We start from the raw sequence: 72,089 nt of genomic DNA, 5'->3' as shown, positions 1-72,089 counted from the left end.
CTTTTGGGTGATTTGGGGCATTTCCTAATTAATTTTGAGGTTTGGAGGAATTTTCAAAATAAAGGGATTTCTTGGGCATTTTTTGAGATAAATGCCGAAATTTTGAAAAATAAAATTTTGAGTTTTTCCTCGAATTTTTTTGGGAAATCAATGGGTTGATTGTGTTGGAAATGTATGCCCTAAAGATACGTTTTGTTTAATTTATGGTAATGATGTTTCTTTTATTCAGTTTATGGCACATATATTATTTGCATTTAATTGTTGGAAAGGTGTCCATGCTATTAAGTAAGTGATTCATGTGATGGGTCGTTCTTCACAGTTAGGCATGAATCATGGGTACTTAATAAGCAAGAAAATATAACTCTTGATCTTTTGATAGAACTGGGCATTCTATCATGATAAGATCATTGTGCAATAGATCCTAATGGAGGATGGCTTGCCTTAGCCAGTAAACAGTCCGTTTACTCTAATTGTACAAGCGCATTTGGAATGCGTAGAGTGGACCTGTGATAGAAGCTAATGACAAAGTACTAATTATCATGGAGCTAGTCTATCACTGCTACTACGTGGACGAGTACTCTAATACTTGAGTATTAGTTGGTGGTCTAGTGAACCTAGAGCTATATTCTTAGATTCATTGTAGGTGAGGTCTGTCAAAGATCAATATCCTTTTGAGTTGGGAGTATGGTTTTTAATTAGCTAAGACAGACTAATACAAGATAGTTTCTGTGATTCACCCCCTTGTGATTGTCCAAGAATAATCGAATAATCCAGGGCCCTGGGAACGTGACTTAAGAGTGTGTGCTTCTGGGTAGCTCCCAGTGATAAGCAAGTACATTCGAGTAGTCACGGATTATTGGACTAGTGATCTAAGGATGGTAGAAGTCATTTAGAAAGGTGTTAGTACATTATTCCTTTCTAAATGATGGGTGTTACGCAGAGGGGTATTTTCGTCATTACACTAGTAGGTCAAAGACATGGCATATGCAAAATTATTCGTGGGGTCAGTGTTACCATATGGTGATAGTTGGAACACTTAGAATGACAAAATATAGCTACTAGGTAGCAGGGATATTTTGGTCATTTTAGTAGCCGTGAATAATTTGTCTTTTGGTCCCCGGGGTAGCTCGATGTAACTCATGTATTTTTTAATACATTTGGCTTGTTGGATGAATCACATTGAGAGAGAATTATTTTATTCAGAATGGTCCATTGGGCTAGAATAAAATAATAGTTCATTAGGGTTTTTAATTAATTAATTGGGCTAACCCAATTAGAAAATTAATTAAAAGATCTTGGCCCATTAGGGTTTGGCCCACTAGGGTTTTAACCCTAGGGTTCTCCCTATATATATCTCTCTTTAGTTGTTTTTTTCATCTAAGTCGTTTTTCATTCTTCTTCACCGAAGAAAGGCCACGAGTTCGAGTCATACTCCGGAAGATCGAAAGGGTGCGTTTGAGTTCTGATGCGACGAAGTCGAAGGCTAGCAGGACAGCCGTCGTCTCCACAACGCGAAGAAGCTCCCATCGCTCCATTCCGTCCGGTAATCCGCCGCAAAAGTAAGTCTCCTAGATTCTTATCAATACGAGGAACGGTTTTGATTTTAAAACGCTTCCGTTGCATGCTTTGTTTCCTCGTTCATGATCCTTCAGATTGAAAGGGTGAAATTTATGGAGGTCGGTGAAATTCTTAGATTGAAGAAGATTTAAAATAAATAAGAAAATGGCGTTTGGGCATCTTAATGAGTTTTTTTTTTTTTAGCCAAGTGCGGTGTGGTTAAAGCCCAATTCTACTAGTGAATCCTGGGGTTGTGGGAAGGGAAGGATGAAGCCTAGTTCCCACCTAGGGCGTTTCGTGTTGAAACATAGTCCGCCCTTCACGTCAAACCGAGCAGGTGGGTAATTCGGGTAATTGTTCACAAGTAGTACCCGTAAGTGGGAACGGGGCGTCACACGGGTGAAGAAGAAGGTGTAGAGGAATGAGGGGGAAGATGAATAGAAAAGAAAAAAAAAAGAAAAGAAAAAGAAAAAAATAGGAAAAAGATGGAGAAAAATATAGGAAAATTATAGAAAATTATAGAAAAATAAGAAATGGCGATGTATTGATATTCCAGAGATTTTGGCAAGAAAACTAGTTCGAGCACGCATTTCAAGCTGGTGTATAAAAATTGAGGCATGTACGAAAAATTGAGGTAGTGCGCGAGAATCGAGGTGGTGTGCGACAATCGAGGTTAGACACGCATTTCAAGATCAGGGCGTGCATACTGAAGAAGCCTGAGAGGCTAAGTTAAGGTAAGTAAAATTCTCTAAAAAATTTCAGTAAATTAAAAAAGTTATTTTATGAGTTGTTATAGAGGAATATTTGAGAAAATACTTGAGAAATGCTTAGTTTGGATTATTGAGGAATTATTTAGTGAGGAAAATGTTTAAGGAATTATTGAGGAAAATAGGAAGAAATAGAGAAAAGTTATGAGGAGATTATGAAAAATAGGACATTGATATTATTGAATAAATATGATGGCTAGGGTATGTTGAGGATCTAATTTGAGTACATTAGAAGCCTGGAACGAGAATCAAGATTTTATGAGATGCATATGAGGTAAGTTAAGTGGTACTTACCAAAATGGATTTAGTTTATGAAAAATGCTTGTTATGTAAGTGGTTTTCCCATAACCTAATTTGATGTAAACGATTTTATCATGTTGTCATGTCTTGATGTGATTATGTTATGTAGATTGCATTTACATGTATTGATTATGAAATGTGCATACATTCATGATGATATTATTGATCATGCATTGCATAAAGGGTTTGGGATTATGGACTGGCGCCGCTGCTCTACCAAGTGTGTACCCATACACATTGGCCCGAGAAGGGGGATGTAAAAATGGGGAGCAGCAGAAAGGGTGCAGTCGACTCAAATCAAAAACGATGATGACATTTTTCATTTTGCATTCATGCACGAAAATGATTTTGTACGCTTACTTAGATGGTTCATCATCTAATTGGGCTTTGCCCCTGGAATATTCAAATATTCCAGATGGAGATTATAGCAGAACGAGGATGAATGAGGCATGAAATGGCACTTAACAAAGTGCATGATGAATGAACAATGAGATGAAATGTATGTGATGTGGCCCATGTGTTTAAGTTTTGCTACTTTGAAATCTGAACGTTTTGAAAGTCCATGATGTAAGAGATGAGTTATGATTGACGTTTGAGGAACGATGATGTATAACCTTATGGTTAATGACGATGTATAACCCCATTTAGGGTTAATGATAGTTAAGGACGTATGTTATGTATTTACGTTAGTCGATGACATATGTTATGTATTTATGTTAGTTAAAACTTACGTTTTAAGTTATTGATGAATAGCCTTGTATTGAGGATTAAGTTCAAGAAACGATGATGTAAGATATGATTTAGGATTAACGTTGAGGAATGATTATGTGAGGATTTGATTTATGAGTTACGATTAAAGTAAGATGTTAGGTTCGATTCTAGCTTCCACAATAGATATATGTGATGATTCTCTCTTTCAAGATAAAATGATTGAAAATTCTATAATGGATTCGAGGAATGATGTGGTTTAGTATTAGTTTGAAGGGAAAAAAATTATTGTCCCAGAATTGTCCCAAGTCATAATGCGCCCGAGAAAGCGGGGCGTTACAAGTGATGCAACAAATTTTGGCGCCATTGCTGGGGAGATTAAGGTAAACCAAATAAGCATCCCTAGTTCTTTTCTTTTTATTGCTTTCTTTCCTTTAGTTTCTCTTCTCTGTTAGCTTGGCTTGGTGTATGAGACTTAGATCTGGTAGAGTGGTGAAACAAGTTTTGCATTCAAAAAACACTCCATCTGATTTTGAGCTTTCATTATCGCATTCACTTATGTCTCAACACAATAACATGTCTGAGCATGGTAGTGACCACGGTGATCCTGATTCTGTTGATCAGGATATAATCAGACCTCTTAGGGAGTATCTTTATCCTCCTAGGCAGATAATACCCTCATGCATCATCCTTCCCATCAACCACCATAGGTTCAATTTCAAACCTGGCACAATCCAACTGTTGCCAACTTTCCATGGCATGGATTCTAAAAATCCATACACTCATATGAAAGAATTCGAGGAAGTTTGTAACACTTGCATGGACCATACAGTGAATGAGGATGTCATAAGATTAAAACTCTTTCCATTCTCACTAAAAGATAAGGAAAAATGTGGTTAGGTACTCTCCCGCCTAGATCTATAGGAACTTGGAGAGAAATGCAAGCAACTTTCTTAAAAAAATACTTCCCTGCCAATAGGACTACTACTCTTCAAAGACAAGTCATGAACTTTGCCTGTAAAGAAAATGAAAACTTTGCTCAAGTGTGGGAAAGGTTTAAAGACCTTCTTCACACTTGTTCTCACCATACTTTTGAGCAATGGAGAGTAGTCAGCTTCTTTCATGACTCACTCACTCCCCAATTGAAAATGCTAGTTTCTACAATGTGCAATGGAGAATTCTATGAGAAAACTCTAGAAGAAGCCTTTCACTTCTTTGACACATTGGCTGAGACTACAAGGAATTGGGAAGTTGGTCCAACATCTTTTATTGATTCAAGAGAAAATCCACAACCTAGAGGAAGATACCAACTGAGTGAGAGTGATGATTTAAATGCAAGACTAACTGCTTTAACAAAGAAAGTTGAAAACATAGAGCTCAAAAAGGTACAATCTGTTAATCAAGTGGAAGTAAAATGTTCTGTGTGAAACAACTTATCATGAAACTGATGAATGCCCTACCCTACCTACTTTCAAGGAGGTATTGTATGGGCAGACTAATAACAACCATTCACACAACTTTGAGGGGAGACAAAATCAAAATCAGAGTGGAACGTATTACGAGAACAATCAGAACTACAATTCATATCATCCAAATGATAGGAACCACCCCAATTTTTCTTGGAGAAATGATTCTGGAAATCACTCTCAACCTCTTTTGCCTGCATAACAATAATCCTTCCAACAAAATCAAGGTTCTTTACCCAATACTTACCAACCTCCTCATAGGAGATCTTTGAAAGATACCTTACATCAGTTCATTCAAAGTCAAACAGGCATCAACAATCAGGTTGCCAAAAATCAAGAGCAAACAAATAGAGCCATAGAAGATATGAGAAGCTAGTTAACAAAGTTGATCCAAACAATGAGTGTGAGAGAACCTGAAAAATTTCCTTCTCAAACTAATCCTAATCTAGTTAGGCAAGCAAATCAAGTGGAGTCTTCTAGTGGTGAAAATAACACACATGAACAAGTACAATCAGTGACTATCCTAAGAAGTGGAAAGATAATTGAAAAACCAGCTGATCTTAGGATAAGCCAAACTGTTGAAGAGAAAGAGAAAATAGAAGGTTATGAACCAATCATAGAAAAAAATGAAAAAGAAGAAAAAAACAAGCAACAACAAAAGAAGATGGAAAAGGTAAGAACACTAAAAGAGAGATTCAATATCATCCCAAGCCTCTTTTTCCTTAAAGACTGAGTATTATAAAAAAAGAACAACAAAATGCTGATATATATGAGGTGTTTAAACAAGTGAGAATCAACATTCCACTTTTAGATGCAATCAAACAAACACCCTCATATGCAAAATTCTTGAAAGATCTTTGCACTGTAAAAAGAAAATTAAATGTGCATGGAAAAGCATTTTTGACTGAACAAGTGAGTTCCATTTTGCAATTAAGACTCCTCCTAAATACAAAGATCCAGGCTGTCCAACCATCTCATGTATCATAGGAAGCCAGAAGGTTGACCAAGCACTCTTAGATTTAGGAGCAAGTGTCAATCTATTGCCTTACAGTGTTTATTAACAATTGGGTCTAGGAGAACTTAAACCCACCAGAGTCACTCTGCAACTGGCAGACAGATCAGTCAAAGTTCCAAGGGGTATTGTGGAAGATCTCTTAGTTAAGGTGGACAAATTCTACTTTCCAGTAGACTTCATAGTGCTAGATACTTAGCCCCACCATGGTCCACAACCTCTTGTTCCTATCATTTTGGGAAGACCATTCTTAGCAACTTCCAATGCAATCATTAATTGTAGGAATAGAGTCTTAAAATTGTCTTTTGGAAACATGACTGTGGAGATGAATATTTTCAGAATTTCCAAACAACATAATACTAAAAGTGAGATAGAAGGGGTGGACTTGATACAAACTTTGTCTGAAGAGTATTTTGAGAAAGAATTTGTGAGTGGAACTAAGGTAAAAGATAAAAATTTGGAAAATAGCAAGGGGGAAAATGAAATGTCCATGACTCAATGGATTCCTAAGCTAGAACCTGTGGAGCCTTTGTATAAAGAGCCATAAACCTCTGTGAGTCATCTACCCATACCTGAAAGGAAGCCATTACCAAATGAGTTAAAGTATGCCTTTCTAAGTGAAAGAGAGACATACCCAGTAGTCATTTCTTTTAGCCTGACCACCCAACAAGAAATGCAATTGATAGAAGTATTGAGAGCACACAAGAAGCCTTTAGGATGGACCATATCAGACTTGCATGGAATTAGCCCTCTTATTTGCACCCATAGGATATTCTTAGAAGAAAATGCAAAATGAGTGAGGCAAATGCAGAGAAGACTAAATCCCAACATGAAAGAAGTGGTGAGGAAAGAAGTGCTCAAATTATTGGATGTAGGTATTATCTATCCAATATCTGATTCAAAATGGGTTAGTCCAATTCAGGTAGTTCCTAAACGGTCTGGAGTCATTGTGGTGAAAAATGATAAAAATGAGTTAGTTCCAATCCGCCTCCAAACAGGTTGGCGTGTGTGTATAGACTATAGGAAACTCAATTCCATGACTAGGAAGGACCATTTTCCTCTCCCATTTTTGGATCAAGTGCTTGAAAGGATAGCAGGCCAAGCATACTACTGCTTTTTAGATGGGTATTCAGGATATAATCATATTGATGTAGCACTGGAAGATCAGGAGAAAACCACCTTCACATGTCCATTTGGGACATTTGCATATAAACCTATGTCATTTGGGTTGTGAAATGCTCCTGCCACCTTTCAAAGGTTACATAATGAGCATTTTTAGTGAAATGGCTGAACATATTGTGGAGGTATTCATGGATGACTTCTCTGTCTATGGAAGTAATTTTGACTTGTGTTTAGAGAATTTGGAGAAAGTTTTGACTTGATGTGAGGAAACTCATCTTGTTCTCAAATGGGAAAAATGCCACTTCATGGTTAATCAATGCATTGTTTTAGGACACAGTCTCATCTAGGGGTTTTGAAGTAGACAAAGCCAAAGTTGAAGCTATTCAGAAGCTTCCAACCCTTAGAAATGTCAAAGATATTAGATCTTTCCTTGGTCATGCTGGTTTTTATAGGAGATTTATTGCCTCATTTAGCACAATAGCAAGACCTCTGTGTTGTCTATTATCTCAGGATGTTCCATTCGAATGGACGTCAGATTGTCAAAGTGCTTTTGAGAAGCTGAAAAATGCACTTATTTCTGCACCCATCATACAACTTCCTGATTGGACTTTGCCCTTTGAACTAATGTGTGATGCAAGTGATTATGCCATAAGGGTCATGCTAGGACATAGCAAAGATAAGAAACCCTGTGTCATTTACTATGCTAGCAAAACCTTAAATGAAGTTCAAAGAAATTATACTACCACAGAAAAAGAATTGCTGGTTTTAGTATTTGCTTTGGATAAGTTTAGGTCATACCTAGTAGGATCAAAGGTGATTGTTTACACAGATCACACTACTTTGAAATACCTACTCACCAAGCAAAACACCAAACCACGCCTCATTAGGTGGATCCTACTACTCCAAGAGTTTCACATAGAAATTAAGTACAAAAAGGGAGTAGAGAATGTGGTAGCAGATCATCTGTCTAGAATCCCAGGTCTGGATCTCACTGAGGGTCCCATTCATGATAATTTTCCTAATGAACATCTTCTTCAAGTGAATACATTGACTTATGCCCCTTGGTATGCTGACATAGCCAATTATTTAGTTGTAGGTTCAATTCCCAACCATTGGACTAAGCTAGATAGACAAAAGTTTTTCAGGAAAGTCAAAACATTTTTCTGGGATGAACCATACTTGTTTAAATATTATACTGATTAGATCTTGCATAGGTGCATTCCAGAACAGGAGCAATCAAGTGTAGTAAACTTCTATCATACCCTTGCCTGTGGAGGTAATTTTTCCACCAGAAAAACTATAGCAAAAATCTTACAAAGCGGATTTTACTGGCCTACTCTATTTAGGGATGTACACCAGTTTTGTTTGTCATGTGATAGATGTCAAAGGTTAAGGAGTCTGACCAAAAAGAACATGATGCCTCTGTAACCCATTCTGGTTCTTGAAATTTTTGATTATTGGGGAATGAATTTTATGGGCCCTTTTGTTAACTCATTTGGAAATGAATACATCTTGCTGGCTGTTGACTATGTCTCCAAGTGGGTTGAGGCAATTCCAGCAAGGACAAACGATCACAGGGTTGTAGTGAAATTCTTGAAGGAAAACATTTTTAGTAGGTTTGGTATGCCACGTGCCATCATCAGTGATGGAGGTTCACACTTCTGTAACAAGCTTATGGTAGATCTAATGAAGAAGTATGGGATAGTTCATAAAGTTTCAACTCCATACCATCCCCAGACCAATGGCCAGGCAGAATTGGCAAATAGGGAGATCAAGTGCATTTTAGAGAAAACTGTCAATTCCAACCGAAAGGACTAGTCCTTAAGGTTGATCGATGCTTTCTGAGCCTATAGGACTGCACATAAGACCATGTTAGGCATGTCTCCCTATTGACTGGTTTATGGAAAACCATGTCATCTGCCAGTAGAGATTGAGTATAAGGCTTACTGGGCCATTAGAAAGATGAATGAAAATTTAGGGGAAGTGAGCCTCAATAGGAAGTTGCAACTGAATGAGCTTGAGGAAATTAGAAATGAAGCATTTGAGAATGCCAAGTTATCTAAAATTCACATGAAGAAGTTGCATGACCAGCATATTAACAGGAAAATTTTTTGTATAGGTTAACATGTACTTCTTTATGATTCAAGGCTCCATTTGTTTCTAGGGAAACTCAAATCAAGGTGGACTGGGCCTTTCAGAATTCGTTCCATCTCAGCTCATGGTGCATTTGAAATAGAAAATCTTCAATCTAGTCAGGTTCTCAAAGTGAATGGACAACGTCTGAAACCCTACTATGAATTCTTATCTGAACAAGAGGAGAACGTGGATCTTACAGATCCACCCATTGGGTAGTGGTTAATTTTTTTTTAAAAAAAAAAGAAAGAAAAAAATAAGAAAATATAAAATAATATGTGTTGTTTTGTTTTCATATACTGTTTTCACTCTTCATTTTGAGATTAAGTATCGCAACAGGCTCATGGACCCACACCTGCAATGAAGACTTCCAGCAGTATACAAGAAAGCCATTGGATCTTTTTGCTTAAAAAAAAAAAATTGAAGACATCCAGGTATTCCTTACACCCCTTTTTCTTTGATATTGTGCAAAACAAGTTGGGGGGTAAAGGTATGCTTAAACTGTTGTGATAATCCATGCTTATTTGTACATATATCTGTTGATGATATTCTGTGTGAATTTAAACCTTACATTAAGAGAAATTTAGGGCCTTAGAAGTATGCATATATATATAAAAAAAATGTTTATAAAAGAAAATTTTTTTGAAATATGTTGATATTCGAATATCGTATTCAGATGAGCTTGGTCATTTGAATGTGTTGTAAACAATTCGAATGACCCGTGAGCTGTTGAGGTAATAAGCGAGAAAGCATTCGAATAACCCCTGTTGTATTCGAATGGCAAAAAAATTCAGTTGAATGAAAGTACTGTTGCATTTGAATGACCGGCTAAATCCCTTCACAAATGAGATTACTATTTAAAATTCATTCGAATGAAGGAAAAATTCATTCGAATGAGTTTGTTATTTCTTTAAAAGCTGCAGCCGGCATTCAAATACCCTCATGTTCATTCGAATAGCCCTACCTTCATCTGAATCCATCTCTAACATTCGAATATGGCTTTGTTTAGTTAATTTGTTTTGTAATAATTAATATATATATAAAATTTCAAAAATCAAAAAAATCAAAATTTTCTCTTGACGTTTGGATAAATCATTCTTCGAATGATGCTTTGCACATTTGAATGACTACTATATTCGAATAACCCTTTGTGAGCATATTGCCAAAAACATTCGAATGACCCTCATAGTCATTTGAATGACTGAGAAATTAATTTAAATAACATTACTGTTACATTCGAATGAGTAACTCAAAGCCTTCAATAATCAAGTTACTGTTTTAAATTCATTCGAATGAATTTTTCACACATTCGAATGAGGCGTCCGATCTTTTAAAATCCTTCAGGGAACATTCGAATGAGCCCTTTCTCATACGAATTCCTTATTGCTAGCTATTCTGATACCCAAACCTTCATTCGAATCCTTCAGAGAATATTCAAATCTACCTCTATCATTTGAATGAATCCAAAATCATTCGAATGATACCTCTGCCAGTTTCATAATCGATCCTCAATCCAAATTAACACACCCCATTGCATTCAAATCTCCTCATCAATCCGTGTGACCTTTCATCCATCCCACCTGAACCCTCCATATAATCCATTTCAAATCACCCTCATTCATCATCCATTCATCCGTCCGAAGAGCGAGTCGATTGCAAACAAGGAAGAACAGTGCACCTTCATTCGAATAGGGGGCTGTTACATTCGAATGCTTTAGAAGGAGATGTCTGAGAGGTAAGGGTTGTTTCCATTGATTAAATTTGAGAATTCCATTGGTTGGGTGAAGGAGTTGTTGTCAAGAGGGAGTGAATAAGATTGTTGTGAGAAGGAAAGGATTGGTTGGGTGATTGAAAGAAGAAGAGAAGGGAGAAAGCATTTTTTGCCTACTAACTGTTTGAAGAAATTCCAAAGCCAACTCCCTAGACCAAACATCCATCAAGTTGCAATGTCTCCGAAACAAAAACGCTCCAAAGTTGTAGGGGAAAGTTCTAGGGCCTCAAAGAGACAAAAAAGAAAAGAACCCACGGCCACCCCCACCATTGATTTGAATCCTCCATATTCAAATGTTAGGTTCACTAGCCCCACTGCTAAACAAAATTATAGTGAGGGCTATGCAAAAAGACCAGTGCTTTATGAGAGGGGAATCATGTTAGAACATTTTGAAGAACCCCCATGTGATTTGTTGTCGTTGATTACCGCCAAGGGATGGCAGTCTTGGGTTAAGTTTCAACACAAAGCCATCGTCCTAGTCAAAGAGTTTTATTCAAATGTAACCAGTGACAGAGATGACTCGGGAAATAGGTGCTTAATTACTGAGGTGAGGAAGGTAAAAATTGAATTAAGACCCTCTGATATTGCTTAAACATTCCAAATCCCAAGAGAGGCATCACTTAGAGACCCTGAGGAGGTAAGTGTAGATTTGGGGAAAGAGAACCTGGCTAGGATTTTAATAGAGAAAGATGATGTTGTTTGGCTAGGTCCTACCCTCCCAAAGAAGAATCTGTCCCCTAAATGTATCACATTACATAGACTTCTTTGCTCACATTTTATGCCCCACGCATTCACTGGCAGTGTCTTGGTTAAGCAAGCCACATTTATGGGGAAGATGATTTTGGGAGTGCATATAGACTTGGCCAAGCACATTTTTGTTACCATAGACTTAGTGGCCAAACATGCACATGGAGGTGGAGGATTACCCTTTGGAGGATTGATTACTTACTTTGTGTTGAAGAGTGGGATAAAAGGGAAGGTAACTTTTGAAGTCATCAAACCGATGGATAGAATCAGCCCAGCATCCACATGAAGAAGTAGTGGACAGTTGAAGAGACTTGAGGCAACAACTGTAATACCCAGGAATGATTTGAGGTCATAAATAATATTTGATGAATGGTACAAGTGGAATTATCAAAAGAATAAGGCTTTAGGACACACTATTGCCGTCTTAAAAGACCGAAGTGGCTCGAGGGAGTACCCCGGACCTTAGATAGCCAAGGAAAATGGTATAATATCGACAAGTGATTCGAATTATGATTTTTAGTGATGAAATAAATTGGATCAGGAACAGTTTTCGGTACAGCTGTTGGCCGGGCTGAGAAAATCAAATCGACATAGGAGACATCCGAAAAGTCAACGGAGCATGTTAGGGACTAATATTTTTTGTATAGAACAACCCTTAAGAGATTAAGGGTTAAATTGAATGGATTTAAGGTCAAATCAATCAGTCGGGCCTAAGTGCAGTTTTTCTAAATTTACCCGAGGGAGGTCAAAACGATAATTTTTCGGAAGTTTCAAGAATGAAATGAATAGTACAAGACTTATGGTCCTTAGTGGTATATTTGGAAAGATCAGGGGTGTATTGGTAGGGGCTAAAATGTCAAATGAAGAAATTAGGGGGTGAAAATGCAATTTAGCAAAACTTTGCAATGTGAACGCAAGGGAGAAGACGGCCGCCGCACTGCCACCGCACGTGGCCGCCGTTTCCGGAAATGGGACGGCCGAGGCTTGCTTGGGGAAGGTTGTATACGACCGTGGGATTCTTGGGGAGCAAGGGTGGTCGGTGATTGGCTAGATTTTGGTCGGTTTTCGGGTATAAAAGAGAGGCCGAGGGTTTCGACTTTTTGGAGCTCAAATTGGTCGTGTTAGAGGATGAATCGATGAGAATGGATAAGGGGCTTTCGATCCTTATGAAACGGAGAAGATTTTGTGAGTAGTTTGAGGGATTTTGGTGTTCGTTTAAGGCCGTTTGGGGTTTGGCCGATCGAAGGTGGCGGACCGCCTTCTGCCACCTGCAACTGGCCGTTTGGGCCCTTTTCCGGCGAGCTTTCAACCTAAAAATGGTGCCAAGGGGATCGACTCATCGAGGGCTTGAAGGGGGTGTGCTCAGATCGGTCATCGGGGGGGTCGTCGCCAGCGGGTCTTGAGGAAGAAGACGACGCGCGTGGCTGCACGCGCTAGCCTCCACGCGCAGCCACGCGCAGGGCGCGTGAGAGCGCGTGCGAAGGGCTATTTTGGTAATTTTAATTCCAATATTTTTATTTAATTATTTTAGGATTTATTGTGTTGAAATATTTCGGAAAATAGTTGAATAAATAATTATTTTGGAATTATCGAGGAGAAAATTGGAAGAAAATAGAGAAAATTGTGAAAAATTGAGGAAAATGGATTTTAATGCTTCCTTAATTAAATATGATGTTTAGGAAGTATTGTGGCTTGAGGTTGAGTATAAGTTCAAGCATTTGGGAATTAACACGTAAACCGAGGCGTTGCACGAGGATCGAGGCAATCTGAATACATTCGAGGTGAGTGGTTTGATTCCAACTTTTCCTTGTCTTGGAAGTGTTTTTAGGTGCTTGTGGTGGGTTCTAGTGAGCGGTTATACCCTCCTAGACATAGATTGTTTTACAAGGCTTTTACTTATGATCATTGTGTCGATATTTGCTACATTGCATTAACTGTTTTATTTTAAAATGTTGGTGCATGGCGTGTAAATTTTCATATCATTTGGGGTCAAGTTTAATTGCATCGTTGGGTCCGTATGGGGTGGGATGGGGTCTACTTGAGATTGGGATAATGTTAATCTAGGTGAACGGGTGTCACACTGGGGCACTCGAGGGAATAATGTTAAACCAGGTGAACGGGTGTCACGACGGTGCACTCGAGGGATTAACGTTGGACCAGGTGAACGTGTGCCACAGTGGGGCATTCGAGGGATTAAGTATGTCAAGGTGATATCTCGAGTTAGACATGTCTTGCATATTTACGTTTGTCTGAGTATGCCATGCTCGTGTGTCTCTCATGCATTGTATGAACTGTTTTATGCTGTCACTTAGATGTTTATCATCTAACTTGGGCTATGCCCCTGGAACGTTTAATGTTCCAGCCAAGAACTGCTGCGAGGGCAAGGATGTGGCCGGTTGAGGGCCAATGGTGCTTAGTTTGTTAAGTCGTTGTAACGTTTGGAGGCTTTAGTATGTATTTCAGGTTGTAAATGAACAGTTGTATAATAGCGATTTTATCATTTGATCTGTATTAAGTATTTTGCTATGGAAATACTATGGTGTTTTGGTATTAGTGTATCCGCTGCGTTGTATTATGACTCGTTTAGTTTAAGATTATTGTTCTTGATAGTTAAACGGGCAAGACTGGGGTTCGCGGGGTTTTGTTTCTGCATGTGAAGATTGTTCTTGAAATACCGCGCGTGTTTAACTTAAAGAGAAAAAAAAAAAAAAAATCCCGGGAATACCCTTATAGTGACACGCCTGGCGAGACGGGGTGTTACAATTGGTATCAGAGCCCTAGGTTAAAACCCTAGGACGATTTGACTAGGTTGTTGAACTTAGCATGATTAGAACTATTGAATGAGAACTTAGAACGGGATTATGGATTCTAGGAGACATTCGGAACATAGTCGAAATGGTATGGAGACTCTAGAAAGGTGAAATTTGAGGTTTTCAATCTGAATATACTTTCAGCGCCAAGAAGAGACGAACAAGTTCTATTCACATGTTTTGGAAATTAGGAAGCCAATAATGAGGGTCGTCGAAATGAAAGAGATATATGATCCAAAACCTTTTAAGGAATAAATACTTTGGTGATTCTGATACAACTTGAAGTATAGTATAAATCTCTTTTAGAAGAATTTTAGTAAACCGTCTTAGTACCCCTCAATTGGGACATGTTAAATGATGGTGATGTCATGCCCTGACAAAGATAAGTGAAATGATGGAGATTATTAGGAGAACCTGTCAAGGGCGTGGGAAAGAAAAACGACTTGAAGATCTTAAGGTTAAGTTAGATATCCAAATTGGGGACTTAAGAAGAACGGATTCAGTTAGGGCTAACTAGTGAAAATCTCGAACAGAGACTTAGAGGAAGGGAGCCGATAGGTCATAAAGACAAAATCCCTACTTGGAGATTTGGGGGTTTGTCGGTTGAAGTCTTTGACATTATTAATTGAAGAATACTAGATTTTTGCTGAGTGATGAAACGTTGGATTGGGAGTTAGCATCGAACAATATGGGTCGAATGTAAGGTTGTCGAAACGTTGGATTGGGAGTTAGCATCGAACAATATGGTTCGAATGTAAGGTTGGTTCGACAAACCATAACTGAGGATTCATAAGAATCGAAAACCGTAGATTGGAGATCATTAGTTAAAATCAATCTCACTAAATGTTGGGATAACTGATGGTTATTAAGAAGAAACAAGTTGTGGACGATTAGTTTGATATAACATAACCTAATTGTAAGTCAGGTTTTGATCGAATGGTATAAGGATTCAAGGGAAAGAATGACTTGGTATAGATCGAGAATCCTAAGGAACGACCCGATAAGAAACCCAATATGATTCGATAAAAGCTTTTAAAAATAGAATTTGAGGATTTTAGGAATCCGAAATTGTTGATGGGGATATAGAGATAGAGAAACCGGAATTGATGACAGAGGAAATAAGGAAATATTACCTTAGGAAAACGACTCATAAGAACGAGTCGTATGTGTATGGTTTCATATGTTATTCAAGGGCAAAGAGAGTTAAGGTGTAGATTTGAGTCTTGTGAAAGTTTTGGGAAATTATAGAAGAAAGAGCTATATCAAGGATATTAGTTTAGGATCTGACAAGGAAAATGAATCAGAATTGACTGAGGATCAAATTCCTGTTTCGGAGTTTTGGAAGTTTTCTTGGTGGCAACTGGAGATTTAGGTAATAGATTTTGGGTGGCAATGAGAATTTCTCTTTCGAGTAAAATTTTGGAGTATGATCTAGACTTATTTCCCTTACATATGGTCACTACTAGTCAAAGAGGGAACGACCATAAATCAGCTGTAGTTAAGGTCGAGATGCGACCGAAAACTACTAGGTTACGAAACGTGAAGTTCGCATGTTTTGGGTATTAGAATTTTCCTTAGAAATTTGAAAGAATCTTTTGGCTTATAGATAATTTGCAAAATGGAACCTTACTTGATGATTTTGAGATTGTAAATAATATAGGGAACAACGATAGATTAGAGATTTCTGATTTAAAACGAACCTTGGGAATTAGAAATCTTGGGATAAGGGAATTATGCGTATGACTAATAAGGTTGCTAAAAGAAATTTTATGTGTACCGTATATACTTGGAGATAAAAGGGTATTTCAACCTATGGAGACGATTATATTTTAAGCTTGAAATGACTCTAGCCGATTTAAGAAGATACAAACTCAAAGAAAATAGTTAGCATAACGATGATTAACAAGGACTAAGAGGTAGTCATAAAAGTCTTGGTTTGAATTTTAAGGCACCAAGCAATGAGACAGGCTTGCTAAAGCTTGTAAAGATATCTTGGGATTTGATTAGGTCTTAGCAAAATTGAAGTTGGTCCTAATAGATTCAAAGAAATAGGAATGATTGACATAATGACCTGTATAGTGAGTGTTAGTTGAAAGTCAATGAAATTTCTAAGCCAATCTTGTGATAGATTAAGCATACGGCCGTGACGAGAATATGGTTGAATGATCTAGTATAAGTTTAGGAAATGATAAACTGAAGATACAATTGATATCGGAGTGTTTGATAAATTATGAACGTCTGCAAGAGCAGCAACAGAAGCACGAGGTTCCGTCACATGCGTAACAAATTTGGAAAGTAAAAGAGATTAAATTATGAGAAAGAAATCCAAAGTCTTAGGAATGGTTAGGATAAGGGTGCTCGATACGATTGAGTGTTACTCTGGAAAAAGAACATTAGGAATCCAAAAGATCAGGGAGTTGGATTAGTACCAATAAGAACCACTGTAGCTCTCAGAAATGGAATGAGGAATTCTAGCATAACGATAACACCATTAGTGTTGGTCTGTAACAATGGATCTGAGCCTAGGGACCAAGGCAGAGGACTGGTGGTTGGCTCACGGTTTGGGGTGTGATACCTACGAGTCGGAGTAATACAGTGAACTGTGGAGACGGTCAGATGTCAAAGTTTGGGCGACACTGAGGATGTTATGTATGGTTTAGAGTCCAAGTTCCAAGGGACCAGAGTATCGTGGTAAGATCCCTAAGTCATTATGGAAAGGTTGAGGGATTGGAAGATGACCTAAGCAGGTTAATTGCTATATGGAATATGGTAGTCGATAATCAAAAGAGAATCGAAAGAAGGAAAAGTAATCTCGAGTGACGAAACAATGTTGGACAAGCGGTTAACGGAGGGTTGTAAAGGATTCTTCTAAGAAAAATTACATCCATGATAGAAATTCGTGAAGTTAAGGTTACCAAGAAGAGAGGAGTGCGCTCAAGAAATTTAGGAGTTGTGGTGAAATAGTAATTGTGTACATAGGCCAAGGTAGGTTCTAATCAGGAACGGAACGATCCTTGATATAAGCGTGAGTTGCGAACTTACTTAGATTTGATTCCTAAATGTGGTATTTGGAAGAAATTTAACTCTAGTTATTGACTAAACTTTTAGTTTCGTGTGCTTATTGGTACGCACCCTAGGAATTGTGAGCAATTGGCTCCAAATTAATTGTTTCGAACCTTGCCTTCGGTGACATATAAAGATTGGAGTAATAGTAAGTATACCTAGGTACCCTTGAGAACATGAGTTGATTTCTAAAATAAGTCGTAGTCAATATAGAGATATGGTAAGTTATGAGTTGATAAATAAACGAACGTGTTTTTCTTTCCGAGAGACATGTTATGATTTGAGGAAACATATAGTGAGTTGTTATAAAAGAAGATGTGAGTTTCTAGTTCCCTACGAAAATTTTATTTGGGTTGTGAGACAGTAGGCTAAGCTATTAAAATTATGCTAGGTATTGCTAAAGACCCGATGAGAACCAAAAGTTGTCTAGTAAGGTTTTCATTTAAGGAAATTGTGTGAGAACTAGATCGCCTAAAAGGGACAAGATTATAATTACACCTAAAATCGAGGGTAATAGGGACCTTGTTTGACTCAATAGAAAGATTGTTTCTCATGTGAGAAGTATATGGAAAACATCGAGTACGTGAAATAGAGCATTTGACGATTTTAGGGACCAATTTGGATGCTTTAATTGATAGTATAACGGTGGAATGTTGTTTTTGTGAACGATGAATTGAAACGACACCAGAGTTCTATATGGAAACGAATCGATCTAATTGATAGATAGTGTTTGGAAGAGAAATAATGACATGCCAGGATATTAGGTTGCCATAGGAAAAATTGTATTCTTAATAAACCTACATTGGTAATTTGCGAGACAAGCCACAAAAGGCTAAAGTTAATGTGCAATCGAGGTACTGATAATTAAGAAAGGTACACCAAGTAGGATCAATGTTATCAATTTCTGTGCCATCATGACAACCGAGTTATTTCAATCTTGGTTGGGAGATTTAGGAGCCAGATAAAATATATTTTGGGAACACGATTGGGATTGGTACCGGGTTTTGGTAAATCATTTTGGGGAGTTGAGTAGCCGCCGATATAAAGCTACAACGGGATATTCTAGAAGATCAAAAATGAGTCTGGTAAACCCAAACCCTATGGAGATAAAAATTATGAATGATTACTAGGAACTAGAAATGGTATATAAGGCATTACATTTGAGAGTCATTAACACCGGTGGTGATACAATTGTCACGGACAAAATTTCGAGGATGAAATTTCTTAAGGGGGGAGAATGTAATACCCAGGAATGATTTGAGGTCGTAAATAATATTTGATGAATGGTACAAGTGGAATTATCAAAAGAATAAGGCTTTAGGACACACTATTGCCATCTTAAAAGACCGAAGTGGCTCGAGGGAGTACCCCGGACCTTAGATAGCCAAGGAAAATGGTATAATATCGACAAGTGATTCGAATTATGATTTTTAGTGATGAAATAAATTGGATCAGGAATAGTTTTCGGTACAGCTGTTGGCCGGGCTGAGAAAACCGAATCGACATAGGAGACATCCGAAAAGTCAACGGAGCATGTTAGGGACTAATATTTTTTGTATAGAACAACCCTTAAGAGATTTCGGGTTAAATTGAATGGATTTAAGGTTAAATCAATCAGTCGGGCCTAAGTGCAGTTTTTCTAAATTTACCCGAGGGAGGTCAAAACGATAATTTTTCGGAAGTTTCAAGAATGAAATGAATAGTACAAGACTTATGGTCCTTAGTGGTATATTTGGAAAGATCAGGGGTGTATTGGTAGGGGCTAAAATGTCAAATGAAGAAATTAGGGGGTGAAAATGCAATTTAGCAAAACTTTGCAATGTGAACGCAAGGGAGAAGACGGCCGTCGCACTGCCACCGCACGTGGCCGCCGTTTCCGGTGATGGGACAGCCGAGGCTTGCTTGGGGAAGGTTGTATACGACCGTGGGATTCTTGGGGAGCAAGGGTGGTCGGTGATTGGCTAGATTTTGGTCGGTTTTCGGGTATAAAAGAGAGGCCGAGGGTTTCGACTTTTTGGAGCTCAAATCGGTCGTGTTAGAGGATGAATCGATGAGAATGGATAAGGGGCTTTCGATCCTTATGAAACGGAGAAGATTTTGTGAGTAGTTTGAGGGATTTTGGTGTTCGTTTAAGGTCGTTTGGGGTTTGGCCGATCGAAGGTGGCGGACCGCCTTCCGCCACCTGCAACTGGCCGTTTGGGCCCTTTTCCGGCGAGCTTTCGACCTAAAAATGGTGCCAAGGGGATCGAATCATCGAGGGCTTGAAGGGGGTGTGCTCAGATCGGTCATCGGGGGGGTCGTCGCCGGCGGGTCTTGAGGAAGAAGACGACGCGCGTGGCTGCACGCGCCAGCCTCCACGTGTAGCCACGCGCAGGGCGCGTGAGAGCGCGTGCGAAGGGCTATTTTGGTAATTTTAATTCCAATATTTTTATTTAATTATTTTAGGATTTATTGTGTTGAAATATTTCGGAAAATAGTTGAATAAATAATTATTTTGGAATTATCGAGGAGAAAATTGGAAGAAAATAGAGAAAATTGTGAAAAATTGAGGAAAATGGATTTTAATGCTTCCTTAATTAAATATGGTGTTTAGGAAGTATTGTGGCTTGAGGTTGAGTATAAGTTCAAGCGTTTGGGAATTAACACATAAACCGAGGTGTTGCACGAGGATCGAGGCAATCTGAATACATTCGAGGTGAGTGGTTTGATTCCAACTTTTCCTTGTCTTGGAAGTGTTTTTAGGTGCTTGCGGTGGGTTCTAGTAAGCGGTTATACCCTCCTAGACATAGATTGTTTTACAAGGCTTTTACTTATGATCATTGTGTCGATATTTGCTACATTGCATTAACTGTTTTATTTTAAAATGTTGGTGCATGGCGTGTAAATTTTCATATCATTTGGGGTCAAGTTTAATTGCATCGTTGGGTCCGTATAGGGCGGGATGGGGTCTACTTGAGATTGGGACAATGTTAATCCAGGTGAACGGGTGTCACGACGATGCACTCGAGGGATTAACGTTGGACCAGGTGAACGTGTGCCACAGTGGGGCATTCGAGGGATTAAGTATGTCAAGGTGATATCTCGAGTTAGACATGTCTTGCATATTTACGTTTGTCTGAGTATGCCATGCTCGTGTGTCTCTCATGCATTGTATGAACTGTTTTATGCTGTCACTTAGATGTTTATCATCTAACTTGGGCTATGCCCCTGGAACGTTTAATGTTCCAGCCAGGAACTGCTGCGAGGGCAAGGATGTGGCCGGTTGAGGGCCAATGGTGCTTAGTTTGTTAAGTCGTTGTAACGTTTGGAGGCTTTAGTATGTATTTCAGGTTGTAAATGAACAGTTGTATAATAGCGATTTTATCATTTGATCTGTATTAAGTATTTTGCTATGGAAATACTATGGTGTTTTGGTATTAGTGTATCCGCTGCATTGTATTATGACTCGTTTAGTTTAAGATTATTGTTCTTGATAGTTAAACGGGCAAGACTGGGGTTCGCGGGGTTTTGTTTCTGCATGTGAAGATTGTTCTTGAAATACCACGCGTGTTTAACTTAAAGAGAAAAAAAAAAAAAGAAATCCCGGGAATACCCTTATAGTGACACGCCTGGCGAGACGGGGTGTTACAACAACACCTAAGAAAGGAGAAGCATCAAGAAGGCAGGTTGAAGACCAAGAAGAACCATCTCAAGAACCGCCACTGCAAGAGGCCCAGATAGAGAGACAAGAGGGAGATCATTCACTTAGAGATTTGTATGAGTTAGTCAAGGGAATGCAATAGAGGTAAGAGAGGCATGAAACCTTAGTGGAGCAATCATTGAAGAAGATCCAAGAGAGACAAGAGGCTATTTTTGAGGAGCTACAGGTGAGGCAGAGGGTCATCTATTCAGGTGTGATGACCGTGCATGACTGTTACACAGCACTGGACCAGAAGGTAGGTCAGCTACTAAACACATCTATAGAAGAGCCACCACAGAAGCCCTCAAAGGCTAAGTTAGCCAAGGCTGAGACTTTCATACAGAGGACCATTGACATGTGGCGAGATGAAGGGGGTGCACCTTCTACAACAGGGACACATCCACAGCCTGAGTATGCTGCCCCTCCACACTCTAACATTCCATCTTCTTCCACTATTCCTCATCCTGCTGAGCCCTTGTCAAAGACCCCCTCTGGTAACTCCACTGAGGAGAACACCAGTTCTGATGATGCCACTAATGGCAATGAGTACTCATAGGATTCTGTTTTTCATGCTTCATTTCTGTACCTATGAACTACAAAGATTAATTACATTTTCCCATTAAATGAAAGTTACTTTGCTTGCTCTATGCTTCAGATTAATATGCTTGATGCTTTGGATTCACAACTAGTTACTTAAATGATAATCTTTTGTTTGAAACCAGAACTGTATGGGATTTAGAACAAGGACCAAGACTACTTAGGATGCTTTATTATTGTTCATTTGTTTGGATGGCATAAAACAATATAATGGTGAATTAATAAGCAAATTGCCCATGTTCTCAAATTAAGTGGAGATTTGTTACCCAAGTAAGTGTTTGAACCTAATAACTATTTATTCTGAGTGAAATAACACCTACTCATAAAATGCTTCATTGATTCTCTCATCTTTCAATAGCTTCAAAACAACAATTTGCTTTGAGTGTCTTCAATGATAACAGCTAAATTTAGCTGACTCTAAGCTGGGAACTAGTTGAATGGATAGCATTGTTTTATGGAACATCATAGAGGGATCATTTTTCTTGTCACTTGAGCCATTTGACCTTTTTTTTTTTTTTTTTTATCAATTTCCATTGATAGCCTATTTGAACTTTACATAACCACTTATATTGCTGCCCCTATCCAAACCATAGCCATGAAAAATTTCTCATTCATCAGTTACGTCCCGAGAATTATTCTATAGACTTAGTTTGTTTTTCCATTACAGATTCAAAAAAAAAATTATATCTGGGAATCTGACATTAAAATACCACCTTGCCATTTAGGATAAATGGCTGTCTCTAGGTCTAGGACATTAAAAACACCCCCCGTAGCCATTGAGGGTGAAGCAATGGAGGCTTAGTCATTATCAGTTGGAATAGCATTTAAACTCAGGTTCAGATACGACCAACTGAGCTTAGGTGTCCTGATATGATTTCAGCTATTGATGCATGAATGCATCACATGTGTGTATTTATTTCCCAAAAAAAAAAAAAGTTCAAAGTTATTAGATAAGTTGGAAAGTTCCCGAGACCTGCACCACCCTTTGATTTCCATCGGCCTCCTTTTCATCCCACATCACCATCTGGCCCCATTACATCCTGATAAGATCTCTCTTGATTCTATGATTCATGTGATTTCAAGATACAATTTTAGAGTAAGGAGACATGGTTAAATTTTAGATGTTATTCATTGAGACACTATTCTGATCATGAAGTTATGTCAAGTCCCTTTTATCCATAATTGCATTTTTGATAACTGATGATACCTCTTTGAACTTGCACTACATTTACTCCAAATTAAGGTACATCTTTCGAGGGTAACTTTGAGTGATTAGTTTATTGAAGAGAGACTTACCCATAGTGAGATTTGCAATCGAAGCTTAGAGGATTTAATGTGAGAAGCTGATTAATTTAACCACATTTCTCTTGAGAATATGCCCTGGACAAAAGTTCAATGATAAATATTTCTTTGTATGTCCAAAGTCCCTATACTGCTAATCATACATTTTTGCTTCACACATGAGATTTAATTTATCAATGAGTTTGTGAATGATGAAGTTTTCTTACATTTAATTTGATTGCTAAGGGACTAGCAATGTTTAAGTTGGGGGGTGTGATTGATGCTCAAAAATGCCAAATATTTGTTGTATTTTTATTGCCTCTTAATCCATTTAATGAGCTAAAAATATTAAAGAATGCTTGTTGCAACCCAAGGGAAGAAAAAGAGATCAAAGGTTGAATTAATTCCTCAAAGGCATGCTCAAAAGAGGAAAAAAAGAAGAAGCCAAGAAATGAAGACATTCGAATGAAGGAAGCAAGGAAAAAGGCATTCAAATGAAAATGTGAAGGAAGAAACTGAAGGAATCATTTGAATGAAGGTTGAGTAATTCGAATGAGTATTCAGAAGATATTCAAAGATGGAGCAATTCGGACGGAAGCCAGTCAAGATCATTTGAATGAATTCTTCAAAACATTCGAATGTGAAGACCATCGGGAATGCATTCGGATGAGGTTGGCCTAATTCGAATAAGAAGCAGCAAATCAAGAAGTCAAGGTAATTTGTATATCTTGAAATCATTCGGATGAAAATGAGGACATTCGAATGTCTCCTAAGGCATTCGAATGAATTGAGAATGAGAAGATATTCGGATGAACATATCATATGGAAACAATGAAGATATATTCTAATGAAGACTAAGTCATTCGAATGTAATTGAAGATGCTCTGATGAAGTCTAACATATTCAAATGAAGGCTTAGTAATTCAAATAAGAAGAAGCAACTCAAGAAATCAAGGTTATTCATATTTACCCAAGAGCATTCGGATAAAGATGAGAGCATTCAAATAGTGCCTAAGTCATTCAAATGTTTAGAAGAAGTCAAAGAGAAAAATTAGAAATTCATTCGAATGGATTCACTGTTGCATTCGAATGACAATAGAAATTGCTGTGCAAATGAACAGTAAAACATGAAATTCATTCGAATGAGCTTTGAACTCATTTGAATGATCCAAGCGGCCAAGGAAAATCAAACGCACATTCAAATATCCCTGCTCGCACATTCAAATGAAGACACAAAAATTCTGTGACACGCGTAAATAAACACGGTGGCTCTAAGGTAAATTCAATGAACTTTTTGAACAACTTTACACTAAGTGGTCCCCTTTTCCATGCGCGATAAGCTTAAAAAGGAGCCAACATTCTTCTGAATCAAGTGTGTGGAGAGCACAAAATACTGAGAAAAACATAAGAGAAGAGGATCTTTGGAAAGTTACAAGTCTTTTCATTCTTTCTATTTTTTTAGTTTCAGTTCTTGTCTGTACCTTAAATATTTGCACTTAAGTTATTGTTCTTCATTCCTAGTTCTTAGTTTGTCCGAGATTCATTACAAGTTCATTTTCAAGTGTAGTTCATTTCAGTAATCAATATAACAATAGTTTGTCTTGTTCTCATTATCTGTTATCACTTACTTTTATTCTCGTCATTTATCTGTTGAGATTAGTGTTAGTCGTGCACTTCTCATGAAGATGTGTGGCTAATCCAATCCTTGGGCCAAGGCAAGGATGGTGTCCAAAGCCACTGATAACCCAAGATAGCAGAGTTTCAAATATTCAAGTAACAGAAACAAAAATAGCTTGAGAAATGTTCCTAATGAAAACCTCAGGCTTGGATTAGTTCCTATGCCTAACATAGAGTTTCCATGCTAAGTATGGGGATTGCTTAACCTGGAAACGTTCTCATACCCAAGCCCCGAGTAATTATCTTGTTAAAACGTTATTTATACACTGATTCATGATAGCTGCTTAACATAGAGTCTCCATGCCATGTATGGAGGTTGCTTAAACAAAGAGTTATCATCATCTCAATAGTATATTTAACGATTAAGCTCAAAGCTATTTGAACTTTCAATTACATCAAAGAAAGCTATATGGGGAATCAGTTGGGTTTAGCACCAGATTTGTCTTGACCGAAGACTTCTCCATATCCAGACAACAGTTACTTTGCACTTAGTTTAATATCATCTTATTGTCTCATTAATCAAGTGAATTGGTGTGGTTATCTCCTTCCATGAGTAATCTCCCTGTCAATCGACTCGGACTTGCCCGATAAAAATAAATTTCTGCTACAATCACACTCGTGCACTGGCGAGTCTAAATGCCTCACCATTTCTTTAAACATAAATAGCTGTAAATAATCCAAGTTAACCCAAAAAGAATACCAAAAGTGACAAATGCAGGGTGAGTGATGCAACAAGCACTTGCTTAGCCACCGCATCACTGCGTTGCCGGCCTTGCTGTCGTCCACGCTAGCCGCAGCCACCCTCGTTGGCCTCCCCCAGCCTTGCAGGTTGCGACCATATCTCCCCCATCGTTCACAGCCGCACACTGACCTTTACCAGCCTTTTTCGCACACTGTTGTAGCTCCGCTGCATCCCCTGCTATTCGACCAACTACTGCTCTGCTCCGCTCGAGCTACCATAGCCAACTTCAGCAGCCTTTAGCCAAAGCTCCAAGCTGCTTCCCCAGCCACCAGTACTTGTAGCACCTCACACCGCGGCTGCTCCGCCTTCATCGTGGCTACTTCAAGTGGCTGCCATGGCCGATCGAGCTTGTTGCTCGCGGCCATGGTCGTTGCCCACTCTCACGAGCTCTCTCTCTTTCTCTCATTCGGTCTCTCTCTCTCTCTCGGGTTCTCTCTTTGATCTCGGTCATGCTCGGCCACTACAACAGCTTGAAACTGCTATACCATGGCTGAATTCGGCCATCTCTCTCTCCTCTCCATTTGCTTCCATTTCTTCTTCATTTTTCTCCCCTATTTATAGAGAACCCATAGTATAGCCTCAAGCCTGCCTTGGCCAATCACCCCGACCAAACTCTCGATCTCTCTACAACCTTTTGGTGGAAATTGTTCGCAACCTTTCGATGGAAATTGCTTTCAAACGAAGAGGCAATGCTTATGTGATTTCTCAGACAAAATACTCAATTAAAGAGCCAACCCCACATGCAGAAATGCTTCCCACACCATGCATATACATATATTTTATATATATAATATATATTTCACACATTTGATCCTCATAATCCATCTTAATTACACTTGAGAATTTCTGAAATTACAATTACACCCTCTGACATCGAATAAATTTACATTATGATACAATAAATCCAAAATTAATAATTCCAAACTTACTCGATAAGGACAATTTCATCCATGCACCATCATCGGATCTTTGTTTTGTCCCGAAACTACTTTAGGGTTGATCCTTACGAAAAATCGGAGCCCCCTTAGGGTTCCGTTGATTTCCCAGGAGTTCCTTACAATGATTCAGTTTTTCAGCCTGAATCGAAGCTGTATTTTAGCGACCAAAAATCGTCTCAATTTCGATTTCTTTTAATACCATAAATCCTATCTCGGGATGCTTGTCGAGACCATATCTATTTTCTTAGACCATTACACTCCGCGGCATTCCCTATAATCAATTCAGCACTTATAACTATAAGAAATTGCACTTAAGTCATTAATCTTTTGATAATTTCACCTATGGCCCGTGTTAAAATTACTCTTGATCCCTTTAGAAAATTTGGGATATTACATCGCTGGCCTAAGCGTTTAGCTCGCATAACAATATTGCTGCTAAATAAACAGAAGCAGGGACCCATCTACTTTATCTGAGGCAAACCAGATCCCTGGTAATACGGAGCTCATTCCCGATTTTATGGGATTGATAAGCACATCTTGTCTTCATGATGTCATCCTCCCACTTTTAGACTTTATGTAATTGTAAACACCCCTCACTATAAATAGGGGTCAAAATATCATTGTAAGAGAGAGAAAAACGATAATGATATACTGTTACTCTGCTGGAATAACTAGATAACAGTCGTGGAGTAGGCATCATTCTGGCCGAACCACATAAAAATTTCTCGTGTACGTCTTATCGTTTTGTTCCTCCTTTTCGCATTTGGACTTATTCTCTCATTACGGGCCTACAAATCACGGTCGACTAATTTTAAACGTCAACATTGTGGGATTTGGCGGGAGGCTAAAGTAGCATTAGTGATGAATATCCTCGAGAGTTGGAGGACCAATTGCCTAAGCGAAACCTCGAGTTGGGGATAACCCAACGAAAAATGTGAGCAATGGCTGAGCTATGAGATTCTTGAGTATGGGAATTCGAGAAATAGCTTGAGAATGTGATTGTCTTAGGTAGGAAAGAAAGGTGAAGAGAATTTCGAGGATAAAATTCATTTAAGAGGGGTTGGATGTAATACCTGGTTTTACATGGTGTTGGAAAAATAGGATTTTTAGTTATTTTAAAGGACCTTGGGTGGTCCGGAGAGTCCAAGAAATGAATTTTGAGAAATTAATAAATAAAATTATCGAATCGACGGCAGGGAATGCCCTAAGACTTGGATGTCTAGAGAAGAGGGTATGAGATTGGTGAGCGTCTCGAGGTGAGGTTAATAACGCTGAAAGAGATCAGACCAGGAATAATTTCTGTATAAGTCGGAATGGGTGCTGGTACCGAATAGTCGTAGGGGACTTCTAGAAAGTTAAAGAGACCCTAGGGGTGGTCCGATTTTGCAAGGCAACCTTGAGGTGTTTTCGAGTGGAGAAAAAGTTTCGTGCAGGCACAAGGACAAAATTGACCTTTATCGAGTAAACGTCGATTATTAATTTTGGAGAAATCAAGAGTCTGGGGGCTTGATGGTAATTAATTTAAGGCCTTGGAGGGTTCAATGGCAATTAATAAAGTTCTTCAAGTGAAATTTATGAGTAATTGGAGGTCTAAATGTGTAAATTATATATATGTGTGTGTGTGTGTGTGTGTGGATTGGGGAGCAAGCATTTAACAGTGCCCCTCATTTTCTTCTCTGAAAATTTGAAACACAGAAAGAGTGAGAGAGAGTAGGGAGTTGAGAGATCGAGAAATAGAGGCCAAGCTTGGGAGATAAGAGATCGGGAGAGATGGCAACAAATGGTGGCCGGCTTGAAGCAGCAACCGGTGGTGGTCGTGAGCTAAAAAGGCCACTGTGCGTGAGGATGAAGATGGCAGAGCCAGTGACAGATCTGCAGCAGTCGCGATCTGTCGTGGTGGCTAAAAGTGGCGTCAGCTGAAGCAAAGGCTGGAAGAGGCTGGTCGCGGGGGCTTGCAATGGCTGGAGGCGCATGGGGAGGCTGCTGCTGTGGCTCATGGCAGAGGCGATTGGTAGTGCCGGTCGTGCGCATAGTCAACACACGGGAAAGGAAGAAAAAGAAGAAGAAAGAAAGAAAAGAAAAGAAAAAGAAATAGAAAAGAAAATAAAAATAAAGAAAAAATCTAGAAAATAAGGGGAAAATGGGAGAAAAATGCCAAAAAAATTTAGAAAAATTAGAGAAAATTTTAGAAATTTATTTAGGGCTCAACGAGTGTGCTCTAAAATGGGAATTTAGGTGTGAAATGGCAGCTCAAGAGGCAACCTTGGGTGGGCATTTTCCTGATTTTTCCTCCTGATTGATCAAGGAATCATTACAAATATGCATCTTTCCAAAGCAATTCCAGTATAGCAGGTTGATAAAGCTTCCATTGTCCACCAGTATTCTCTCAATGGGGTGCTTAGCAATAACAACAAAGATAACCAAAGGATCATCATGAGGGAACAACACATCTCCTTGATCTTCGAGTGTGAAAATGATGGGATCCTCATTCTCCCGAACTTTTGCTACTAAGTTCACGTGTACTGCTTGGCGCGCATATGCTTTTTCTAGCACAAGAAGAATCACCTTCCAAATTCTCTCCCCCTGAGATCACATGTAGTCTTTCCACAATAGGCTCGTTATCATTTTCCCTTACGCTTGGTCCTACTTCTTCTCTCCTCTGATTGTCTCTCTCTCTCCTTGTTGCTAGTTTTCTCTTCTCCTAGTAGCATCATTCCTAGGGAGAGAGGGCCTTCTCGCATTATCCCTCCTTGGCTCTTCTCTCATGCCTTGCTGATTCTTGGGCTTATCTAGTACGAATTTGTCCAACTTCCCTTCCTTGATCAACTACTCAATTTGATTTCAGAGCTCCCGACACTGTTCCGTAGTATGCCTAGGGGACTCATGGAATTTTCAGAAAGCATCCATGTTCTTGCCCATAGGTTGGTCAGAGTGAGGAGGAAAATTTAAGAGCCCTATGTGAGCGATGGAGGAAAGGATAGCGACTCTTGGTTCAGTGAGGGGGGTGAAGCTTCGAAATTGCATCTATGGGAGTTCCTCCTTTTGTTGTATCTTCACTGCCCTGTCCGACCCAGCATTATTCAGCCTTCCTCTTCTTTTAGCTTCCCATGCGTCCAAAATTTCTATTTGGATAATAAATTGTTTTGCACGGGCAAATAATTCGATCATAGAATCTGGCTCAGAAAAGGCTAGGAATCTTCTGAGCGGGGCATATGTAGTTCCATTGAGCAAGGCCGACGCTGCCAATCTGACCGAGAAATCCCTTACTTACTGCGTCGCGGCTTTGAATCGCTCGATATATTGCTTCAGAGATTCATTAGGCTTCTATTGTAGGCTCATCGGATACATAACACTATTCTTCTTCGGGATGTAGGTAGAGAACGCCTCTAGGAATTCTTTCTTCAACTGTTTGAATGACCATATATGCCTTGTTGGTAATTTAGTAAACCATTATTGAGCCTATCCTGCTTGGGAGAGTGGGAAGGCTCTGCACTTAGTGACCTCCTTCCACCTATGTAACACGACCACTGTGACAAAGTCTTGTAGGTGCTTCTATGGGTCCTCCTTCCCAAAGTATACCTAAAGTTGCGATAGCTTGAACCCTGGTTGCACTGGTTGCCTTTGGAGTTCTTCGAAACAGAGGAAACCCTTTCGTGGGCGCTTCTTTTGGCACCATTATTACTTGCTTCTGCTCCAGCACCTCTTTTATAAGGCGCTTAATATTAGATGCTTTGAGTGTTTCTTGTTCCGCTTTGTTCTTGTGAGGAGGTGGGATGTAAAGAGCTCTTCAAGGGGGTGTTTTATGTTGTCTCTTCATACATAGGGACTTTCCCTGCCTTTTTGTCATAATCCTTTCTCGGGTTTGCCATCTTTGGGGTATGGTTATTCGGCCTTGGAGTCCCAATCCTTACCCCTTGTTCTGCCGTCCTTGAAGGGTTGTCTTGAGATCTTTGGTGTTCTCCCCCCGTGCCTGTTTGTCCCATGTAGGAAATATGGATGTCAGGCAACAATTCATGTAGTAAAGCGGTAATCCCCTATAGTCTTCTCGTGCTCTTTTCATTATTCATCCTGAGCTCATCATTTTGGTGTTTCAGCTCAAAATTCTTCAGCAACTGTTCATAATTCGAAAGTGGGACTATGGGTGGAGCTATCCCAGAGGGTTCTAGAGGTACTGAAGTTGCCACGAGGTTCCTTCTAAGAATTGAGGACTGTCCCAAGAAGTGTTGTTTCTGATTTACGGGTACTACGGGTAGGATTTGCCTCCCTTACCTTGCTGCCTGTCTCCCCAATCCAATGGCGTGTACCTCTCCCTGTTCTGAATGTTCCATGCCCCCCCAGTTCGGTGGTCATGTTGGCTTCAAGAATGGGAATGCTCCCTAAGCACACCTTGTTACCTAGATGATCTTCCAAATGTCTAGGTACTAGGGGTGGACCTGGCTAGGCTCCCCTATGGCTCCTGTCCTGGTGCGAGTGCTTATTTGGGTGGGGTAGGTGGGTTTGCCAAACCGGTTGACCTTGTCCCTCTTAGCATCTTGTGTTAAGATTGACTTTTAGTTGGTTTCCCACAAATGACACTAAATTGTTGTTGCCAAAAATACAACAATTAAATTTTATGATGTGGAACCAACTGCTGTAGGCACTTGAACTTGGTGTTTAGTGAGATAAGGTTGCCGTAAGAAAAGTTACCGCAAGGAAGTTCGCCTCAAGGATTTCGCCATAAGGATGTTCGCCTTAAGGATCTTGTCTCAAGGGTTTCACCTCAAGGATGTTTGTCTCAAGGGTCTTGCATTGAGGATATTCGCCTTAAGGATCTCACTGCAAGGATTTTGTCTCAAGGATTTCGCCTCAAGGATGTTTGCCTCAAGGATCTTGCCTTAAAGATTTGGCCTCAATGACCTCGCTACAAGGATCTCTCCTCCGGGATGTTGCCTTGTTGAGACTCGAAAACGGGTCAGAAGGCTCACGGGAATCCTCGCCCGTGATGACCCTCCGATGCCTAAGTCAGTACCAGATGAAGATAATTGTTCACGAAAACAGTAAAAATGTAGTCAATGTGTCGAAATTTTATCGAATTTAAAAGTCCCTTTCACTGTCCTATAGCTAGGTATTTATAGGGCACGATTCTCAAGGATGCTTAGTGTTAATACGTGTCGCTTGTTGAGTGGGAGTCTTGGTCTGGACGGGAGGAGACTTTTCCCGAAAGCCTCCTTATTATGAGGCCATATGCCTTACTACTGCAAGCCTCCCTGCTGCGAGGCCATATGCCCTGTTGCAACAAGTTTTTTTGCCGCAAGGCCATATGCGACGAGTCTTTGTTGCTACGAGGCCCTTTACCTCAAGGTTCCCTTAGCTGTGAGGCCCTTGTCGTGAACCTTCTCTTGCTGGAAGGCCCTTCCTACAAGGCTCTCTTAGCGACTCCTTTGGTCGCAAGCCCTTGTCGCGAGGTTCATTGCATCGAGTCTGCCCTTGCCACATTGCCGCGAGCACCTCTTATCCCTTAACTCTACATACCGTAAGCCTTTCTTTTTGTGCAGTTTAGAGCACGCTGTTGCGTGTTTTAATATTATTTTATTTTAAAAATTCTCATTTTTCTCCCACCCGATTCTCATGGTACAACACTTAGAATTAGCGAAAATTATACTTGACACTCTTAACCTAACATCATTACTTATTAAACTTAATTATTTACAATTTTCTTGCTAGATCATCACATGCAAAGACATAACCAAGGTCCAAGAACTTAGCCTAGGTCTAATTCCCTAGTGTTGTCCAAGTGGTTCGCAGGGAGTGGTGGGCGGCTTGGGTTCCTAGGTTCGAATCCACTCCCTGCTAGTCACTGTGGATCAGATTTAGATTTACCTCTCATGTCGAAAATCGTGGAACTGAACGCCAGGGCCCCTGCAAGGGAGGGCATCCCAAGAACTCATCCTACGTTTAGCTTAATGTTGAATCACCAAGAAATTCCCATTTCATGTTTCCTTATCTTTTGGGTCATTTGTTAATCCAAACACATTTTCTGATTGATCTTTTAACAAAAATGAATTTTCATCAAAGTTTTATTTTCTAATGTTTTGATTTTTTAGATTGATATCTAGTTGTTCAAGCTTTTTCTCCGATTCAAGTTTTGGATCATGTTATTAAAATTGTCCCAAATTTCTTAAAGATTATTTACGTTTGGAGCTAGGTTACACGGAAACAGAAACCGGAAACGTTTTTTTATAGGAAACGAAAACGTTAAAATGACATTTTTCTAAAAAAGTAGAAAACGGAAACATGAAGTAAACTGCAAATTTAAAAAATATAAGAATTTTTTATAAATATAATTTTTAATATAAAATAAAATAAAATATGTATATGCTGTTAACTTTGCATACAATAGAAACATATATATATATATATTGAGAGAGAGAGAGAAAGAGAAAGAAAGACAGAGAAAGAGAGGGGGTTACTTACAAAGAATGGAATGGACGACCGACAGAGAGAGGGCCAAGAAGGAACAATCGACAGCAAGAAAAAATCAAAGGACTGAGAAGGATGACGAAGGGCCGAGAAGGACTGATGGCGAGGGCAATTGAAGGACTGGAAGCAGATGGCGACATGACAAGGGCGATCAAAGGAGAAGAAATCGTTGACGGCGGCAAGGGCGATCGAAGGAAAAAAAAACATTAGAAGAAAAAGAAGAAGAAGAAGAAAGGAAAAAAGAAAAGAAGAAGATTGCAACCTAGCTGGGCAACAACACTTGTTGGAAATGTATTTTTGGTCCAAAATTTTACAAAAATTAAATAAACGGTCTAAAAAATATATCGAGCCATTTTTTTCAATCTTAAAATAAAAAAAAAAAATTCTAAAACGTCAAAACGGTTTCTCCAAACCGTTTATGTGCTTCACAGGTCTGGAGACTCAAAGTCATCCCTAATGTAAACAGGATGTGAATAGGAATTTTCATGAAATTATGTAGCGTGCAAAACTGAGGGCGCGAGAGATGCGGCGGCTTGCGTCATCTGCATAGGTCGGCGCGTCCGCGTACAATGATATGATCCCGAAATCCAGTCGCATCAAACCCGCAAATCCATCGGGCATTACCTAACCAACCGACCTCACCGTCGGAAACCCATTCCTCCCTTTGTTTTTTCATCGTTTCACGCAAGACAGAAATGGTTAAATTGCGTATACAAACTAATCTTTATTTTTTCTGGATGTATCTACGCTTCCATAGAAGCCCGAGTTGAAGCTTTTGGCTGTTGACCCCATATGATTTTCTCCGACTCTTCCAACTTTCGTGGGCGTGCATGTCTTTTACTTCGATTTCAATCCATACTCGATTATTGAAATCACTGTTTTTTTGGTGTCATTATTGACGACATCGATCTTGATATTTTGACCCCCGAAGACCACTCACCATGTAATATCCATTTAGAGTTGGGAGTCCTACAAATAAAGGTTGATTTGCAGATCCAATTGTATTTTTTCCAATAAAGAAGGTCGGTTGCTCTTATTGGAGATTAAGATTGAGTTTGAATCCCGGGTTTTTGAGTTTTTGCTTGTGCTTTCATTAAAGACGTTTGTGATTGTTTTTGTTGTTGTTGATTTGTTTTTAGTGGGTACAGAATAGAATGATTGTGTTTGCTTTTGTATTGATACTTGATACTTGCGGGTTGTTATTATGCATGATAGCTGTTTATTTCCTGCTGTTTCTTTACTAGTTGAATGTTTGTTTTTGATGATTGCCTGTTGTCATGATCCTCTTTATGATACTCAATTACCACTTTTGGCTGTTCCGACAACATGATCGTGATGATTCATTGATACCACCTTTATTGTGTTCCTTTGGTGTTGGTTCTAGAAGTCTCTATTTGGAGCGCGCGCGCACCATTATCTGGGTTGTTGCTTCTATCTATTGAGATTTCATGGAAAATAGAGCTATATCTGCTTATCTGATTTGCATAAGATTCTTGATTCATGGAGACAATTGAAGCTAAGGTGATGCCAACATAGTTTTTGTTTCTCCTTGATAAGGCAAAACCTTTGGATTGATTCAATTCGTTGATAATTTTACGGTTTATATTCAGCATTAAATGGTCTGTTAGAGGTATCTGCCGGGTTCATGCCTCTCATTTGCGACTTGGAATAATTTTTGCCCGTTTACAGTAGTATGACTCCTGGACTTGTAATCTTTCCTTTGTGCTCTTCTGTTTTATGCCGCTTTTTTACCTATCAGTGTGTTGTAAACTGGTTTATCCTTCTGCTATTTAAACGGGAGACAAAGTGAATTTTTGGACATTTCTTTATATAAGTTGTTTGCGGCATGGTATTCAGTTTTAAATATTTATCAGATTTCCGTAGTTATTGAGCTATTTCCTTTCCAATCATATTTCTTTTGCCAACACTTCCCAGGAAGCTGGTGTAACTCATAAAAAGTGATGATGCTTTTAATTTGCATTAAATTTTGGTTGTCTCTGTCTCTCATCCCATTTAGGCTTGTGGATTTTTGATTTTAAGTGTGTCATGAGTGATCAGTAATGCTAAATAGAGCCAATGCCACATTAATTTTTTTTATCAAACCAGGAAAAAGATCACATTTTCATCCCACTTGGGATATCACTGATCTGGGGTACACCGGTAGTGAGGCATTATGTGATTCTTACTAAATACCTGTGTTTTTGAAAGTTCAAACCATGCTCACTATCTTACTAAATTATAAAATTGACTTTTATATGAATGCCTCTCATGTTCTCTGCAGGGTGCCTGAATTTCAGTGGTTTTCTTTCTAGATAAGGGAGAAAAACGCCTAGCACATGGCATCCAAAGAACAAACGCCAAGTGTCGTTGCCAGATTGATGGGTCTTGACAAATTGCCACCCCAGCAGCTTGTTAACAAACCTTGCCGAGTGCTTTCTGAAAATTATTTGCGGAAAAGTTCTTCCATTGGTTTACTAGAGGAGCGATCATATAAGGAAAGAGATTCATTAAAGGTAAAGTATGGAAAAATGAAAGAACTTATCAATGTGCTTGAAGTGACAGAGGCACCATCAATTGGTAGACAAGGTATCTGGTCAGGCGAATGGGGGCAAGCAAAGACAAGCACAACTGAAGTGAATATACCAATTGAAAGGCAGAAATTGAGTGATGCAAAATCTCTTCCAACCAATGAGGATCTCTTGAATTCAAAAGAATTTGATGATGTAATGAAAGAGCTAGATTCTGATAAGGATCTTCTACTGAGCCATCCCCAGCGACCAGATTCTTTATTTATGAATCATCTCCCTGATCTACAATTTTTCCAACCACATATCAAGTCCACTCACTTAAAATCTTTGAAGTTTTCAAATGCTTCTTACGGTAGAAAACATGAAATATTCAGGATGTCTGGAAGGAGAACTTCAAGATTGAATATTTTGAGATCACTTCAGAAGCTTGATGGTGATTTTGTGAGACATCACCGTTGTGGCCTTGCTACTGATTGTTCCCCTCCATTGATGAAGTCTCAATCAAAGTTAAAGGATGAGAAACCTCTTTTCCTTCCAAAGATTGTTGTCCTAAAAGAAAATCTTGGAAATGCACTGAACTCTGCAAGGCCATCTCCATCTAGTTCTGAGGAAGACTCTCTGCCTTGCGATGGAAAGTGCACGGAGTTTTCTGAAAAAAATGTAGAATTACATAATCAAGCAGTAGCAAGGAATTTATTGGCTACCAATAAGGATCCTTCTACACATGGTTTTAGAGTAGCAAGGGAGCATGAAAAATGCATTTCCAGACAAATAATGCATAATATCAACAGCAGTTCGAGAGTGGTCTCAAAGATAATAATACCTCCTTGGTTAAGTTCCAATGCTTACAAGAATGGCTTCCGAAGCAGATATCCTCCTTCAAATTGGTCATTTTTTGAGAGAAAAATAAAGGAGGGGCTCTCAGAAAGGTGGAAAACGACCAGTAGGTGTACCACCCTCAGTTCAATGCTTGCTATGCCTGCTCGAGAAACTAGGCCCAGAAATTTGAACTACAAGCTCAATATAAGTGGCCTGAACAAATGGTCAAGGGATGGAGAAGCAGACTTGGCCAATCCTTTTGGTATTATCAGTAGCTGGAATGGCTTGAAAGAGGAGAGTGTGGAAATATTAACAAGATCAGAATCTCGTCATACAGGTTCTATCAACTCTGAAATTCCTAAATCTAGGAGCACAACTAGATTTGTCCATGATGATAGATATTTGACATTGGAAGAATCTGTTCGACAACAGCAACAATCTCAGGGAAAAAATGACTTAAGGAAGCAGAATTGTTCCAAAAAGGAGATTTCAGACATTGGAGTTTCTATATTTATCAATAAGAAAGATCAAAATTTTTCTTGTGCTGATTCCATGGAGACTCAGGATGAGCTGAAAAACAATTGTGGGAAGAGTGATCTATCTAGAATATCTGATCTGGATTCTATATTTCCTAGCCTATCAATTAATGTTTCTTCCTCAAGTCTGGATTCAGAAATAGAAGCAGTTGCAGAGACTCAGAATGTGGGAATATCTTTTGGAACCCCTGAACAGCAGCAGTCTGAACCAGCAGCGTGCATGCCGTCCATGGAAAATGGCCTTGATTCTGATGTCTTAAATGCTTCTGGCAGACAGGTTTACCTTTTTCTTTCAACTTAAGCTAATCTCTTATTGGCATGGCTAAATTACTCTGGGGAATGCAAGTCAGTTCTTTTAGTTTTAAGTTCAATGATGGCATTTCTATAAATATTTTCTCTCTATTTTGTATCGGTAACTATGTTAAAGCACTTTTCTTTGTTCTATTCATTAATATGTTGAGAAAATGTACAGTTGTTGCCACCGGTTAAAGTTTTAGGTTGTCCCTTCTTCCTGCCCCTCTCCCCATCAGTTTTATGTTTCATTCATTCCTATATGCTGTCACAATGAGGTTGATTTTTTGTAAAGATGGAATACTGTAGTGAAACCAAACCTAAGCAGGTTAGTTTAAGCATGGTTGTTTGGAATTAGGATATAAAGCCGCTACAAAGTGTTTTAAAAAACTATTTATAGGTTGTAATGTAAATTCCAACCCTTGATCACAAAGGAACCCTTCTAATCTTGGTTAGTCATCTAAATGAAAAGAAGTCATATACTAGTCATGTGAAGCTAATAATATTAATATTGGCAGTAAGATAAACAAATAAGAAAAATGAAAACAGTAATAAATCAAAGAATATGCTCCTGCATCAATCTCCCCCTCTTTGAAATAAGGTTGACTTTTTGACAACTTCAGTGAACATTTCTAGATCACCCTGTTCAACTCAGCTTCTGCAATCCAAGCATTTTTACTAGTTGGCATACCCATCCATTTCACCAAAAATCTTCCATGTTGATTGCCCCTCCCTGACCTGCTTGACATGTAACACATCTTAAGTAGCATCTTGCTTCCCTGTTGCTAAATGTGGCACTTGATCTTCAATTGTAGTCACTTTACCATCAAATCCATCACAAGAAAACAAGTCAAAAGCATTAATGATTGGGATGGTTTGTAAATTATATGTTTGCTTTATTAGATAGGCATTAGAGACAATTTTCTTCAACACCTTAAATGTCTTGAATTTAGCCCCTGCATAAGAACAAATTCAAGCTGCAATAAAAGATCAAAATCAACCCAACTCATGAGACTTGAGCCAAAACAAAACCAACACAAAATCTGCATCAGAGAAGCTGAGAGAAATGGCCTGTAACCCAGATTGGAAAACCTGCATCAGAGAAACAGTGCTGGCCCAATGCAAATTAATCCCCATGTCATGAACCTAGGGCTTAACCTAGGATCAGTTTGGGAATTGGAAGAATCCGATTCAGCTAAGGCCAAGAACAAAAGGAAATTAGGGGGAGATTTGAAAGAATGAGGGGGAAATTAGAAGAACTGTTAGGGGGATTAGAAGAACAGAAAAGAAGGAGATGAAGATCAAGAAAGGGAGAAAATTTGGAGGAGGAGAAATCAGATTTGAACTCATTAATTCCTGGATAAAGAAACAAACCCATTACAACAACCTTATATAGGCATATTTGCCTTCTAACAGCCTAGCACATGCTTCCATGTGCTTCTAACCACTTGCTAAAATATATTCTAACAATTATTATAAACCTATTACAAGAGTACCCCTTTATTATATCTCTATTACAATATTGACCTTTCATTACTCCTAGGGACATGACAATTCCCCCCTCCTTGAGAGAGTTCTTGTCTCCAAGAACTTGCTGAGTGTAGCCATTGCTCTTCATCAAATTCCAGCCTTCTCTATGTGGATCATCCTCCTTTCTTTCTTTCTACTTCTAGGTCTCTTCTTTGTTGTTCTTAAGTTCTCATCAACTAGAACAAAAATGATGGTTATTGCAGTCAAGGATGCATCTTTCTTCAAGGAGTAACACACCATTTCCCTTGGTTTTGCAATAGCTACCAAATTAAGATTGCTGGTACCTATAGTCTGAGGATCCAATTTGATGCCAAATCCCGTCAATATGTCCACATCTAGTGCCTTCAATGAATTTAACCGCTTCTTGTCGCAAGTAGCAACTGAAACTTGCCACCCTAAAGCCTTCAAATGATGTTCATCCCGAAATTCACCCATCTGACAAGTTACCACAGATGCTCCCCTCCTTTCTTCATCTTCAAAATTGACAGCAACACGGTGGCATCATTTAGGATCAACAAGTCTTTCTTCTGCTAGTGTTGTCTTCCGCTTATCGTTTGATAAAGAACCCTCCACGTTATCTAATCCTTTAGTCCATGCATTAAATGCCAAGGGTAAGGGATTTGCTGGATGCTTAGGCCTCTGCTCAGCTCTAATTAACTCCTTTCCTTGCACCGTTCCTCCCCTTCCTTGAACCCTCTATTTTCTCATTAGGGCTTCCACTGTTAACTCTTGCAATAATGCATCCTCCATTGCCTCCTGCACAGATCCTGGCCTCATCATCTTCACTATGGATCTAAGGTCATCACTCAGTCCACTGATGAAACTTGACACGAAATATTCCTTAGTCATATAGGGGTTTCTATTGAGCATTAGTGACTTCAGCTCCTCGAACTTGAGTTGATACTCATGCACCGTCCCATTCTGCCCCAGCTTGTTGAATTCCTCCACTATATCCACAGTTCTTCGCTCCCCAAACCTTTCACATAGGCCCCTCGCAAACTCCTCCCAATTATAGCCATCTCTGACCCCTGACCACCCTTGAAACCAAACATGCCTCACGTCATTTAGATATGCTGCTGCTAGAGTAACTCTTTGGTCATTAGCTACCTGATGATTGTTGAACAACTTCTCACACCTTCTAATCCACCACCGGGGCTTCATTTCATCTAAACACTAGCAATTCTAACTTTGGCACTAGAAAATTCGATTGGCTAGAATTCACCGAAAGTTTTGGCATTCTCTCCACTACATTATCACCCATTACTATCGGATCAACCCCCAATTCAGAAGATCCAGCCACTCTTTGACTAGTGCCAATACTCAGAAGTATTGGATCCGATCTCTCACGAGGGGGAAAGTCAAGGGATAGCCTTACTTGTGCCTGACTTGAGAACATCAACATAAATTGTTGCATCTGATCATGTACCATGTTGTTGTGTTCTCGCATCTCCTCACGGATTTGGTTGCGCATATCTGCTCACAATCGATCCAAAACATCCTCCAACTTCTTGTCAACCACGACTCCTATCGCTTCTTCCATGGATCTTACTTGATTCTGCATCTCTATCACCGTAGCAGTCACCTACTGCAACTGCATCTCCATTTGCTACATATGTCTGTCGTCAGCCATCACGATTGGATCACCAGAAAATGTCAGCCATGAATGAGCTCTGATACCAATTTGTTAGATAACTGATCTGACTTGGGGGTAATTCTCATCTATTTAGAGGAGAATTAGGCAGGAATTGTAAAAAAAGGGAGGGAATTGGAGAATTGAGGGGGAAGGATTGAGAAAAGAGAGAGAAATTAGAGAATAAGGCAATTTAATTGATTTTTGGATGCCTTCAAACTAAGCCAAAACCCTGCTTTTAAAGTGGTCCATAGCTAGGGGATTGGCGCCAAAAGCGGTTACTTACATGTGTACAATGCACTCCCTTAGTTACAAGTTGCTACAGTTATAACTACCTACCATATTACTGTCTTGAACCTAGGGTTCATAATAGGTTAAGAGGTAATTGGGGAAGTTAGATCAGGAGAGAGATATGTGAAAGTTAAGGGAGAATAGAACAGAGAAGGAAAGAACGAGAGTGATTGGAGAGAAATTGGAAGGAGATTGAGAAATTCAATAGGGAAATGAGAGATTTCAATTATTAATTCAAACATAATTCTTCTCCTACAACAGTGGCTTATTTATAGCCTCACAGCCATTACACACATGTGCAATACAACTGTAATCCTAACAACTATTATGTCTTTATTACAATATTACCCTCTATTGCCCTAGGAACATGACAATTCCCCCTGCCTTGAAACATTTCTTGTCCCCAAGAAATGCCAAACCTCCACAGCTTCTAGTATGCCTTTTCCTTTTCTTCCACAGCTTGGGTGGAGAAGTTTTGAAAAAATTCTGTATGTATAGCAATTTTACAGTGGTTCTCATGTCCTTGAATATTCCATCACCCTTCGCAACGATATCCGCAAATGCCTTTACATGCAACAATGTAGAAGTGTTAGATCTAGGAGTTGCTACAGCAATTCTGGTTGTAGCAAGGATGAACAGAGCAGCAGGAGCTTTGTTCTCCACCGCAAAACTCTTGGCTTCCTTAGCCCTTTTCCTTAGCTGAAATCTTGTTAGGAATTTATTTGCTAAAGCCATGCTCTCTTGCATTTCCAAAACAGTGTTTGTTTTATCGGTACAAAACACTGTGACCCTCCTTGAGAATTGGCACTGTCCAACTTATGCAAAACCTCATTTTCGACCGTACAGCTTGAATCAATTCTTTTCGATAACTATCCTTCAATTACATGCTGTCCCCATACTTCCTTATCAAATCCACACACCTTCACAACGTTAGAAGATATCCTAGCTAAGGACATACCCCCAAACATACCATTTCCAACAATAGTAAGGGACTCAAATTTCCTTGCCCTTGCTGTCCAGACATACTAGTTGCATAAAAAGTGACGAGAAAGTCCCATAGGTTCCTCAATGGCTGAAACTAGGCCTCCATCATAACCTTCGTCCCAAACATGATTTATAATCGGGTTATCCAATGAGACAATAACCCTAGCTGGAATATCAGTTGCAAGGAAGCCATCTTCATAGCAGTTCCCTTTCCCAATCTGATTTATAGCCTGTTTTTCAACCAAGTCATCAGACTCCTGCCCTTGAAAGTCATGGTTCACACCAATCTCCTTATCCACCCTCCTCCAGCATCCTGAGTTATCACTGATAGGTCCCCTTCAGTTACAACACAAGCTTCCTTAATATTGACTGCAGCTTCAGCCAGAATCTCTTGATTCCATGCAAATAATTCTGCAACTCCTTTTTCTTTGTGTTTGTCGGAACATCCCTCTACATGAACTTCTTTTTCAAAAAGTTCAGTTGGTTCCTTTGGATCGGTTGCCTTGGCAACCTGATTGTTACAGCTTTCCTCTTTGTCAATTCCGCCTAAACTAGAATACTTCTTTTGCCCACAGTCGGAGGTACGCCATGAATCATTTTCCCATCGTTTTGAACCCTCCTTAGGCTGCTGCATTTTAGGGAACTCCTGAGGCAGTGATGCTTCCTTTACCACGTCCTCCTTATCCTCTTTTTTTGCCTTAGACGTTTTAACATCCCATTCCGTAACAACATTTTTGTTCCCCTGCATTGGACACTGAGATTTGTCCATAGAGTTTCGATTCCAGGGATGAGTGAGGTAAGGATTCCCTACTGAATTAGGTTCTTCTCTAGTTCTTCGAGGATAGTAAGGAGTAGTTGTAGGATTTGGTAGCATCTCTATAACAATTGGATCAGAATATTCTATAGAAAGCAAACAAGCAGGTAATCTAACCTGATTCTGTCTAGCGAACATTATCATGCGCTGGTCCCTCATCCAATTTCTGAACTCATCCACAATTTCACGCCTGTGCTTGATTTCCTCTTGCAACAGATCGACAATATTGTCTAACTTCTTTTCCATTGCCGATCCTATAGATCTAACATGGATCTGCCTCTCCATCATCGTTGTTGTCACTAGAGTTTGGGCTTCCGTCAGTCTCTGTAAGTTTCGTCTGTTTCACTCCTCCTAAATAGATCGCCCCAGTTGTAGCTTCTTCAAAATTCTCCTGCGGATAGCTTCAAGGATAGCCACCACGTTTGGTAATTCCGATCAATTGGACTCCTTTATTGCTGCTTCACCTTCAACAATCGTTTTTCCTCCACACTTCAAACCAATAGTCCTTTATAATCAGATTAGAAGCAACCGCCCAAACTCACTGGAATCGCCGAGCTGTGCTTCACCTTCACACGTCTTCAAATCTAGGCAGAGATTAGCAACGTTTCTAGCCACGAAACTACCGTTGCGCCACTCTGATTCACCTCCAAATTCAACTCGATATTACTGCGGACCTCTCATAGCCTACATCGTCTTCAATTCCGAATTCAGTCGTTGCTTCTTCACTGAGGAGCGTTGCCTCCAATATTCAAGTCGCAATGGATTACAGAACCTGCTCCGCCTGCTGTTTCCAACTTGCAACAGCCGTGACCCTCCCAATCACTGTCCACTGGTTGCGACCATCGGCTCAATTATCACTCTTCGAATTTCTCAAGCTAGATGCCAATCCTCCTGCTTCGCATTCTCGGATAGTCGATCTCACTGTTCAATCACTTCACTGGAATCACTAAAATTTGCCGAAATCACTGAAATTACAATCGCTGGTCGTCTACGTCTTCAAAAGTCGAATAGGATTGCCCCAAAATTTCCAGGCAACAATCGCCTCCCACCAACCCATGAGAATCGCGCACCCAATCACTGACCGCAATTGACCACGACCGCGACACCCCTTCCTCGTCTGGCTCACATGCTCGCCTTCCAATTTCGAACAATATTTACCAGAATTTCGTTCGAAATTGCCTCATAGCAGTCGCCCTTTCACATGCAATGAACTAGCTCTGGACTCACGACTGAGATCGCCGGTCTGGTTTTACCTTCAAAATCGCAATAGTCTAGGATTGGTCGGCTCTGCTTCAATTCTCCTGCAATTCAATACCTATGGCTTGCCTGCAGTCGCGCCTTCTTCTCAAACTTACTGCCAGGAGTTGTCGGAATCACCGTCGCTTCCAGATTCCATAGTAGCCTTCAAATTCTGAGAATCAATCCTCCTTGCATTAGAATCAAATTTTGAGAGTCATTGTGTGGGACGGCCGGTCGAACAACAACCATGTTTTTCGTTGGAAATTAATCAACAAGAAAACCGCCGAGGAACGATGCTTTGATACCAATTGTCATGAACCTAGGGTTCATAACAGGTTAAGATGTAATTGGGGAAGTTAGATCAGGAGAGATATGGGAAAGTTAAGGGAGAACAGAACAGAGAGGGAAAGAACGAGAGTGATTGGAGAGAAATTGGAAGGAGATTGAGAGAATTCAAGAGGAAAATGATAGATTTCAATTATCAATTCAAACATAATTCTTCTCCTACAACAGTGGCTTATTTATAGCCTCACAGCCATTACACCCATGTGCAATACAACTATAATCCTAACAATTATTATGTCTTTATTACAATATTGCCCTCTATTGCCCTAGGAACATAACAATTACTATCATGCCCTTACAATATCATCCTTATTACAATAGATCAACCTAGGTACTTGACAGTGAGTGACATCTTAATTGAACTATGGTAGCAGGAGTTTTACTACCACTAAGCCAAGGAGAGCCACTTGTGGCAACTTTTAGGTGTAAGAAACACATGCAATGGAGGTAAGTCTCTAGGCACTGGTTAACCCATTAAGTTTTCCCATCTGTCTTAGGGATATACGTCGTGGACATGTGCAGTTTAATTCCCAAGGATTTCAACAACTCTTGCCATAATGGGCTTGTAAATATCTTATCTTGGACAAATGTTGTGGATTGTGGGGTTCCATGTAGCTTTACCACTTGGTCCAAGAAGATTCGCCCACTTCTTGAGCCATAAAGGGGTGGGAAAGGCTTAGGAAATGGGCAAACTTTGTTAAACAGTCCACTATCACCAAAATACAATCCTTACCTTCTTATTTGGGTAACCTTTCCACAAAGTCCGTGGATACATTGGTCCAGGCTTGCATAGGAGTGGCCATGGGCTACAATATACCCGGGGCTGCAACTATTTCATGTTTGCACCTTTGTCAGGACCCTAGGATGTATAAGAGCTTACAATAGAGTGGAGTATAGCATATTATCCCTTTGCGTACTAGTTGATTCTGCTGAGTTGTTAGGGTAGTTATCTTGTATTTTCTATTAAGCTATTGTAGTAGCTATATAAAGCTACTATGTTGTTGTAGTGGGGATTATCCAGAAAATATCAATTGAAACATCCTTTCTCCTCTCTCCCTCTCGAACCCCTCTCCCCCCAGCTTCTCTTCTTATCTTTCCCCCTTTTGATTCTCCCTTTATTCTCTCTCGATCTCCCTGTTTCTTCTACCTCTTTCTGCTTCCCCCTCTCTTTCTCAAATTATGCCCTATTTCTTCCTAAAATTGGCCCTAATTCTCTGCTGAAACCCTAGGGTCATAACAATTTGGTATTAGAGCAATTAATCATTGGATGTGGTTTCGATTCGATTTAAAGGAAGGTGAAATCAGTTTCAATGATTAAGGTTTAGATTGTAAAGGCTTGAAGGTGACTTGGCTAGGCAGTTCCGACGGTGTTTCCGGCAACTCCTAGAGCAGTTCCAGTTGATCAGAAGTTGTAGACAAGCAAACAAGGCGACTCTGGTGAATTGATTGAGTAGTGAATTCCAGTGGTTTGGTGAATTCAACGGAATCGAAAGTTCTAACAATTGACCAAGGCAACTTCCAAAAATGATTTAGGCAAAGTCGCTTGAATTCCGAAGCTACTTGAAGCAGTAGAGACTCAAAATTTGATTCGAGTACAAGAGACGATTGATTCTTGAAATTTGATTTCGATGCATGGAGTTTGATTGACGGCTATTAACTGAGCCTCGAGATTTGAAGGCGAGTAAAGGAAATTGTAGCAGTAGGCGAGTTCGTTGGAGATCTAGGTCAATTCCTCAATTTTGACTTTCCTAGTGGCAAAGTTCGGAGAACGATCCGGTTAAATCCTTGAATCCATTGCAAAGTGCTAGTTCTCAACTACTACGTGAGTTTAACAAATTGCATCTATCCACAGTGATCGATTCTCAGCTTCAGAGAATTCCATTGGTTGCATCAGAGTCGATCAACATAGCAAGTGGATTTAGGTAGTCGATCGCAAATTATTTGAAGGCGAAACAAGAGGTTGATTTCGGCTTTGAAATCAGTAGGCGAGTTAGTTGGTGGAATCAGATGTATCGCCTGGGGGCTTATTTTGATCGAGAATTGAAGGTTGCTGACTGTTCTGAGGTGATCGATTATCCTAGGCGACTGCTATGAAACGAAAATAGAAGAGGAGTAATTTTAGAGGCGGATTCCGTTTGAGAGGCGGGTTTTTTTTTGACTTCTCCTGCTTGCTGATTTCTGCCATGGCTAACTGCGCACACATGAAACAATTCGAGTTTCAACTGCAATAGAAGAATGCTATAGTTTCAGTTGGATACAATAGAAATCATGAGGAGTTTTCCAGAATCATGAGACATGGGAAAAGAAATTTGATAATAAATTCAGTTAAATGCGTGAGGAAACAAGCAGTGTGATACACGAAACGTGCGAGGAAATAGGTCATGTGTTACACGTGCAATTGTAGTAGTTTGCAATGATGTTGTCTAAGAGGTATCAGGTTAGCATTCTAGCTAAATTCTTCGATAGCCTGAGAAGATATGTTTCAGATGACTATCTCAGAAGTTCTAATCATGAGATGATTGATTCAAACAATCAATCATCAGGATGGAATGACCGTAATAGAAAACTCTTGGAGGAGAAAATTGTTGAGAGTGAACCTTTAGAATATTTCGGCGAACAAAAAGAAGATGATGTTGCTGAATTAACAACATTAAATCAAGAAGTTCTGACAGAAAATCTAGTCAATGGTGAGGAATTTGAAGTTGGAGACCTTCCATAGGATTCTGATTTACAAGAACTTAAGGAACGAACGGAAGCAAACCAGTCAATGGTATTTCAAGATTCTAGATATGAAGAGAGATTGGACAAGGAAACTCATGTGGATCACATTTTACAATTGTAGGAAGCTAGTGATTCAGTGGATATGCAGGCTATACATCAGATTGGAGATGAGAACTGCTATGAAGATAGCTTTTATGCGTCTGAGTGGACAGGGATATTGTTTCATCAGATAATCTGGCTATAAATCATGTTGGGAATGAAGGTCGTGATGGAGGCCATGTTTTAGCCATTGAGGAACCTATGGAACTTTCTCATCCCTTCCTATGCAATCAGTATGTCCGGATAGGAAGGACAATTGCAAGGAGGGACATTGGGACACCATTAGAGGAGAAAATTGTGGAAGCTAAATCTTGGGTGTACGACAATGAGCAAAAAATAGCTTGGGAGGAAGAGTTTTCTGCTGTTTTATTTTTTCAAATTCCAGTTGGTAAGCGACAGTGTCAGATCGGCTCTTGGTTGGCAAAGAAATTTGAGCCCTCTACTATTACTGGAAATGGTATGATTGGAGATATATCCTTAGCTAAAATATCTTCTAATGTTGTGAAGGTGTGTGGATTTGATAAGGAAGTATGGGGACAACATGTAATTGGAGGATAGCTAAAGAAAAGAATTAAAGCAAGCTTTACTGTTGGAAACAAGGTCTTGAATGAGTTGGACAATGCAATTTTTCAAAGAAGGTTATGGTACTTTGTGCCAGTAAAGCACCATACAGTTTTGTAGATGTAAGAGAGTGTGGCTTTAGCGTATAAATCTCTAACAAGATCTCAGCTAAGGGAAATAGCCAAAGAAGCTAAAAGTTTTGCGGTGGCGAACAAAGCTCTTGTTGTTTTGTTTGTTCTTATTCCAGCTGGTCAATTAGGATTTTTGTTTACTGTACTGAAGGATGGAGTGATGACTGGGATTGATGTTGCAACAACTCCTAGTTCTGCTGCTCTCAAACAGTTTTTGTTCAGGTATTCGAAGTGAGTCTACATTACTCAACCGCTACATCTAAGGGTTATTGTAGATATTTTTGCACTAGAAGATGGCATTTAGCCTGTCCGAAAGCCATTAACTGCAGCTAAGTATACATGTTTAACAACCTTACTTGTACTAGGTGCTGATGAACTGTTAAAGGAAGCCATGGACACAGTTAAGTCATTCCTCTAGACTCCAGACGACCAACATTGAAGGAGCGGTGATGGGAAAAATTTGTATGAACAGCGAGTAGCAGAGTTCGGTTGCTAACTATGACAACTAGGGAGTGGTTGCTTCTGGTTTTGTTCCAACCAATGAGTACATGAGAGCTACTGACAATTTATTTGGCTTATAGAAGTTTTTCAAGATTACTCCAATCAAGTTGTGGAAGAGAAGGAAAAGGAGCTAAGATTGGAAGGTTGTAGTGTCCTGAAGCTGAGAGTTGTCTTGTCAAGTCTTGCATTTCTTAAGGACAAGAAATATTTTAAGGCAGGGGAAAATGTCAGGACCCTAGGATGTATAAGAGCTTATGGTAGAGTGGAGTATAGCAGATTATCCCTCAAGGGGAGTAGTTGATTCTGCTGAGTTGTTAGGGTAGTTATCTTGTATTTTTTGTTAAGCTGTTGTATTTTCTGTTAAACTGTTGTAGTAACTATATAAAGCTACTAGGCTGTTGTAGTGGGGATTATCCATAAAATATCAATTGAAACATCCATTCTCCTCTCTCTCAAACTCTCTCTCTCCCTCTCAGACCCCTTTCTCCCTCAGCTTATCTTCCTATCTTTCCCCCTTCTGCTTCTCCCTCTATTCACTCTCGATCTCCCTGTTTCTTCCGCCTCTTTATGTTTCTCCCTCTCTTTCTCAAATTCTTCCCTAATTCTTCCTAAAATTTGCCCTAATTCTCTGCTGAAACCCTAGGGTCTTGACAACCTTTTACACACATCGCAAGCCATCACAAACTTCTTTAACTGTCGCCAATAAAAAGTTGTTTTACCTTGTGGTAGGTGTCCTGCATCCCGGAATGCCCACCCAAGGGAGATCCATGCAGTGACTGCAGTATCTTGCCCTTGAGTTGGTCAGTCTCCAATCACTAATCTGCCATGATATCTTATCAGCCCATTAGATAGTGTAAAGCTTGGCCTGCTTGAAGGGTTAATTATCAGCTGCTCCAACACTTCCTTAGACCACTCAGCCTTCTCATAACTTCTTGTTACCTCCTAGTACCAATCAGGGACGATTGAGGTAATGTCTACAAAGGTTCCCTCTTCAAAACAACGGGACAATGCATTTGTAGTAACATTTTCCTTCCCCTTTTTGCATTGAATGATGTAATCCAGCCCCATAAACTTAGCCATCCCCGTTCTCTGCAATTGTGTGTGCAATTTCTGCTGAGTAAAAATTTTAAGCTTTTATGGTCAATCCTAATTATAAACTGACTTCCCTCGAGTAGTGTCTCCACTTCTCCATTGCAATTAACACAGCTAGCAGTTCCTTATCATATATGCTCAATCCCAAGTGTCTAGGTGCTAAAGCTTGGCTAATAAAAGCTAGTGGCCTTCCCTCCTGCATTAATATAGCCCCTATTCCCATATTGGTAGCATTGGTTTCCAGTATGAAGGGCTTGCTGAAGTCTGCTAATGCTAGGACTGGGACCTCACTCATGGCCTTTTTTAGTTGAACAAAAGCTTCCTCAGCCCTTGGGTTTGAATTGAAAATGTCCTCCTTCAATAGATCAGTTAGGGGCCTGCTGATAATCCCATAATTCTTCACAAACCTCTTGTAATAGTTAGCTAGTCCTAGGAATCCCCTTAAGGCCTTAACAGTGGCAGGCCTTGGCCTAGAGGTCATGGCACCCACTTTCTTGGGGTATGTGCTCACCCCAGAACCAAATATGATGTGCCTGAGATACTCCATCTGCTTTTGGGCAAAGGCACATTTTGATGTATGATCTCTTAACATACAGTTGGTTCAGCCTAAGGACCTCAAATGTGGTCCTCAATTGGTTAAGGTGTTGGACAAAGGCCATACACAAGAATATCATCAAGGAAAACTAGGATGAATTCTCGTAGGTAGGGTTTAAAGACTTGGTTCATTAGGGCTTGAAAGGTGGCTTGGGCATTTGTGAGACCGAAAGGCATCACTGTGAATTCATAGTGCCCATGGTGGGTTCTAAAGGCTATTTTGGGTATGTCCTTTGGTTTCATCTTGATTTGGTGATAACCAGATCTAAGGTCTAGCTTGGTGGAAACTACAACATGCTTTAGTTCATCTAATAGGTATTCAATAATTGGGATGGGGAATTTGTCCTTGATAGTAATGGTGTTGAATTGATGGTAGTTAATGCAAAATCGCCATGAGCCATCTTTCTTTTTTACAAGTAGTATAGGTGAGGTAAAAAGGTTGTGGCTGGACTTAATAATGGATTTTTGAAGCATGTCCTTCACCAGCCTTTCAATCTCAGTCTTTTGGATGGGGGGATATTGATATGATCATATGTTAACAGGTTCAGCATTGGTTTTGAGAGAAATTGCATGGTCAAGTGGTCTTTTAGGGGGTAAGGAATCAGGCTTTACAAATAGGTCGTCAAACTCAACTGATAGCATGTTAAGAGTGTCAAATTCTCGTACCTCCCTGTTGGATTGAGGCTGGCTGCTGACAGTCAGCATTAGTTCACCACCTTGCTCCTGATTTCCCTTCATATCATCCATGGCATGAATAGAAAACAGTTGCGCTACTTTGGACAGCTTACTCTTGAACATGTTTTGTAACTTCTTCCCAGTAATCATCTTACATATACTCGTTTCCAAGCTACCTGTAAGAATCAGTTTTCTCCCATCCTTCTCAAAAGTCACCTGCATCCTGTTGAAAAAGCTGATGGGGCTAACAGGCTTCATCCAGTCAACACCCAAAACTATGTCACATCCCCCTAGCTTCAACAACCTTAGATCAGTTTCAAATGCTTCCCCGTTCATCTCCCATTGGAAGCCAATACAAACAGACTTGCCGAGTACCTTTCCTGCCATTGGCCAGAGTCACTGACAAGGGTTGTGTGCCAGTGAGTTTGCAGCATAACTTCTTGGCTGTGTTCTCATCAAAGAAGTTGTGGATACTCCCACTATCAATTAAGACCATCAGCTCGTAGCTGTGCACCTTCCCTTCCTTCCACCTTAACGATTTGGCTATTGGTCAACCCCCTTGGGGCATGTAAGGAAATCTCCCCATTGTCCTCTTCTTCAAACTCAAAGTGCAGCTGTAGGTATCTCTTCCTCTGCTTCTACTTCTTCTCCTTCCAGCAAGAGTAACTGTCTCTTGCACTGATGTCATGGTACATATTTATCCCCACACCGAAAGCATAGTCCAACCTGTCACCTTTGCTCAACAATCCTTCCTCCCAGTGACTGATTCAAAATGGCAATAGAGGGAATACTCTAGCTCTCTCTGCTGCCTGTTTAACTGTCCATGGTTGCAAAAGCCAAAGTGACTTTCTGCTGGTTGGGAACATTGTATAGGCTAAACATTCTCTCACATCTTCTCACCCACCATCTCAGGTTTTGACCATCAAATAGGGGAATCTCCATCTAGGCATGGGAAAGTAGGACTGATTAGTGGCAGCTTGCACTTCCTGTCTTCTCTACATTACATTCTCCCCAACCACGGTTGATTCTCCCCCAAATCCAGAGGATTCGGTGGCTCTATGGATCACTCCATTCCCTGGTAGGAGTGGATCCAATCTCTCCCTAGGAGGAAATTCAAGAGATAGCCTTACCGGATTTTGTCTCACAAACATCGCCATGAATTGTTGCATCTGTTCGAGTATCTAATTTCTGATCTCTCCGCGCATTTGTCCAATCGCTCGCCTCATGGTTCGTGTTTGATCCAATCTCTAGTGAATCAACCCTGGTCTGCAGATCAGAGATCGTAGAGTGGAATTGTTGTAGCTGGGACTCGAAATTCTTCATCTGGGTGCCATTTGCCATCAAAGTTCAGATCGCAAGTAGAAATCGCCGGCTGATGATATGCTCTGATACCAAAATGTCAAATCCTGAAATCTGACAGTGAATTCTTAATCGATTGGTGAGAATTAGGGTAGAAAATTAAAGGGAACTGGGAAGAATTGCAGAGAGAGGGAAAAACAGAGAGTGAGAGAGAGAAGGAGAATTGAGCGGGAAAATAGCAGCAGCATGGATTGGTTCCAACAAGGCTGCCAAATTCAAAATGAAGTACAACCATAGGCAGCTACTTTCTAGGTACAATTACTATAGCTAGCCTCTAGTACAACTGGCTATAACCGCCAATACAAGGTACAAACCCCAACAATAGTAGGCACATGACACATCATTCAATCAAGAGTATTTAGTAACCTCTTTTCAATCAACCTCTTACTGCATGATTAATGGCACTCTGGCATCATGAAAGGGCTTTCGTCTTCCCCATCTTTAAGTTTGTACTCAAGACCACCTTTTGGAAGGTCTGGTCTTAATCATCTTTTAGTCTTGGATTTTCAAAATGGGCTCCCTAACGTTCCTACCACTGCAAAGCTTACACAACCTGCAATAAATCGTCAATCATAAGCTACATCTCAGCCAATTCTATTTGTTGGACCTGATTGTCTCTTCCATGTCTTTTTTACTACATTGAACCATGGTTCCAAGGTGAAAACCTTAACACAACTAATTGGATATTTTGCACAAATACCAATTAACATAGGGTGAGATGGATAAGTAGAAAAACAAATGAAGAACTAGGCCTAAAATTAGGGTAGGATTGAAGCTGTGAAAATAATATTATATTTAGGGCTTTTGAAAATCCTAAACATTGAATTATGGTAATAAAACCCTATAAAATGCCTTAAAAAACTGTTTATATTGGGTTGCAAGTGTCATATATCACAACCCTTAATCACAAACCCTTGTAATTTTAGCCATTCATCTAAAAATTAATAAAATCACATGCCAATCAAATGACACTACAAATATTGACCATAAGCTAAAAAATAAGAAAAATAAAAACATTAATAAATTAAAGAATGTGCTCCTGCATAAGTAATCATGTTTCTTTATAGCATTGTGTCATGTTAGATTTTAGGGTTTTGGCTTGCTATGCAGTTATAATTCTATTTTTGGCTTATGAGATTTATTTTGGTTATTTATGGGAAAGATTAATGGAACCTCATATGCAAAATGTTGGCTATATGTTTGTCTTTCTTTTTCTTATTTTAGCATGAAAAACCCTATAATGGAGTTTTGCTTTTCATTCTTTTGGTATCAGAGACATCTCTATGTTGGAAAGGAAATATACACTGCCTTGAATATCATAATGGAATTGTACTGGTTGTTTATCCTGCAGCTACCTGCCATATTATGGTGGATTCAGTTTAATAATATAGTCTTATTGTCTATTTGAATAGGTTAGAGCCACAACCTTTGTTTAAAGTTGTAATCAGCATTTTATTCATTTATGCTTAAGCAAAACATTATTTTTTTAAACTGAAGGTTTATAAGAAATCAGCTTAGAAGGCTTTCCTGTCTTTTTATTCATTGGTTGGTCTACTAGAATTTAATGCTGATGAATGCCTATTTTCTAATGGGTGATAAGCATGCAATATGTTAAAAGTGAATCCATATTAAGCATGTTTCTCAGCAAATCTTTCCAAATCAATAATTAGCATATTCTTGATTGCACTCTGGACCTATATTTTCCAGATTGTTTTGGTTTCTAAGTTGTGCTGTTGCCTGTTGTGCTTTGTGAATTGTGATATACATATATGATACATTTATAAATACATTTTATGCCAATTTTTTTCTTGTAGTGGCGTTGATCTTAACTCTGTCGTTGGATTTCAGTATTCATCAACTAAATTCCATAAAGAACCACTGGATTCCTCTAGCTGTGGCAAAATTGGGCCAGAATTTCACATGAGCTGGGGAGAAGGGTATTCTCCAAGTCCGAATTCAGTTTTGGAACTACCTTTTAGTGAAGAAAAATTATCTGGCTCTGAATTTTTTCATGGCATTGGTGCTGAGTACCTTCATGGTATGTGACATAGAGAAGTTTTTTTCTTCACCATTTTTGTTTTATTTTTATTCATTTATTTTTTTAATATTCACGATTTATGCAGGTTTACAAATGCAGCTTCAACTTCTGGAATCTGAGTCAGAAGAAACAAAATCAGAAGATCATGAAATGGTTGTGTCAAGTGATGAAGACAATGGCGATAGATCTGTTGGTCTTGCTGAAGACAGCAGAAAATTAGAGGGATTGTTCCAAGTTGAGAGCAGGAATTTCTCTTATCTAGTTGATGTTTTAGATGAAGCAGGCTTCCAAGGTAGCAACACGCAAATGGGATTGGGAGCATGGCAGTCTCCCTGCTGTCCAGTGAACCCTTCAGTGTTTGATAGGTTAGAGAAGAAATATGGTGACCAGACATCTTGGGAGAAGTCTGAAAGGAGGCTTCTGTTTGAGCTTTTAAACTTGGGGTTGAAGGACATTCTCCAGCCATGCATGGATGTATTTGCATGGGGAAAACCTTTGAGAAAAAGGCTTAACCTTTCTCTCAGCCGTAGCGTAATTGAGGAAGAGTTGTGGATGTTTCTGGTGAGCCAGGAGAAGGAAGCAAGCAAGGAATTGGCAGTGGATGGGATGAGGTGGCTTGAGTTGTGGGATGATATTGATTTCATTGTTTGCGAAATAGAGAAATTTTTGTTCGATGAGTTAGCAGCTGAAATAGTTAGCATTGAGAGTTGTATGAATCATAGCTAGAATTTTTGTCATTGGAATTTGTGGCGAGCATTGAGTGTTAATAGGGAGACAATTTTGGGAGATGTATTTATTTATTTGGCATAGCTATAAGTTTGTTGTGTCAAGGTGAAAAGGGAAGCATAGAGTTTAGGTTTTTGTGAAATGGAAATAGATTGGGATAAGTGAAAAGTAAATATAAAGGTTGAGTTTGTTGGTTTGTAGAAATTGAAACAGATTGGAGTCTTTATACGTGCATGAACAGTTCAGCTGCAGTTTTGTTTTTTTATGATTTATTTTGATATTAATACCAGAGTGAGAACTTAAATGATTTGTTGGACATCTGTTTGGTGTCTGATGCATACAGATTCAGGGGCTTTTCCTTAATCGTACATGCACCAGTGACTTATTGTAGGGTTGGAACTCAGATCGATCATGATTCTTATGGTACATAGTGTACCCTCCAATCGCTACTACATTTTTATATCCTATCAAAATTATATTTGAAAACACTGCTTGTAGCAGCTTTTAATATGTTTATACAATAATACATTGTTAACACATGGATATGTTATTCTCAGCGCATACTTCATTCAAGGGTGAGCAGATTGCAACAATATCTGAATTTTGAGTCAAATTCTCATCCTTCGTCTGCATCTTCAGGTCCCTCAGGTAACCCGTCATGTAATTTTCAAATGTGAATTTCTTGCTGCGATCTGAGACCATAACTTGCTATTGTTTCTGTGAGATATTTAACCAACTATACAGCTAGCATATGCTCAGAGGCTTCATTTTTGTGCTTCTCTTCTCTAGTTCTTGGTGGTTAGACACAGTTTTGAGTTGCATTGCTCAAATATTGGGCAGTTGTGGAAATTACTTGTTGGCCAGCCTTCTTGTGATTTATCTAACATCTAGCTTCTCTGTGATGGTCTGCAATCTTATTTTGAGTATTGCACCTAACCTATTTGGTTAACTTTCTATGTAAACTTGGTGACATGGTAAAGTAGACTTTGAGAAAAGGCTCTATTATTAGTAAAAGATCAAGCAAATATCTAACCCAATTCATTCAAACACACTGGAATAGAAGATACATCAGATGAAGATTGAACTTGATCCACAATATCACACAGCGAATGGAACTTCCACAAAGAGGAAAACCTCAAAGGGTGAGGTAAACACTGAACTCTGTGATTGTTTCTACACCATCAGTTGTGTGTTGATCCTGCTGGGGAAGGGTCTCAATCGTGGCGTACCCTTTAGCATTCTCATACTTGCCCGTGCCACCAATGAGAGCAATCTGAGAGACCGGGGATCCAGTGCGATGAATTCCAAAGAAACTAATAGTGTCGTCAACATCATGCTCACCACCATGGAGCAGAGCTGTTAACACAAGCGTGTGACTAGTACCATCCAAAGAGCTTGACAAGTAAAAACCTTGCATCTTGCCTAACACGGCCGAGCCCAGCTCATGGCCCTGGGTTAACTCATTGTCAACGACAGTAATGGAGCCAAACATGAGCTGCTGAAGAGTTAAGCCAGCTGGAAGCTGGCCAGCAGTGACGAAGGGCAAGTTGTTGCCACCATTGACTATGTTGTTGTTGCCACTGTTTTGTATGACAGTGGAGCCTGGGGAGCCATTTAGGCCTACAAGGGATGGGGCATTGTTGTCGTTAACGACACCAGTGAAAGTGTTGAGGGGAACACCGCCACTAATAGGGAAGACTTGATTGTTAGGTTTGGAGAAAGGGAGGTTGTTATCATCTGAGTTGGCCACAATTCCGGTGACCACCCTGCCTGAAGGGTGTGTTCCCCCCAGGATGTCATGCATGAAGAAGGACAATTGAGGGTGTTCTGCTACCGTGGCGGATATGGAGGATGCCCCGCTTGGAGATGTCGCAATCGGAGTTGCTACTACTGGTGCCGCATCGGCGGCATCAGGGGCTTCTGTGACACTAGGGGCAATAACTGGGGCGACTCCATTTGGCAGGCCCGTGGACGTGGAGGGCACAGCTAGAGGCGCTGCACCAACACCAGGAGTATTGGTACCGGTACCAGTAGCAGTAGCAGTGGCCGGGATTTGGCCATTTGGTAATGTTGCAGCGGTGCCTGCCACAGGTGGCACATCATCGGCTTTAGGATCATCGACAAATCCTACTGCGGGTGAGTCGGCTGTGATTGGGGGTTGTGGATCCTCCACTTCATCAAGGATCCGGGCGGAGCTGGTGGATCCAGTAGTGATGAGTTGCAACAAGAGAAAGATGGTGACCTTCAAAATATTAGTTTTGGCCATCCTGGAATGTGCGTGCAGAGGGATGATTGTGAAGAAGAAGAAGAAGAAGAAGAAGAAGAAGAAGATTATTTGAGAGTTGCTTCTGTTAGAGGGCAGAGTGATATGGATGTGTATATATATACTTTTTGAGTATACACCCTCTAATAGGAGAAGAAGAAGTGGAGCTAGTTGCTGTGAATGCCTTTGAAAAAGCACAAGAGCTAGCACCAAGGTGAATGGAGCTGATGAAATGGAGTAGTTATGCAACCCATATTTGTTTAGTTGGAAAAAGACCTAACCCCTCGTAAAGCTTTCAATTAATTATGGTTCTGTTGAGTTCTGACACAAAATTTCTTAAATTCCTCGGCTGTTAGCATGAGCGATGATGAATTTGTGCTTCCCTTGTTATATTTTGATCCACCTAAAGATGAAATGAGATTACTTTTACACTCCAATGGCATCTTAATAGTTAATTGATTTTCTGTCTTGAATCTTACATCGTACATCCTCGCCATATACATGCCATTATTAGCCATGATGGCTGGAATATGTTTCAAATCTGATGAATCAAAATTGGGTTTTCAATTTCCAACAATTTGAGTTCATAGTTAGTATTCAAGAACTTAATGCAATGAAGTCATGGCTCAGTTTCATTTAGGGCAAAGTTCATATATCACTCTTCACATTTGGTTTAATTATACTAATCATCCTTGTATTCTAAAAAATGTCACCCAACTTTGGGAAATTTGCAAAAATTGGACTTTCGGTACTAAACTTTATGACACTTTAAAAATCTTTGCAAAATTAGGACTTTTGAATGTGTATTTGAAAAAAATACTCCCGCTTTTCAGTTGGTTTTCTCCTTGTTCTTCCTTTCCAATGGTGCTTCTTCTTCCTCGTTAATTAATTTGCTAAGAAGATTTTCAAAATTCGCTATACACAGCGATTGTGCATCTTTCTTTTTTTGCTTAAACTGCTATTCTATTCTATTTTTTATTTATTTTATTTTTCAATGGCTCTTCTTTTTTCTCGTTGATTAATTTGTTGAGAATATTTTCAAAATTCGCCACAAACAATGATTGTGTCTTGTTTTCTCCACTTAAATTGCTATTCTATTATATTTTTTTATTCTTTTTAAATGACTTTTCTTCTTCCTCGCTGATTAATTTGTTGAAAAAATTACCAAAGTCTGCCATACACAACGGTTGTCCGTCTTGCTTTCTTCGTCTAAACTGTTATTATATTTTATTTTTTTTAGTGCTTCACTTTCTGTAAGTTCTTCATCAAACAAGCATAAAGGTTGTCCAAAAATATCAATTTTAGATATCGATTGTAGACATCTGATGTAGATAGCGGTTTAAAGATATCGGTCGATTAAATATATAATGATAACAAAAATTGCATAGAAACATGAAATACTTTCTACTATAAAGTTTCAGTGTCCCATAAAAGTGAAGAATAAGTTGTAGAAAATTGATGTTATTTTGTATGTTTCATCCACTTTATAATAGAAACCATTTCATGTTTTCATGCAATTTTTTTTATTATTGATATATATTTAATCAACCAATATCTACTATAATCGATATCTATAACAAATATCTACAATCAATATCTTTAGACAATCGTATTCTACGACTGATATCTACAACCGATATTTTTGAACCAATATCTATCAATAATCGATATCTACATTAGATATTTACAACCGATATCTAAAACTGATATCTACAACCAATATTTTTGGACAACCATATTCTACAACATATATCTACAATCGATATCTTTGAACTGATATCTATCAATAGCCGATATCTTTAGGGGAAACATAGTAGCATTAATTTTCTACAACTTGTTCTTCACTTTTATGGGACACTCAAACTTTATAATAGAAATCATTTTATGTTTCTATACAAATTTTCTTATTATTGATACATATTTAATCAACCGATATCTACTACAATTAATATTTATAACAGATATCTGCAATCAATATCTTTGGACAATCATATTCTACGATAGATATATGATGAACTAACTTGCTCATATTAATTAAGTTTTAATGATTAACAAAAAGATAATTTGTAATATACAAATTATAGTATTTTTGGTGATTAACAAAAAGAGTATTTTTCTTAAATATATTAATTGTAGTACTGAATTATTTTTTATTAATTTATAAAATATTTTTTCATAGCATATGTATTACCAAAAATATTATTTCTTGTTAAAAATATTTTTTAGATTAATTTATAAAATATTCTCATAGCATATGTAATATTATGTATTATCAAAAATATTATTTTTTATTAACAATATTTTAAAATATATTTTAGATTAATTTATATAAAATTTTTATATCATATGTATCTCAAAAAATATTTTAACAACTAAGTGCATGTGCTTGGATTTGAATCCAAGACCTCTTATTTGTTCAAGCTTTATCTTGTCAGCTGATCTATAAACCCTTTTAGGTATTTGAGTACACATTAATTTTAAATTATACTAAATTTTCTTACTATAACGATCAGATTTTTCATCGTTGGAAAAGTGACCAAAATGGTTATAAATACCCCATCCCAAACTCATTTTTTGAGTACCCAAGTGTTTCCATTGTATATTCAAAGTATCCGAAAACTCTCAAACCCTCTCAAGTAAAGCATCCAAACAATCCGAGGCTCTTGAAGCATTATTGCACATCCACCGAAGAGACACAAGGCAAGAGGAGAAAAGTTCTTCAAGTATTCTACGATAAATATGAATTTCTCTATTTGAGATTACAAATTTATTTAAATATTATTGTCTTGTATAATTTGTTCTTAATTGTTTATTTGTGTTCAAGCATTGACAAATTTTATGTAAACATTTAAATTATTATTGAGAATTGTATAAGTTTCCTAAAATTATTAAAATCTAGGAGAATTTAGTTTCCAAGATAAGTTAGAGAGAAAACCTTGGTGTAGTGGTTGCTTAGAACCCATTGTAATCTAAATGTGTATCTAGTTTCTAAGGTGAGTTAGTGTGGAAACCTTGGTGATTTTGATTTAGTGGAACCTTAATGGTGGTTAGATCTTAGGAGAGTGGATTAAGTGTGTGTGGAAACACCGAACCACTATAAATTGTGTTGTGCTTTATATTATTTATTCTTGTTATATTTTGTGCCTTGCATTAATTATTAATCTCAAATATAATTTATTATATTTATCAAATATATATATTCTTAAATAATTATTAATCAAGAATATTCATTAAAAGGGAGAAAAATTTTAAACACTCAATTCACCACCCTCATGAGTGGCCATACCTTAAGGGACTAACAATTGGTATCAGAACAGACTTCTAAAATAATTTAACTCTTAGTTTACACTTTAACTTAAAAGAGATCTAGATGGCCACATTCACCAACCAAGCTATAGCTAAAAGATTGTCACTCTCTAGACCACCATTAATTTGATGGCATAAATTTTGTTTATTGAAAAATGAAGATGGAGTCATATTTATGTTCAATAGATTGTTATTTGTGAAAAATAGTTAGAGATGGTTTTGTCACAGCTTCAACTAAAGAAAATAAATGGATCGAATAAGATATTAAAAAATATTAAATGGATCATAAAACTAAATACATAATTTTTTATTCAATCATTCCTAGTGAATATGAAAAATTATCTACTTATTCTACATCACATGAAATTTGAAGAAAATGAGAAGTAGTATATGAAGGTATCGATCAAGTAAAAGATACTAAGATTAATTTCTTAATGTCACAATATGAAGAATTTGAACTACTTCAAAATGAAAATATTAGTGATATGAATGGTAGATTCCAAAAGATTATAAACAATCTTAAGATGCTAGGAAAAATAATTTCAGAAAAAGATCAAATTAAGAAAATTCTTAAATCTCTAACAGTAGATTGACATTCTTTAGTGACTGTTATTTCTCAAGTTAAAAATTTAAAAGAATTAAAAATGAAAGAATTAATAAAAACACTTCTAACTCATGAATTAATATTAAGTAAGATAAATGAAGACATGAAGGACAAGAAAGATAAGAAAATCTCGGCTCTAAGAGTAAATGAAGAGAAATGTTTTATGAGCACAAAAGAAGATGAATATAACTTAGAGTTAGAAGAATTACAAAAAACATACGAAGAACTATATATAAAATATATATCTATTAAAAAAGAAGTAAAAACAATCAAGAAGAATCATAAAGAAGAAAATGAAAAATTAAAGAGTGAAATAAAGAAATTAAAAGAAAAATCACAAGAACTCATGAAAGAAAATGAAAATAAATTAAAAGATCAATTAATTAATCTTGAAGAAGAAAAAAAAAATTAAAAACTCAAAATGATAAATTATTAGTAGAAAAGAAAGCCATAGAGAAAAGTTTAACCACATTAATTTTAAAGAAAAATTCAAAATCCAAACCAAGGTACAAAACACTTAAGAGAAAATGAAAACAACCTAGATAGAGACCCCAACCTAAGAGAAACAACATAGTACAAATGTAGATACCTAAAGGGATAATACAAACAATGAATGAGCTAGATTATATAATCTTAAATGTTGCTCCTCATCCTCATACATCAAGAATAATTAAATCATTTGATCCTAATGAAGAAAGATTCAAGGGACCTGTTTATAGATGGGTGTCCAAACCTAAAACATGATCTTATCAAATATGTAGATGTGCGTGAGGACCACAATGTAAAGCGAATGGTATATGGATAGTGGATACTCATAGCACATGACTAATGGAAGAGATCTATAGATCTCACTCCCAAAGAAGGAATGTATGTCATCTTCTAGAAATAATGCCTAATAGTAAAGAATTATGATATTCTCTTATGGCATAGAAGATTAGGTCATGTTAATTCGGACTTAATTAGAAAAATAGCTAATAAAGATTTAGTTATAGGTCTCCGTAAGATAAAATTCAATGAAAAAAATATCTTGTAATGTTTGTTGCCAAGGAAATCAAACTAGAGCTTCCTTTAAATTTAAGAATGAGATATCAAGCAATAAGCCTCTACTACAATACCCGAGAATTTCTAAAGAACTCAAGTGTAATTTAACTTGGGTTATAAGTTCAATTTTCAGATAAATTGGGGTTATATAATTTTCTACAGTTATCAGTACCGAATCAACTATAGGGAGTGTCCTGGAGCCTAGATGTCTAAGAAAAATGATATGGTATTAACGAGCGTCCCGAGTTAAGATTTATGGTATTAAAATAAATTAGAATCGAGACAATTTTCGGTACAACTTCAATTCAGGCTGAAAAATCGATTCATCGTAGGGGACTCCTGGGAAGTCAACGGAACCCTGAAGGGGTTTTGATTTTTCCTAAGAATCAACCCCGAGATGGTTTCGGGATGAAACTATAGTCCGGTGAGAACATTAGGGCATAATCGTCCTTTTGAGTAAGTTTGAAATTATTAATTTTGCATTTTAAATATTGTAATGTAAATTATTTCAATGGTTGAGGGTGTATTTGTAATTAATGAAATGCTCAAATGTAATAGGGAGAAAATATGGGGTTTAAATATGTAAATTTTCATATATATTGGTATAGTATATATAATATATATATATATGTGCGTGTTGTGTGTGTGTGTGTGATGGCTGAAGACTTAATAGGTAGTTTTGTGCAAGTGTAAGTGGCTGGAGGAAGTGATGGCCAAACCAGTGGGTATATGAAATCAGGGGGTAAGTGAAATCAATGGGCTAAGAGGAAACAATGGGCTAGTGCCCAAGATATATTTATATATAAATATGGTGTGTGGTGGAGAAAGCTCCCACGTGCTGCCATCTCAAGTCCTATATATATATATAAACATGGAGGAAATTGGAAGCAGCAACCTAGGTGGATTTGAGCCTCCCATTAATTTAACTTTTGGATTGCAGCTTGGCTGCCAACCATGAAAAGCCTATAAGTAGAAAGGGAGAAATTGAGGGGAATTAAGGGAAAAGAAGGAGGCACGCAAAGAGGGAAAAGGGAGGAGAAATTGAGGGGGAGGAGGAATTCCGCCAGCAGCGAACTTTTGGATTGCAGCTTGGCTGCCAAGCATGAAAAGCCTATAAGTAGAAAGGGAGAAATTGAGGGGAATTAAGGGAAAAGAAGAAGGCACGCAAAGAGGGAAAAGGGAGGAGAAATTGAGGGGGAGGAGGAATTCCGCCAGCAGCGAAGGAAGATGAAAAATAGGAGAAAATTAAGAAATTTTGGAGTTATTCGATATTTAAAATATTCAGGTAAGTGGATAAAATTATTAAAAATATTATATGTCTAAATTATAGATTGTTTATGACTAAATCATGCATATTACACGATCATATTTGATTATTATGAGTCGTAATTTTATCTTCCTATGAAACGTTTTATTTCGTAGCAAGAAGATAGAAAAGGCAAGAATCGATCGTCTCAAGGTAAGGCCCCAACCCTCTATTTATGTTCCTTAATCCCTATGCAAGTCTTCATTGTTTTTGATATTTTATTTCCTCCCTCATCGTGATTCGGTTCCACGCATTAATAGTGCAAATACACGTGGTAACCATTTTATAATATGAGTTGTTGTTGAGTCTGTGAACGGTGGACTTAAGCTAAATATGTGACTCCTAGTGATATTTATTTTTAATCGTCACCAGGCTTTGCCAAACCGATGTGGGCTAGGTTCTTAGAGAATTGGGGAGACTCGATGCGATTGTGGCGGACAACTGACCAGCCTCTGTCTAATATTTAGTATGATCAAATATGCATGACCAACCAATAATGTGAGTAACGAAGTGCGTTACCCGTAATCCTGAAAGTAAAGTGGTACAAATACTTACGTCGTATAGGGGTTCATACCTTGACCCTAGAATCGTATGAGATATCAATATGTCGGCCTACAAATATTGGGACTAGTACCTTATGCCGTAAATGGGTTGAGAACGTACCAATATGGGTTCAATGACGTGATTTGCATAACGCGGAACATGTGAGCTTTTGCCCTTAAACTACTCAAGTAATTATTCCCATAATAATTGTGTAAAGATCCTTGCATATATATGGTTGTGTGAGTTACATATGATCATGCATGACATTGTATTTATGTTTATCAGGTGAGGATTATGATGGGTATTTGTCCCCTCGGCCTCTGAGCGAGGACACTACTATTGTTGTGCCGATGATGTTTAGGCAGGATATGCGTGTGCAGCCATACCATAGAGGGTAACATATTGTAACACACCACTTTCTCGGGCGTGTTATAAATTAGGACAATCCTGGGACGATAAATTTTTTCTTTCAAACTAACACTTAAAGAACATTATTTCTCGCATCCGTTCCAGAGTTTCCATACATTTTATCTCTAACGAGAGACGTCATATACATACCTTAAATGCGGAAGCTAGAATCGAACCTGACATCTTACTTTAACATAAATCATAAATTAAATCTTTACATCATCGCTTCTCGAATTTAATCCTCAATACAAGGCTATTCATCAATGGAACAAAATTTCCTCAACATGACTTAAAACATGACATACGTCTCAACTAACATCAACACATAACATGTGTCCTTACTAACATGAACCTTAAATAAGGTTATACATCGTCATCATTAACCATAAGGTTATACATCATCGTTCATCAAACATCAATCATAACTCACATCTTACATCATGGACTTTCAAAACGTTTAGATTTTAAAGTAGCAGGACTTAAACACATGAGCTACATTACATACATTCATTTCATTGTTCATTCATCATGCACTTAGCTAAGTGCCATTTCATGCCTCATTCATCCTCGTACCTGCTACAATCTCCATTTGGAACGTTTGAATATTCCAGGGGCAAAGCCCATTAGATGATGAACCATCTAAGTAAGCAGTACAAAATCATTTTCGTGCATGAATGCAATATGCAAAATGTCCTCGTAGTTTTCGACTTGAGTCAACCGCACCCAACTGCTGCTCCCCATTTTTACAGCCCCTTTCCTGGACCGATGTGTATGGGTGCACACTTGGTAGAGCAGCGGCACCAGTTCATAATCCCAAGCCCTTTATGCAATGTATGATCAATAATATCATAGTGAATGTATGCACATTTCAACATCAATACATGTAAATGCAATCTACATGACATAATCACATCAAGACATGACAACATGATAAATTATTTTCATCAAATCAGGTTTTGGAAGAAACCACTTTCAAATCAAGCATTTTTCATAAATCTAAATTCATTTTGGTAAGTATTACTTACCTCATACGCTTTCTCATAACATCTCGATTCTCGTGCCAGGTTTCTAATGTAATCAATTCGAATCCTCAACGTACCCTGGCCATCATATTCATTTAATAACATCAATAATCAATTCCTTTCCTAATTTCTTCATCACTTTCCTTTATTTCTTCCTATTTTCCTCAATAATTCCTTAAACATTTTACTCACTAAATAATTCCTCAATAATAATTCAAACTAAGCATTACTCAATTATTTCCTTGAATATTTCTCAATAGCAATTCCTAAAATAAATTTCCTAATTTACTGAAATTTCTAGGGAATTTTGCTTACCTTAGCTTAGCCTCTCGGACTGCCTCGATATGAGTGCCATAACCTCAAAACACGTGACCGACCTCAATTGTCGCGCAAGTCATTGATTCTCGCACACCACCTCGGTTCTCGCACACTACCGCAGTTCCCATGCATTTACCTCAATTTTTGTGCGACATCTCAATTTTTGTGCATCGCCTCAATATGTGTGCCCGACCCATTTATTCTCGTCAAAATCTCCAAAATATTAATACATCTTCATTTCTTATTTTCTTAGAATTTTCGGAGCTTCCTCATATTTTTTCTAATTTTCTTTTCCTTTTCTATTATTTCTTTTTCTCTTTTCTTTTTTTTTCTTTTCTATTTTTCTTTTCCTTCTTACTATTCATTCATCTTCTTCACCCCTGCTGTTCTCCTTCCTCCATGACTGCGCGAACCAGCCCTGTTGTGCGCTCAACCGCCATGCCCAGCCACCTCCTTGCCGTGCGCCGCCCATCGCGGCCGTCCCCGGCCTCTAGCGAGTCATCACCGCCAGCGCGGTTGCTGCCTCGTCCATCCTCCGTCGCGCGCCCAGCTCCGCCACGGAGCTTGCAGCGCTGCCATGGCCAACTTCGGCCACTGGAAAACGGCCGTCTTCGCCCACGTCGGAAGCTTCCCGTGTTAGAATTTTTTCATTTTGTGTGCAATATTAATTGGATTTTGTTTTTTTTTTAAGAAAAAAAAAAAACCAGTTGGGCTATAGCTTAACAATGCCTGGAGGCCCAAATGAATTATATGTGATTATGATTGGACTTTGGGCTTGGTGCACCTTAATGGCCTTAGGCCTAGTTATATAAATATGGTTTGTGGAATAAGTGTAGGCCCAATAGGGTTTTGTGATGGGTAAAACCCTATTGGCTCTATATATATATGGCTAAGTCCCCTCTTCACTCTGATCATCTATTACACCATTTTCTTCCCATTAAGAAAAGGGTTAAGGCCTAATAGCAGAGAAGAAGAGGAAGATTTGGTCTGGTGCAGTGCTTTTGTGCTTGCCATTGCAATCAAGATTTTCATCGTTGTTATGGAGCATAGAGGTATTCTTCTTCTTTATTAATATCAGTATTTTATATGACATGTGAATTTATTATATATATACTGTGAAGTATTTATATCTAACATGTGGTATCAGAGCAAACACATATTCATATAGGACCTGATTATACGTACTGTAAGTTTCAATGCACATATTGTGAATTTTTTACTGTGCAATGTCCATGTATTACAAACTGTTCACCTCTGCCGTGAACATTTACTTATATATATATAATACATATATATTATATACAATCTCTCTGCAACCTCTCTGCAACTAATACTTATATTATATAAGATATATATCTTCCATTGCCCTGTCTTCTCCAATCTCTTTGCAACTAAGCAAAGTATATATATATATATACATACATATTTATAATATGTTCACTGCTACGGTTTAAGAAAGAGAAAGAGGCTATACCGTTGGGTTGATGGCGATGAAATAAAATGGAGAAGACAGTGGCAGCGACGGCCATGGCGTAGTTTGTCGTCGCCGATGGCCCGCGTCGCCGGTCGCGGCCTTGAATGGAGAAGAAGAAGGCGAGGCAGCCGGCGAAACAAAGAGAAAGAAGAAGTGACGGCGACGCACAGAGAGAAAGGAAGAGGCTATGGAGGCGGTGGGTTTGAGAAGAAACCCTAGAAGGAAGAATATGGGTTTTAAATGGGGCTGAGTTGTTATTCGGGTCGGATCTGGGCCGTTTAACCTGATCCGAAAGAGACCCATAAGTGGATCTGTTCCAGCAGATCCAAAATTTGTTTTTATTGGGCTTAGACTATCCTTTTATCAAGTGGGCTAATTTCAATTCATGGGCCTATTTTGTTATGGGGTTTTAATTTGATTATTTGGGCCTGTTTTTATTAACTTAGCCCATATGTTTATTGGGATATATATGTTTTGTTATGGGCTTTACTCATTTAATTATTTAAATTATATTTTTGGGTCTGAAATTAAAATTTTATTTTGAGCCTAAAAAAATTAATAATTAAATGATAAATCCATTACTCAAAAAAAAAAAAAAAAAGGGAAATTTAAGTTGATTGATTTCACTTAATTATTTTGGGACATTTGTTATTTGAATTGAGGTGCATAATTTTCTGCCCAAAGGTGTTAATTGTGTATTTTAATTTAGATGACATGATGTAAATGTGAAAATACATTGTGACTTGAAACTTTTATCCCAAAGGAGATTGTTTTTGAGTTACTTATTTTTCATATTTGGGAATTTAACTTGAATATTATATTTTCTACCCAAAGGTGATTTTATAATGTGCATTTTAAATTCCTGTAAGAATAATGCCATAAAGGTTTAAGGCTTATTCTTGTTTATCCTTTGTCCCTGATTTACTCACTTGAAAATTTAAATTGTATATTATATTTTCTGCCCAAAGGTGATTTTATAATGTGCATCTTAAGTTTTTGTAAGAATAATGCCATAAAGATGTTTGGGCTTATTCTTGTTTATCTTTTGCTTACATTTAATTGCGATATATTTTTTTTTATATACAGCCCCTTGCGCTTTCAATGTCGATAATCAGACTTCAACCATTGAGACTCTGACTGGAACCAATTTTAAGAGATGGAAAGAAGATATTGAAATTCAACTGGGTTTGATGGATCTTGACATAGCCTTACATGCGAATGAGCCTCCTAAGCCAACTGTGAGGAGTTCCATTGAAGAGAAAGCTAGGTATGAAAAATGGGGAAGGGCGAATCGTTTAAGTTTGATGATAATGAAAAGGTCTATCTCCCATACTCTCATTGGTGCCATATCTAAGACAGAAAATGCTAAGAGATTCTTTGATGATATAGTAGAAAAATACAAATCGTCTGAAAAAGCAGATGCTGGAGAACTTATGGATAGGTTGACAGGAATGAAGTATGATGGGGTGGGTGGTGTGAGAGAATATATTATGAAGATGGTTGATATAACTGCTAGACTGACCGAGCTTGAGATCCCCATTACTGAATCATTTCTTGTTCATCATCCTCTTAACTCCTTGCCTTCACAATTTGACCAATTGAAGACTTCTTATAATACTCAGAAGGATAAGTGGAATACCAATGAACTAATCTCTATCTGTGACCAAGAAGAAAAGAGGATCCTTAGGGGTTCTGGTGGTAGTGTGAATTTTGTGAGTCAACCAAACATGAAAGGGCATTCCTCAAGCCACAATTATCGCAGAAATAACAAAGGTGGCAACAAGATCAAAAATCAGAAGAGCAATGGCCCCAAACCTGCTATCAAGAAAGAGATCAATTGCTGGTTCTGTAAGAAAAATGGTCACAAGAAATTTGACTGTCACAAGTATAAGAACTGGTTGGCAAAGAACAAAAGTGGAGGTAAACCACTTGCTTTTGTTTGTTTTGAATCCAATTTAATAGATGTTCCATTGAATTCTTGGTGGTTTGATTCCGGGGCAACTATTCATGTGGCTAATACCTTGCAGGGGTTCAAGAGCAAGCGAAAGCCAAATGATCATGAGAGAACGCTGGTGGTTGGAAATGGCATTCGAGTACAAGTTAAAGATATAGGAGCAGTAGAGTTTAGATTAGAAACTAGATATACCCTTGTTTTGAATGATGTCGCTTTTGTACCGTCCTTTAGGCGGAATTTGATCTCCATTTCTAAGATGGATTGTGCGGGATATCATTTTGGTATTGGCAATGGAAGTTTAAATTTGATTTTTAATTCAGTTATTGTTGGCACTGCACTCTTGTGTGATGGGTTATATAAGTTAAATTTTTCTTCCATGGCTACTTCCTTGAATGTTGAGAATGTTGGTGTTAAAAGAACCTTGATTAAAGAAAACTCTTCAAACTTATGGCATAAACAGTTGGGTCATATTTCCAAAGAAAGGATGGAGAGACTTGTTAAAAATGGTATTTTGCCTACTGTTGACTTCAATGATTTTAGGACTTGCGTTGATTGCATAAAGGGAAAGCTCACCAAAACCAAGAAAAGAGGTGCAACTCGTAGTAATGAGCTTCTGGAAATTATCCACACTGATATAAGTGGATCTTATGTCTCTACATTATGTGGGAACAAATATTTTCTCACCTTTATTGATGACTTTTCTCGCTATGGATATGTATATCTTATTGCGGATAAATCTCAAGCACTTGAAAAGTTTAAGATTTTCAAAACTGAGGTGGAGAAGCAGCGAGAGAAAAGTATAAAGGTTGTGAGATCTGATAGAGGTGGAGAGTACTATGGTAGGCATGGACCTAGTGGACAATGTATGGGTCCGTTTGCCATGTATCTACAAGATTGTGGGATAATTGCTCAATATACCATGCTTGGCACACCAGATCAAAATGGAGTAGCTGAAAGGAGAAATCGCACACTAAAAGATATGATGAGGACGATGATGAGTAGATGTAATCTACCCATATCTCTTTGGGGTGAAGCCATAAAGACTGCAATGTACATCTTGAATAGAGTTCCTAGTAAATCTGTGCCTCTAACTCCTTTTGAACTTTGGGTTGGTCGTAAGCCGAGCCTAAATCATTTCCGAGTTTGGGGTTGTCCTGTTGAGGTAAGAATCTACAATCCTTCTGAGAGTAAATTGGATCCTAAGACTACACGTTGTTTCTTTGTTGGTTATCCTGACAATTCTAAGGGATACAGATTTTATTGCCCTAGTCGAGGCAAAAAGATTGTGGATTCTATCACTGCAAAATTTTTGGAGAATGATACAAGTGAATGTTCTTGTTCTAGTGTAAGGGATGTTAATGTGGAAGAGGAAATTATGATAATGCCAGTACCAGTTGTACATGAAAGGATGGTGTTTGAACCAGATCAAACAGAAGAAGTATCCCAACATGAAGATGCTCCAGTACACATTTCACATCTTAAAATTCCTGATAGGCGCCCTCAAAGAGAAAGAAGATCTGCTATATCAAATGATTATGTGGTATACCTTGGTGAAAATGACTACGATTTTGGTCATGTTATAAATCCAATCTCATATAGCCAAGCTGTTTCAAGTACTTGTTCTGATAAATGGTTGGAAGCCATGGAGGATGAAATGAAATCTATGGCACGCAACGATGTGTGGGAACTAGTTGAACAGCCTAAACGAGTTAAGCCTATAAGCTGCAAATGGGTGTTCAAAACTAAGAAAGATTCAAAAGGCAATATTGAAAGGTACAAGTCGAGATTAGTAGCTAAGGGTTTTACTCAGAAAGAAGGAGTTGATTACAATGAAACATTTTCCCCTGTTTCCTCAAAGGATTCCTTCAGAATTATTATGGCACTAGTGGCACACTTTGATCTTGAACTTCATCAGATGGATGTTAAAATAGCCTTTTTAAATGGACATTTGCATGAAGAAGTATATATGCAACAGCCTGAAGGCTTCAAAGAAAATGGCAAAGAACATTTGGTATGCAGGTTGAAGAAATCTATTTATGGTTTAAAACAAGCCTCTCGATAATGGTATTTAAAGTTTGATGAGGTAATTACTTCATTTGGATTTGCTGAAAATAAGATAGACCAATGCATATATCTCAAGATCAGTGGGAGCAGATTTGTTCTTCTTGTGCTATATGTTGATGATATTCTCCTTGCAAGTAATGATTTGAACCTGCTTCATGATACTAAACAAATGCTTTCCAAGACTTTTGACATGAAAGATCTTGGTGAAGCATCATTTGTTCTTGGTATTGAAATTAAAAGGGACAGGACTCGAAGTTTGTTGGGACTCTCTCAAAGATCATATATAGATCGTGTTCTCAATCGCTTTAATATGCAAAACTGTAGAGCTGAGGAAGTGCCTATAGCTAAGGGAGAATTGCCTAGTAAGAAAAATTGTCCCAAAAATGTAATAGAGCAACAACAGATGGAAACTGTCCCTTATGCTAGTGCTGTTGGAAGTTTGATGTATGCTCAAGTTTGTACTAGGCCCGATATTGCTTTTGCAGTTAGTGTGTTGGGGAGATTTTCTTCTAATCCTGGGCCTGAGCATTGGGTGTTGGCAAAGAAAGTTATGAGATACTTGCAAAGAACAAAGGATTTTATGCTAATGTATAGAAAAATTGATCACCTTGAGGTGGTTGGGTACACAGATGCAGATTTTGCAGGGTGTCCTGATGAAAGAAAATCCACTTCTGGATATGTTTTCATGTTAGCTGGTGGGGCAGTTTCATGGAAAAGTGCAAAACAGACACTTGTAGCTTCATCTACTATGCAAGCAGAGTTCGTAGCATGTTATGCAGGGGCATCACAGGCTATGTGGTTGAAGAACTTCATTTCTGGGCTTTTGATTATTGATTCCATCTCAAGGCCAATCAAAATTTATTGTGACAATAGTGCTGCAGTTTTCTTCACTAAAAATAATAAAAGTTCCAATGGTTCCAAACACACAGAGATCAAATATCTTTCAGTCAGAGACATGGTCAAGAAAGGTGATATTATTGTAGAGCACATAAATACTCAGGTTATGGTTGCTGGTCCATTAACCAAAGGACTTCAACCTATTGATTTTAAAAGGCACGTTGTTAATATGGGGATTTTAGAGTCTTTTGATGTGCTTGATTAGTGGGAGTTGTTATTTTTGTTGAATTGTTACTCCTAATCACTATTATGTAATGAGCTCGACTATTTATTTCATGGATCCATGTTAAATTTTAAAGTCATATGCATGCTAATGTATCTTTTCATGACATTAGATTGGTGATATCACTGTATATTTTGGAGCTGTTATGTTTGTTTCTTTTATCACTATTGAAGGCATTCAAATTCAGCTTTCATGGATAGTGATAGTTAAAGGACTGATATAGACTTGGCATGAAGATCATATAAGGTATATGCTATTGTCTATACTACACTTTCAAATCATATTGTGTTCATGTTAATTTAATTGCCAAAGTTATGGCCATAGTGCGAATTT

General features: G+C 38.5%; 3 protein-coding genes across 6 annotated transcripts; 2 read left to right on the top strand and 1 right to left on the bottom strand.

Moving 5' to 3' along the window:
* Positions 1 to 33,295: 33,295 nt before the first annotated feature.
* Positions 33,296 to 57,027, top strand: LOC127799578 (uncharacterized). 4 transcript variants are annotated; one of them, XM_052333730.1, is made up of 6 exons: positions 33,296 to 33,851; positions 35,111 to 36,989; positions 53,418 to 53,607; positions 53,693 to 54,756; positions 54,891 to 54,981; positions 55,397 to 57,027. In XM_052333730.1, the coding sequence occupies exons 2-4, from the start codon at positions 35,166 to 35,168 to the stop codon at positions 54,331 to 54,333; spliced, it is 2,655 nt and encodes an 884-aa protein (XP_052189690.1). In that variant the 5' UTR covers positions 33,296 to 33,851; positions 35,111 to 35,165; the 3' UTR covers positions 54,334 to 54,756; positions 54,891 to 54,981; positions 55,397 to 57,027. The 4 variants fall into 4 exon arrangements, with proteins under 4 accessions (XP_052189690.1, XP_052189691.1, XP_052189688.1 ...); XM_052333731.1 differs by having other exon boundaries at positions 35,142 to 36,989; positions 54,891 to 57,027; XM_052333728.1 differs by having other exon boundaries at positions 54,891 to 57,027.
* On the bottom strand, positions 55,469 to 56,599 carry LOC127799579 (dirigent protein 9-like). The gene has a single exon (XM_052333733.1). The coding sequence runs from the start codon at positions 56,597 to 56,599 to the stop codon at positions 55,469 to 55,471; it is 1,131 nt and encodes a 376-aa protein (XP_052189693.1).
* Positions 57,028 to 67,596: 10,569 nt separating the features above from the next.
* Positions 67,597 to 68,833, top strand: LOC127799580 (uncharacterized). Its single transcript, XM_052333734.1, has 2 exons — positions 67,597 to 68,538; positions 68,646 to 68,833. The coding sequence occupies exons 1-2, from the start codon at positions 67,809 to 67,811 to the stop codon at positions 68,672 to 68,674; spliced, it is 759 nt and encodes a 252-aa protein (XP_052189694.1). The 5' UTR covers positions 67,597 to 67,808; the 3' UTR covers positions 68,675 to 68,833.
* The last annotated feature ends 3,256 nt before the right edge of the window (positions 68,834 to 72,089 follow it).

Source organism: Diospyros lotus, chromosome 4 (genome assembly GCF_014633365.1).
Source record: "Diospyros lotus cultivar Yz01 chromosome 4, ASM1463336v1, whole genome shotgun sequence".
Taxonomy (NCBI): Eukaryota; Viridiplantae; Streptophyta; class Magnoliopsida; order Ericales; family Ebenaceae; genus Diospyros; species Diospyros lotus.
The sequence above is the reverse complement of the archived record's forward strand: the minus strand, read 5'-3'. Positions and strand labels throughout refer to the sequence as shown.

Excerpts from the sequence above, each read along its gene's own strand:
- LOC127799578 (XM_052333731.1), top strand. The coding sequence starts at position 35,166 with ATGGCATCCAAAGAACAAACGCCAAGTGTCGTTGCCAGATTGATGGGT. Across the intron at positions 36,990-53,417 it reads TAAATGCTTCTGGCAGACAG|TATTCATCAACTAAATTCCA; the intron begins GTTTACCTTTTT and ends GTTGGATTTCAG. Across the intron at positions 53,608-53,692 it reads TGGTGCTGAGTACCTTCATG|GTTTACAAATGCAGCTTCAA; the intron begins GTATGTGACATA and ends CGATTTATGCAG.
- LOC127799579 (XM_052333733.1), bottom strand. The coding sequence starts at position 56,599 with ATGGCCAAAACTAATATTTTGAAGGTCACCATCTTTCTCTTGTTGCAA.
- LOC127799580 (XM_052333734.1), top strand. The coding sequence starts at position 67,809 with ATGGATCTTGACATAGCCTTACATGCGAATGAGCCTCCTAAGCCAACT. Across the intron at positions 68,539-68,645 it reads GGCAAAGAACAAAAGTGGAG|GGGTTCAAGAGCAAGCGAAA; the intron begins GTAAACCACTTG and ends AATACCTTGCAG.